Source organism: Pezoporus occidentalis, unplaced genomic scaffold (genome assembly GCF_034315485.1).
Source record: "Pezoporus occidentalis ecotype Australia unplaced genomic scaffold, CSIRO_AGI_Poc_V1 ctg31, whole genome shotgun sequence".
NCBI classification, from domain to species: Eukaryota; Metazoa; Chordata; class Aves; order Psittaciformes; family Psittacidae; genus Pezoporus; species Pezoporus occidentalis.
In genome coordinates this window covers 3,385,117-3,457,205 of record NW_026915052.1, presented here as the reverse complement: position 1 = coordinate 3,457,205, position 72,089 = coordinate 3,385,117, and the positions used below count along the sequence as shown (strand labels likewise).

Below are 72,089 nucleotides of genomic sequence, written 5' to 3'. Positions count from 1 at the left end.
TCACAGTAACTAGTACAGACAACTACACTTCACTGAATTCACTGCTGTTGATTATGTTGATTAAGACTCCTATGGTTATTTTGACTCCCATAAAGGTTGAATATGATAAAAGAGGTTTTGTACTCTGCCTCCCTTAAAATGACTACTTTCAATTTTCTTAAATAATAACAGTGTGTCAGAAGCAAGAGCAGCATAAAGCTAACCAGAATAGGGTTTTGCTCAGATGGAATTACTGGAAGAATTATGAAGGATAGAATCTGTAAGTGCTAAAAATAAAGGGACCAGGCACTGGGAGTGGTAAGGAATAGTTAATCACAAAACTGCAGGAGAATAGAGGAGGGAAGAAAAGAAACATCAATTCTGGAGGATAAGACTCAGAAATTAATATAAAAAAGCTTTCTTCATAACACTTATGTTACCTGCTTCATCTCTTAAAGTTCTGCACATCTAGAATTGACCAATTTTCACATTCTTCTGTTTGGTGCACTTTGTTATCAAAGCCAAGTATTATTTTTGGCCTAGTGCAATAATTCAGATCTGAATTTAATATGGGAATAAAGCTTTAAAATCAGGATCTGCTTTGCTAAAAAAAAAAATAAATATTTCCCCACCAAACAAAACAAACAGACAAAAACCACAACCCCCAAAAACCACTCAACCCAAAACAACAGAAAAAAATACCCATGTTGGGACAGTGACAGGGTACACTTGCTTTTCAAGTACAATCTAAGTAAAGGGTTTGTTTTTGGGGGGGTGAACAAAGCAAAGAATAAGTTCAGGCAGGAGCTGCTAATGTGCTGCAGCAGAAAAAAAGTATAAAATGCTATGTGCAGAGGCATCATGTCTCTGAGTGAAGAGGTAGTAGTTTATTGTCTAAGATAGAAGTACTGGATTTTACTTTCAGGAATACAGATTTCTGTAAGATGGACAGTACAACTTCCATTGTTGTTTTTCATTGTATTTTCTCTCAAATAACATGTTAACAAAAAAAAAAACCTTTATTTAGAAGTTTTCCTTTAGTCAGAATTTAACAAATCAAGTACGGCTTGATAGGCAGTCTTCATGATAATTTCCATTTTAAACATACTGAAACAGCACATTTTTTGTTTTAGAATATAAATAAATTGGTAATACAGAAGAGGGAACTTCTCTGATGTTCTGAAAACACTTGAGTTAGGGTTGAAAGTACTATGTCTGTAAAGGCATGAAGCCACATTTTGAAAGATGTGTATAATTCATCATGTACTACAGAAAATCTTATATAAATTTGGTGGGGAAATGTGAAATTTTGACTAAGTGAAACTTTTTGAATATACATGTATATAAAATGTTTGCATGTAGTGCAGGAAGGAAACTGCTGCTGGTGGTACAGAGCCTTCCCATTTGGCATTGGGGTCATTTCCTTGAATAACTGATGTCACCCACCATACTAAATGCTGCCTCATCACTGGGTTGAGGGTGAAACAAGAATGAGGACTAAATAATTTCTGCCTTTCCAAATGCACTGAGTATACTTGTGCTGGTTTTGAGGAAATGTGTCAGTTCTCCCTTCGGACAGTACTTTTTCAGTCTTACTTTAATTATCTTTTCAATGCAGGTTAAGACCACTGTATTTATCCTTAGTCCATGTATAGCATCTGTTCTGTTTCATATCTGCATATGTATTTAGTCACATCCATCAGCAAGATGTTATATGGTCACAAAATACGTGCTTTTTATTGGTTAGGAAAACAGAAGTGACAGATTTGTGGAATTAGACATGGACTTGACATTCTCCTACAAATATATATGTGCCAAACAATGCCTTTTGGATCACTGACTTTGTATTCTCAGTTAAACATATTAAGTTCCTAATGAAGTCACTGGGAGTGGCACATTTGTATGTGCAAAGTAAAATAGGACATTTTGCTCTTAAGTGAGATTTCACAATGTAACTCCTCTTCAAAGATTGTAAGTTAAAAATAAAACACAGGGAGAGAGAGAACTCAAATATCTTCAAGTAATGTGGCTTCTGATTTTCTGTTGTGTTGTTAGAGCGCTGTTGGTTCATTTATATGTTACCTACAGTTGACCAAGTTGTCCAATTTATGATCAGAAGGGTATTTAAAATAACTACTTAATTATGTCAAGGACAAATGGTACATAATTCTGTGGTAGGACATAACAAACATATTTTTTTTATGTTTAAAACATCTTTTAGGCTTTTAATAAATTGAATGGTGTATTCTTTTGATGAAATGAACTCTTTTAGCAACAATGTTCTAAACAGAACCTGCCCATAGAAGGTATTTCTTCTAGTTACAGATTCGAAAATACTGTTTTGGTGTTTACCTTTTAAGTCTGACTGTGAAAAGGTGTTTGTTTCCTGTTCATGTAATGGTGTGCAAAGCTGTCTGTTTTCTGCTGCCTCCCTGGCGTTTCTGTAGCATGTAGGTTGGTTGCTTGTTATAGGTGGGCAACATAATTAAACAACAGCGGAATGGTGCCTTTTTTCATTTAAGATGTTACCATCAAAACTTAATTTTAAATGTTAAGTTTGGCAAGGCTAAATTGTAATTTGCAGCATGGTGCTGAGCAGTAGTTGAAATGTATACTATACCAGTACAGAATAAACAGTATCATACGTGCCATTACGGAACACAAAATTCCTCCTAGATAGTTCCTTGGCACTGAGCTGATACCTGGAGCGCAATGTATTAGTACTTATCCTACTTGGGTAAGTCTGGCTAGTCCATGCTGCAAGAAGGAATAAAGCCATTTACTGATCACCGATACGCTCCATAAAGAAACAAAGCAGGCAAACAATTTATCAGGTCCTGCATTTAAAAGTTCAATTGCAGACTAAAGTGCAGAAGGTTCTGACAGTCTCATGGCAGGGAAGAACAACAATTATAATCCAGTCCCTGACTGCAAGTCAGCCTTCCTTTTTGCTTTTTAATTCAACTTCTATATGGACCAAGTGAATAATTGGAGACAGATACAAGCACTAAGGAGGCTTGGCCACATGCCAGTAGCCTTATGTTACATGAAGTTGTTTTGTAACTATGGTGCATTCATTTCTTACTTCTTTATTTGAATCATATCCAGTAACTTTGGGGTCTAGAGCCAACCTGTAGGAACTTAACCATCTTTTTATTTCTTTATTATTATTATTACTATTTTATATTGAGAGATTAAAAGAAAAAAACAAACACAAAACAAAAAAAACCCAAAGTCTAAAGTCTTTGTGTCGTTTTTGTAAGAAAATCTAATGTAGATATCACTTTCTATGGCTTTCTTGCAGCAGACCAAAAATATTTCAAGATCAATATTCAAATTACACACTAGATATATATTTTAAGCATAGCTAAACTTCATGTCATAATATGTAATACTTGCTGGTGATTTCAACCGATGTCCAGCGAGTGATTTAACTGCACATCATGTCTGCTGGAAGCTGGAGTTTGGTTACACACACTCAGAGCTGATCTGCTGGAATAGGCTCTGTTTTCAGGGATCTTGGTTTGACTTCTCAGTTTAAACTAGGAATCAAGGCAAATTATTTGGCAGTATCATTTCATAGGCAACTTTACAGATACCCCTTTACAAATAATAGAAGTTTAGGTCTCTGAATTAGGCAGCACTGAGCTGTGAATTTGGAATGAGACCAGTCAGTGCTAAAGTTGAGTTCTGTAGCCTCATTAGGCACTTAAGTGTCTTCTGGGGACATGTTCTGTCTCACAGAGAGATCAGGTTTTATGACAGCAGTTGCTCCATTACAACATGTGTTACACTTCACTATGCAACAGCAGACATATACTTTATTATTTAAATACTTGACATGCAACTTGTTGAGTAGTCTAAAATATTTTTTTCTCGCTCTTCAGGCTGTCTTATTCTTCTGCACAAGGCTCTGGTACTGTGCTGTTATTGACAGGCCTGGTTTTACCAATGCATGGAGAACCAGTAATGGTGTCAGCAGTTTAGCTTCTGGAATTCTCAGCTTCAGCTGCTGTGTTGTTAACTCGGTGTAATCCAGATGGCCAGCCAGCTCACCCACCTCTGTCACAGTCTGGTTGGAAACTGAATTGCAGATTACACCCTCAACCTTTTGCTGTCTGGGTTAATGGAACATTGCAAAGGGGATATACTTTAATGCAATTATCTTGCAAGGAAAACTGAAGACCTAAAGTCATCTGCAAGGCAGTGAAATAGAAAATAAAGTATCAGAGGTATTACCATATCATGTAAAAAATTAAAATTGCTGTTGTCAATAGAACACTACTGGTCAATAGAACACTACTGGTGACATAGCTAGAAAGTATTTTCATATATGGTGCAATGGCTTTCCTACCTTCTATTGTAAGACTGTATCAGTTAGTTTACTGGAAATTTCTTGATACTAATCAGTGTGATATGCCAGGAAATGTGCCTCAAATAACTTCATGGAGTAAATCAGTTAACTCTTGCAATGGATGCTGTGGATAGTATGAACTAAAACTATGATACCTCAGACCCTAAGCTGAAACACTTCTCTGAGAAAGTATCAATCAAAAATTAAAATGACCCTTTTAATACTGGTTGAACTATGTACTTTTTCCTATGCTGTGTACAAATCGATTTGTACATTTTATTTCTAGCTTGAATTCTCCTTATTTGTTTCTTCAGTAATAAAATAGCTGGCTTCCTTTCATTGATATGTGAATTTATGGATATGAATATTTATGAGCTGATAAAAGGTATGTAGTATATGCTTAAGAAACACACAAGCCCTCTTTGTGTAGATCCATTTTGTAGATCACAAAGTGGAATGAATTATTTTTCACTTGGTTGTTCAGAGTTACATGCTTTAAAACTCGTAAGGAAATTTTGTGTTCTACTGCTTTACACTTCTTTCCAGTGCAATGTAAGCACTTGTTTAAGGCATGGACACATGCAGGTTTCTAAGGAGTCTGTTTCTACAGTCTAACTTGACATGAGAACAGGGAAATAACCTTGGTGGCAAAACAGAAAATAATTGCTTTATGTAAAAAAAAAAAAAAAAAAAAAAAAAAAAAAAAAAAAAAACAAAAAAAACAAACAACTTAAAAAGGTTCTTTGTTAGGTCAGGAGTGCAGTGATACACTCATGTGTGAAGTGAAAATTATTCCCATTTGTTTCAAAAACTACTGAATCAACAAATAATGATTTTCAGGTTTTATATCTAGTAAAAAAGCCTTTTAGAAAGTTTTCTCTATAAAATCACATTATTCCCTGAAGCCTCCTATATGTGAAAATTCTCGAGATGTTTGTCAAAGCAGATTAGAGCCCATGACACTTAAGGGATGGTTCCTATATGAAAGTTTAGAACAAAAGCTGATTTAAAACCAGATCACGTATAGACACCAAAGGACCTGGATACAGCAAATGAAGGGGCATTTAAAATTTGGTATTAAAAGAGGAATTTTTTTTTTTTTTCTGAATAATTAAAAAATTGTAATGCCTTAACAGTTGGGAGATTCATTTAAATAACTGAGCATGCAACTGTCATTCAGTAATAGGATAGATAAAAGACTTGCTCCCAAACATTACATTAGTGACAGTAGCATTCAGATCTCTAACAAAGGGAGTAACCCTGTTCCTGACCTAGATAAAATCTGAGATTAAAATACAGTTGTTTGCAGATCACTGAAGCAGACATTAGTGTTTGCTGGCTTTAATATGACATTTCATTCTTTCAGGATAAATTTGTTAAGTTGGAAGGCCAGAGTAATAGCATATAGGAAAGAGTCCTCATTAAAAACAATCCAGCAGCTTCTTCTTCCAGGAAGGATACTGTAGTTCAGTCATGAAAAATCAGAATGTTTAGGTTTTTTCTTTAACTCTTTTGGTTACATTTGTCAGTGTCTCTCATTCTTTTCATGTGAAAAAGCCTGCTACATTAAGCATTGTATAGAGATGGGACTTCCTCTCATAGTTTCAGTATGTTTTGCTGTGTTTGTTTGTTATTTTAAAATACAGTTTTAATCAAATTCAAGTTTTCCATAAGACAACTGTTTTCCTACCACTTAGTTTTAAAAACCTCCTTTTCCATGGCATAGAATCATTTCAAAGTGAATCTGTGTTCAGTTGTAAACTGAAGTGCTGCAGTTAGGGGTTATCTGAACATTAATCTCGGTCTACCTAAACTTCCATTAATTGCTAATTAATTTTTTATGGCCTGGATTTTGTGTCTGGATTGATTTTTCTATGATACAGCGGGTTTTTTTCACTTTGCATAGGGTGGTGGCAGATGGAGCAGAGCTTGTCAAATCATAGGATAAAATGGGAAAATGGAAAACAGATTCTTATTGAGATTGTAATAAATTAAAATATATTTTGATATTTTTAAGTATTAATTTGTGCCAAGTGCTTTGCATTTTTCAGAAATCAATTTTGGAGTTTCAAAGTAGATGTGTCAACACCACAGTTTCCTATGGGGCAGAAATAGGTTTTTGTTTTCTCCCCCAGGCAACTCTCCTCATGGCTTATTGCAAAGCCATGCAGTGTAACATGGCAATCATCTCCAACAATAAATAGGGCAAAGACTTCAAGTACATAATTAAATTAGAAAAATTAATCTTAGTTCTGAGCCAGACCAGGTATTGACTGAGGATATCTCCGTAGCAATGGCAGGTGAAAGAGCTCCTTTTGAATTTTCAGGGCTGTGACTTGAAGGAGTGCATTACTAATTTGTAGAGCAATTAAGCTGTTCATTAGTGATGCTCTCTCACAAAACAGGTTTCAGAGTGTACAGAAGTAGTTACATTTCAGATGATTTGTAGTCTTTTGTAAATTCCTACAGTGTGTAGTAAGGTGAATGCCTGTCATTTCCTGACCATTCTCTGTCTTGCAAAATGAAGTTTAATAGAGGTGCAGAGCCATTTTATAAAGCGTTAAGTTAGACAAAATTCTTGAAGCAGGGGTTGACTGAAAAAGCATTTCTAATTTAACAAGGTGTATGGAGACACTTCTGTAATTATGAGAACAGTTCACTGTAATGCTACGAATGTGGAAAGTTGATCTTTTAGTGTTTTCCTTAATAAACTGACATTCACATTATTTCAATCAATACAAAGCTATTTGTCTTACAGAGTCGTAATTCTCCTATTAATTATTAATATTGTTATCACAAGTCATTTAATAACTGAAAAATGGACTTGCCTTTTGTTTACTCAAGAACAGTTCAGACATATAAAGTGATGAAAAAACTATGTCTCAGAGAGAGGTGGGGAAGATGCCCCAAGCAGAAATGATTGCCGCCTCAAGTGCTATGATTCGCTTCATCATTACTTCCAAATGGGGTTTCTCTAATGATAAATCTGGAAGTAGAAGAGCATCTGCTCCAGATTTTATTGGTGATCTGTAATGAAAAAACAATTGAGCATGACTTTTTTTTATGAAGGTCTGATTTCTTAAATACTAATAATCATCCAAGTTGGTCTGAATACCTGCATTTTATAAAATAAAACTTTTCTACCATAAATGACAAAAACCCTGGTGTTGAAAACACCGTTGATCTCTACTGGGGTAATAATACCACAGTTCCCCATGTCAATGGTGCTCTGTTTCAAGTGCTTTGTTATCTAATCCTGCTCAGTGGATTATGTGGCTGACTGGAGGAGTACTGTAATCAGTTAGGAACACAAGTCTTGCTGGCTGCTAGGACTTGCAGCCTCAATGAGTTAGTGTCCTGATAATCTCCCTCCTCCTCCTCCCCAGCCAATTACTCATACTGCTGTCATCAGGCAGATCAGTACCTGCTTTGTTTTTCAAAAATGTGATCATTTCTGCCTCCCTTGATGACATTGCAGTGTTACATAAAGGCATTATAGCAAGATTAAAAGGCCTTTGGAGCCTATAAACAAAAAAGCTGAGTAGTTACTGAATAGCTCTTGAAAAACAGATAAATTTTATAACAGTCATTATTGTGCAACAGCAACGGCAGGCTAAACTACATAGGTTAACCTTTAATTTGCAAGTCAAATGTGAATCACTCATTTAAGCACTGCAGTAATGTGAGGTGATTGATATGAATCTTGAACCTTAAGGGCAGTTATTTGATTTAGAGAGGAAATCAGATGTTTAGAAGTGTAATACTGCAGTTCTGTTAGAACTTGAGGAAACAGATACTGCAGGAAAAACATGCAGTAAAAGCAAAGGTGGATTACATACTACTGAATTGACAGCTGAGCTATTCTAGTACATGCTGAAATCTAAATTATGTCTGAGGTTGAGTGGAAATGGATTGCAAGGCTACCAATAAGTATAATTGAAAAAGGTAATATTGATGCACTGCTGGAAGCTGAAGAGTAATTGGGTTTTATTCTGTTGTTTGCTAAAAAGGACTTGTACAACTTGAAATTTTAATTCTAGGAAGAAAGCCATTACCTGAAAAAAAATATTAAGAACTCCATGTACTAGTTATGCAAATCTCTTGATTGCATACATAGGTAAGAAACTTGGTTCAACAGCAGCTTTACAGTAAATGTATCATGCATTTATTCTAGAGTCATCTCTAAGCAAAGACTTAGAGTTGCCTGGGGCCCCAGACTGCTGCAGGGAGAGAGCAGGCTGTTGCACAGACGCATCTTTGCCTATAGCAGAACCTTGGCCCACGCGGCCATCAGCTCCCAGAGGAGCTCTGGTACATGCTGCAGGAAGCCCTGTGGGAGCGGAAGGCCCTTGCAACCTCTGGTAACGCTGGCGAGAGCAAAAGCAAAAAGCCTGGCCTCTCCTTCCTGAGCTTGCCCTTTCCCGACTCCCATACCTGGAGCCGTTGTCTCACTATGGTGCAAAATCCCATTTTTTTTGCTATGCTGTTTGAAGAAAGTGTTAGTTTTTTCAAGGGTTTTTTGTTTGTTTTTTTACAAATAACTGGAAGCAGTGATAATGTATCTCTTTTTACTGAACTCTTTTCTCTGATGTGTTTATATTGGTATGGAAATGGGATATTTCACAGAGATGTGAAACCAGAAAACATATTAATAATGGTAATCCATTTTATATGAGAATATTTAACTACAAGTGGAGTGTATCAGTATTTTTCTCTTTTGAGAAGGTAATGTTTCCTCACGAATAAAAGCACAGGTTTTAAAAAACATATAAGCAGTTTTCTCTAATACCATATTCCTGATCCAAAGGAATGAACAGGAAGTTTGTTACTGGCTAAAATCTGAAATGAATCGGATGCATTACAGCCTGCATGTACTCACTCTAATCTAAAAATCTGTTCCCTATAATTTATTAATATATATCTTCCTTTCTGTGTTAACCTAGGAACAAGCAATAGCGTTCAGTTCTGCAGCTCAATCTTTCTACATTCAATTCCTACATTTAGTGGAAGTTATACAAATAGAGCAGAAGGTGTCAGCTTTCAGAAGATTTCTTCATTGAAATCTATTCTCCTGACTATTTCAAAATGTTATTTTGCTAATATCTGACAAGAAAGGATTTAAAAATTCAGTTTATGGAATTTGATTTTCTGGACATAAATTTTTCTTGTAAGTCTTAAAAGTGTACCGGAGGAGCCATTACAAACAGGAGCCAAAGCCACCCGTTATATCACTGTTAAATACAAAGACCCTCAGAAAATAACAGTCCAGATGTTCTATTTAGCAGTCTTCCCCTCAGTAATAGTCCATATGTTTATCTGTTAACTCTTAGGTCTTTCTTTAATGATGTACAGAGGGTATTTGCACATACTATGGGACACAGAGACTTCAAGCCTGGACTTACTTGCTATTTAAATGCAGTTTTACTGCTACTCTGGGGATTTCTGAAAGTTTATTCTTAAAGTAATCTGTGCTTTCTTTTATAATGACTACTTCACACGTTTAAAGGAAATTTTTGCTTGAATATTTCAGTGTTTCTAATTTGTCAAAAGACTTTATTTTTGTATCCTAACATCAAAATACCCTGATATTAGGAGATTTTGGACCTTGTAGGAGTATCTATTCTAAGCAGCCACATACAGAATCATCTCCACATGCTGGTACAGAACAAATGAATGCTTACTAACAAGTGGTTACTACAGTTACTACAGCTTACTAACAAGTGGCAACTACAGTTGCAAAATTGGTATGTGATGTGCTGGCTGTGTCTTCTATGAAATTACAAGGTACAGTGTTCAATGGAGCGTTTTATTATTAACGAAGAGAATCAAAGGTAAATAAATCAGGAGCAAGTGCTATGGGTAATACTGTCTTTGTTTTCAGGGTTTTGTGGAAAGCGATTAGTCTTCAGGTTCATGAGGCAGTAATCTTGCCTTGTCTGGCACTCTCTTCACCCTATGGAAGGCTAGTAATAAAGCAGTGGGATGTTCAAGAAAACTTAATACCAGCAAAACTATTTACAAGGAAAACAACATTTTTGAGCAGCTGATTGTTTTGTTGTTTGTTTTACCATGTTCCCAGCCCTCATATTTGAGTTTGGTAAAAATGTATTTTCTCTGCTTTATCTCTGAATAATGTATGGCTCATCTCCTCTTATGAGCATCACTATTCTCAATCTTGTTTAAAGCACTTGATGGTAGAGTTTTTTCCTCTTTTTTTGCTATTCTGCAAAACCAGAGGGAGTGAGAGAAGACACTCCTCTGATTTACTACTTTGATTTATAATATAGTGTGTTTAAGACCCATGTACCAGGACCTGATGTCCTGGAGTATTTTGAAGTCAGATTCCAATGAAGCAAGAGATCAGGAAAACACAAAGTCCTTTGAGCTTTTTGATGATGATGAAAAAAATCATCACTAGTCCTCAATTAAAAAGGTAAAATCACCACCATGACTATTTCTCCACTATCTTTGTGCCCTAGCAACAGCAGCAGTTCTTCTTTATTCTCTTCCCACGCTGCTGTCTCTGATATGCAACCAGGAGTGGTAACATTTGCTTTCCTTCTTTCCTCCTCCTCCACATGGCAAGTGCAGCTGCTGCCATCACCATTGCATTAAATGACAACCCTTATGCTTTGCCTGCTAAGTTGTAGAAACAGCTCTACCTCGGTCAGAAAACTGTTAACCAAAAAAAAATCCTAAATGTGGCAGTTCTCTTGCAGTGTAATGGGACCAAAAGCTTTAAAAATGCCGTGGATTTCCATTTCTGTTTGAATCAGGTGGGCTTTGAAGTTTGGCAAGAAAATGACACACCACAAACTTGAGTTTTCTTAGGGCAAAAAACCTCAAAGGTATTTCCATGTAATTTTAGCTTAATGTAGCAATTTCATTTGCAACCACTGCATATGTTCAGAGACCTGACAGATGTGCTCAGAGAGAAATGAGGGATGTTTACTGGGAATTACCAAATTAGAATCTTGCCAAGCTAAAGGAAGCTATGGACAGGTTGGTTTGTTTTTAAATGCATTTTGCAGTTCTGCTGTTGAATGTTTTGTGAAAACCTTTATGTTCCACACCACATTGTGTAAGAATTTTTAGGTTTTTTTTTGCAGCTGTGCTTATCTTTTAAATCATGCTCTCCGTTTGCTCCTTATAAATCATGATTCCTGAATTACATTTTTTTTTGGTGGACTACACAGTTGTTCTTCACTGTGTTATTGTTTTACGTTTAGCAGAACTAAACTACATTTGGTAGTTCGCGCAAAAGCTACTACCAACTGCTTGTCTTGATGTAGCTACAGAACATGAATCGGATCTCTTCCTCTACTCGAAGTTTTATGAAGACATTGAGAGAAGTGTGCAACCAGCTGTTTGACTGAATTTACAAACAGTTAAAAGAAGTTTCCCGTCTACAAAGAGGGCAGAGTGTTTTCCTTTCAAGGATCATGTGGTGCTACTGAAGTGTTTCTTCAGTTGTAAGTCCAAGGCAATGTTCTGCTGATACAGGAAAAAGCAACATGTACAAGAAACAAATGTTAGTGGACCTAACTTGTTACGTCAGATTACTCTATTGTGATAATAGTGTTTTCAAGGACTCTGTGCAAGTTTTATATTAACTGTGAATCAAGCTCAGGAGTGCTGTTCAAATTGCCATCTTTCCAGTACTGCGGCTTGCAAAGAACCTGTGTGTTAGGAATGGAATGTTTCTTACAAATACATATTTCTGTGTATATACACAGCAAGAAAAACTGCTTGACTCTGCTGTCTTGAAATGAGGAAAAAATGTCTTTTTCTGGGATCTGCCACTTCACTAGAAGAAAACACAATCCCATATCCATTACCTTTCACCAGGCAGTGTTCTCTTTACATATTTTATCTCAAACCTGTGAGGAGAGGGCAGCTACAGGTTTCTGTTCAATAACCCATCTTTCCGTCCAGACATGCAGTTGTATGAATCTGCTGCATACATTATCCTTCAGCTGTTGGTTGGTATTTAACTATCCACAAATGAATAATTCTAAAATATATCTACCACATAAATGAATGATTTTTAACCAAAGTGGCAGTTGTGCCACTTTAATTATTTTAATTGTGTCTTCTCATGAAGTTCAACAAGGACAAGGTCAAGGTCCTGCACCTTGGTCTGGGCAATCTTAAACACAAATACAGGCTGGGCGGAGGATGGATTGAGAGCAGCCCTGAGGAAGACTTTGGGGTGTTGGTTGACAAGAAATAAAACATGACCCAGCAGTGTGTGCTCACAGCTGAGAAAGCCAACCAAGGGGAAAAAAGCCAGAAAGCCAAAGAGAGGAGTCTCTCCCTCTGCTCTGCTCTGCTGAGACCCCACCTGCAGTACTGCATTCAGCTCAGGGGCTCTCAACACAAGAGGGAAGTGGACCTGTTGGAGTGGGTCCAGAGGAGAGCCACAAAGATCATCAGAGGGCTGGAGCACCTCTCCTATGAAGACAGGGGAGTTGGGGTTGTTCTGCCTGGAGAAGGCTCTAGAGAGACCTTCTAGCAGCTGTCAAGTACATAAAGGGGGCGTACAAGAAAGCTTGAGGGGGACCTTTTAAAAGTGCATGTAGTGATAGGCCAAGTGGGAATGGCTTTAAGATGACAGAGGGAGATTTAGATTAGGTATTGGGAAGAAATTGTTTAGTGTGAGCATGCTGAGGCGCTGACATAGGTTGCCCAGAGAAGCTGTGGCTGCCCCATCCATGGAAGTGTTCAAGGCCAGGCTGGATGGGGCTTTGAGCAACCTGGTCTAGTGGCAGGTGTCCCTGCCCATGGCAGCGGGTTGGAACTGGATTATCTGTAAGGTCCTTTCCAACCCAAAGTACTCTATGATTATCTAGTGCTAATACCATCTCTTACCTTGCAGTTTTCAGCCTCTCTTTCGTGGATCTAATGAGCTGGACCATATTTCAAAAGTCCATGGCTAACAAAGCTCTCCACAAGTTCAGGCAGTAAGTATGCGCCTCCTTAGTTATTAATCTCACTGTTTAAATATCCACTGTATGACTGTACATCTGCAATTTCTGCTCAGGGAACCACCATACTAATCTAACTCCACTGGGACACCAAAGAGCAGTGTCCTCTATCCCTACCCAGAGATCGTCGGATTCATGCTGCTTGTAGGCAGAGCAGAGGAAATCTGAGCCTGTATCACTCTTATATGGCCTTTTATTTCCATAGTATCTTTAAGGCCAATAACATGTTAGGAAAGAAAACATTTCCTCCCCCCCCCCCCCCCCCCCCCCCCCCCCGTTATTACAGACTTATCCTTAATAAATGATTACCTAAATCAGATGAGAATTCTTTTTTTTTTTTTCAGTAATGTAATGCTCTCTGAATATGAATGAGTAACTATTTGCTCTCAACTTCCTTAACACAGGTCAAGAATTGCAAGGTTTGGTTTCTCCTTTAAAAAAGGAAAAGGAATACCTCCTGCAGTTTACCTCCCAAAGGCTTCTCTCCTGTATGCAATGATAAAATATGATCCTGATGAGAGAATTGCTGCCCATCAAGCATTACAGCACCCTTATTTTCAAGAACTCTGGCAAGTGACTTCGAATCACTTCAATCTTGAAGACTAAAATTAAAAAGTGGGGGGAGCCCTATATGCTTATTATTTAAAGTGGACTGAAATGAAGTTTGCTTACAGTGGTAGTACTAAGCTTGCAATACAATGAACATAATTCAGTTATTTGCACTGAGTCCATACTTCACCTAAAGCAGAGCTGATGTTTTACTCTTCTTTTTTCCTCAAACTTTTTAGGGCAGGTGAAACACAAAAAATTAAGATTACTGAGAAATACATCAGGGCAGGTAATTCTGTGTTTGTGGCACATTTCAATGGCAAGTCAAAAGACAGGTAATATTTAAGTGGAAGAATTGGCAGACCACTTAGAGAAAGTAATTTGTGGCATTGAGCTTGTTAGCTAGAAACAAATGTTTTACTTAAGCTGACTTAAGGTTTTATTGAGTCTGCCTGAACACTAATCTTGATTTGGTTTCCCCCTGCTCCCAAGCCCTGAAAACACATGAGTTAGAATTTAGAAGCTGTGATACCACACAATCCCTTCAGCAGACTTTTATCATAGTTGCTTTTACTTAAAGAATCACTTCCACATGTTTGGTTTTTTTTTAATATAATAATCTTTTTGCTATCTTTGAACTAAAGAGCTTTATAGAAGAAGTTGTAGCAGAGGCACAAAGTGCTTTTGCCTTTCTTCTCAGGCCTTCAGTCTACATCTTGAGCAAGTAATTTTTTTTACTTAATTATCCTATACTTAGATGATATCCTAAAAGATATGAAAATGAAGAAAATAAGAAAATGGGAAAATCCTAAACTTGTATTTGACATTGGAAATTAAAATAAAAAAATCTGATTAAAAGTTCTGGCAAACTAAAACTCAAGTTTATGTTCAAGCTATGTGAAAAATACTCAATATACTCACTCTGAAGAGTTCCCTGTATCAGCAAGGTGAGACAGAAGTCAGTACTATGTGAAAATCCCTCAAATACAGGTTTTTCTCAAAAAAGCAAACTGCATTAGCAAAAAAAAAAAAAAAAATTATGAATTATTTTCTGCTGTGCATTTAACCTCAAAGGCACAAATTCTCCTTCCATAGAAGCAGCGACTTTTTCCACCAGTTTAACTCTGCGGTTCATCAATGTAGGCTTTGTAAGGAATTCCTTTGGGAAAAACTGCAAGAAATATCAAGTGAGGCAGGAATTTTTAAAAAAGAATTAGCTGAAGTGGCATTTGGCAGAGCTCAGTGAGCTCAGTACACACCCTGCATCGAGCTTTTTATTTTCCTTTTAGAACCTGATGAAGGAGAAGGTTTGTTAAAAATAACATGAAAAGATTCTTTGAGCTTCAGTATTAGAATGGAATATTATCTACAAAATACAGGATTTCATATTACATTATAAATGACAGCTAACCTTTGTATAGCATTAGATGTAAAAAAATCTTTATTTTTCAGTCAGCTGTGGCAAGTGCTCACCTCCTGTGTTCAGTAACTTCAACCTCCACTTTTACTGAGGATGTGCCGATTATGAATAGTAAGAGGTACTTAATTTTGATGCAGTTTCTGTAATTGCTGAATAATGCTAGAGAACTATAATGTAGCTAAAAACTAAAGCAACTTTTTATCTGATTCAAAGCAAATAAAATATAGTTTTCTTCAAGCTTTAACAGAGAATGATATTGCAGCTAGTTGCTTAAAAGACTAGTATGGGCTTTTACCTTATGTTTTAGAAATTTTGCTCAGATCATCAGTAACTGTTTCCTAGTAATTAAAAGGCAGAGTTTTTAACTCACTTGGAAAGAGCCATTATTGCAGTTTCACACTATTGATTTTAAATCTCTGAGGTATCTTAAAAAAATCTGCCGTAATTTATTTGCAATGCTTAAATTTGGTGATGTGTTACAAAACAGGTTTGCTGTTTAAGAAGCAAATGTGTTTGTACAAGTCACACTTAGCTGGGGGTTTAAAAGTCTTCTGCCTACCAAGTACGCATGCAAGACAGGTTTTGCCAATAACCTTTTTTGTGGTTTTTTATTAGTTCTAAAAGCTACTCTGCTCATAACTGGGAAGCGATTAGCTTTTCTTTCAGTAATGACCCCCCTCTGGGACTGCTTCTGCTCAACACTTTCTGTATAATGAACAACTGAAACACAGTCAAAGACAAGGCAGGTGGGGGCCATGTTGTATACACAAACTCAGTACAGGGTTTTTATGTATATATATATGTACGTATGTATGTATAAAATAAAGGTGTGATGCTAAGCTTAGGAAGTAGAATTAAGGACTGTAGGTCTGCAGGCAACAAAGCGTAACTGTAACCTCTGACTGCGTATCTCAATCAAAAGTGTCATGAGCTTATCCAGTGTTTTTTCCCAGAGGGGAAGATGGTGAGTTGCTTGGTGCCAGTATATTTGGAGTTAAATATGGTGTGCAGCAGTAAAAATGGTCTAAAAATAGGTAACTTATTGTATCTATGGGATCTTCTTGCTCTCTGCAATTACTAATTTCTTACAAGATTAAAAAAACAAAAAGGACAAATCCTTCTACTGACATCTGACTGATCATTCAGTCTCAGAGTTCTATTCCTAGCATTACACGTTAGGCTGAGACTTGTATTATTAAGAGTATGTTCTTTGATAGAGATATGTTAATTGCATTGGTAGTTTCCCGTAATCTTTTTCTGGAAACCTAAACCCACAGATGCTGAAGTTTAAATATTTCAACTAAAAAGAAAAAAAAATCCCTCAGACTGTGTCTGCACAAGGTCTTGTTTGATTTGAAAAGTGTTATTGCAAATGTTTGCTTCTATTATTGATGTATCAGGTAGGTAATTATTCATACACCAGGAAAGTGGTTATTTTTTGATAAGGTCAGAATTTTGGTAAGTTTAAACTTGGAGAGAAACAGCAATCAGCGTAAAGTGTTGTGTATTTTAATTCTGTCTTTCATAGTCACTATCTACCTGTGGCTGTCAAGGCTGTTCTAATGAAAAAGGCCATTTCACATTCAGCAGATTGCTTCCGATATGAAAATTAGAAATTTGAAGGGAAGGGCCACATTGGAATTTTTCTTTATTTTACACTGTTTGGCACATATGGTGCTTCACAGTTAATACCAAGTTCTTTGCTGTTATACCTCCGGAGAGAACTTGGACTTCTCTGGCTGTTGATTAGTTGGCAAACTTGAACTTTCCCACCTGCTTTATAGTTAAAATACTCTCAACTTTAAGCTACAAACTGGCAAGTCTTCTTTCTACTCTCATTCTTCCAGCTAAAATTCCATAATGAACTGATCTGTGTTCCACTTGCTTTTATTTTTTAACATAGTTGGAAAATATTATGAAGAGCTGTGTCTATAGTAGAACTCAGAGTTCTTTTCAGGTAAGTATCCCTTTTCTTCCTGGAGTATTTTTTTTTCTACATGGAATAAAGGGTGGGATGGGCAGTTCAAGCTTCTAGATGACATCCTGATAGCAAAAAGGAGGCTGAAAAAAGAACTACCACAGATGTTCCTTGAACTGTTGAACTATGTTGAACTATGAGAGACATACTCCACAAACACATATGCAAGCAGCTGCAATTATTATCCTAATGTTGGATACGCTGATCCTTTCCATAGGGGTTTTGTATTTTTCCAGCTCAAGGAAAAGTCTTTTAAAGTCATTACACATATTCTCAACTGTTTCATTTTGACTCAGACCGTACGAAGCGTTTACATCAGGGAGGTAACTACAGTAGTTTTCAGTGCTGAGGTTTATCTGTATTTTAACAGTTAAACCCACTATGTTAATAAAACAAAACTTCTGAACAATAATCCTGCTCAGTTTCAGTGCTTTCCCCATTCCTTATACTTTAGAAGTATGTAAGAAAGAATTGTGAAGTACAGCTCCATCTTTAATAACATAGACAAGCTAACTGCCAGCTTATAAATGTATCGGATGGTTTTCTACACAGTAGCTGAATTACAAGAATTAGACTTAGTTACAAGTAGCTACTGCAGTTGTTTCTTCCCAAATTTTCATTCATTTCCTGGGAAAAAAAAAAAAAGAAAAATTAACTTCTTATGCCAGAAAATATCTAAACTTTACTTGCAGTTTAAAAAATTCTACCCCACTTTACTACTGCAAGAGCAGGAAGGGCATTAACATGTGCCCTCAATGCGCATGCATACTCGGGCAAGTTCCACATTCCCAGGCTACTGGCCTCTATTCTGCTCTGCTCTGCCTGCTGCAGGATTCAGCAAAAGCCTAATTGAGAACACTGCCATATAGGGAATAGAGGAAGATACAGCAGGTACTTCTGTTCTCTGTCGTTCTGGGGCTTGACACAAAGCAGTATCTCTTGGCGGGGGGGGGGGGGGGGGGGGGGGGGGGTCTTTGCAAGCACTACTGAAAACAATTTAAGTGTTCTGTTGCAGAGTGATTAAAATTACCACGCATTAAGACAAGCAACAGTGAACTGTACAAATACACCACTACGTCTACCTCCGTAACACTTAGCAGCTTAAGAGTGTTGAATTATAAATGAGACATCTGATGTAAGACAAACAAGTTGTCTCAGAAACACATCAACTCCAATATGTTGACCTAATTTTAGATTGCCAAGTCAGAAAGCGTGTACATCTACTACTGCTGGATCTTCCACTTCACAACTCCTGGGACTGTGTGGTTACGAAATCCTTACCCTGCACATTTGTCTCTCTGCACAATTTTTCCTGTATGATGTATTTAGAGATAAACCATTACAAGAAAGAGCAAAACAATGTTATTTTACTTTCCTAATCAAAATTCAAGTATATTAAATATGAAGTCATGTTCTAGATGAGATAATTTTGAAAGGAATTTGTTGTACAAAGTTTAGATGTTATATCTGTACCAAACATTTAATTCAACAAAGGACTGATTACATCAAAAGTGATTGAATTTGAACAAAAAGTAAACAAAAATGCATATTCAAGATAGTTTAATATGTATTTTCTGAATTAGAAATATCACTTTCTTAAATGAATGAGAAGTTCTAGTGTAATGATCCGTTACTCCCCTTCCCATCACTCCATTACATTATTTATACATATAATACAGAGCCAATCGCAGTTGGAAACAACAATATTAAAATAAATGTTTAATAGATACAAAGGATCTTTTCTTCACAACGTAGTTTTTCTGGTGTCTGGACACCATTTTAAAAGTAATTTTCTATTAGCATTAAACTATTTAAGTGCAAAACAATTTTGTTTTAAAAAATCTATGATTGCAGCATCCATCTTCCTGAATAACATTTTGAAGCCAGAAAGTAATGACTTTCATTTTCCATGAGTGCATTCCAGGCTGTCTTCTAGCCATCTCTGGTTAAAAAAATCAGTGCAAAATAAACAATGGTGAAGTACTAGTTTAACCATTGAACTTACTTGAATTTAAGAAACATACTTTATTTTACATTATGTATATATATCTTTTATTTATATATTTATAGAGAGATTAAATTACACTGTACTTGAAAAGTATAAAGAAAACCAAAAATGTTACTATTATTTCCTGCAGCACCAAAGGAAGCTTTCCCCCTGCCACGAAAACCCTTCCTTGGGTGCGCAGATTAGCAGTATTAGCTGTAATAAGAACTCATTACATTATTCCTTTGCAAATTACTATGTGATTCACATAATTCCGTGTTTACACTCTGCCACATTACAATTTGTGATGCTCTTTGCCTGAAGAACAGCTCCTGGTTCCACTGTCATTACTTCTTGTCCTGCGTTCAGAGGTTTGCTAGCAGTAGTGTGATGGCTATACTACAGTTCCACTTGGAGAATTGGCCTGGTTTTGGGATGACAATAAACCCTGCAAACAAAGCAATTTACATTAATCCAGCAAGAGAACCTGACATTAAGTTTATAAAGTTCTTAGACTGAAGCTAAAATGAGTACATTTTATTTTTACCACCAATTGCTTACTTTAGACATCAGCACCTTCTTCCCTACAAAAGAATCTAGGCCACTACTGTATCAGTCAGGCAGCATACAAAAGAGCTCTTGGTAAGTAAGAAAGCAAGCATGTGCGGTTATGACACACAGTGACTCTGATCCCAGCATTTGATTTAATCTACCTTGCATTTTGATTCATTGCAAACTGCAAAATGTTAAAAACCATACATCAGAAAAGTGATCAGTGTTTTATTAGGGTACCAACAAACCAACCTGTTCCAGTATCAACAAGGTTGACATCTAACCTGATACAGGGAAACAATCTCTGAAATGCTACTGAATTATTACAAGCTTCAAATAGAAAAATAGATTATCTACCCAGGTAGTTATTCTGGTAATTTGAAGAGAGAATGAAACACTGAGCAAGACTTCATAAAAGATTCCCCATTACAATTTAAGTTTGCATTCAGGAGAGCTTTTCACCAGCTCGTTTAACAACATCACTGCTTAAATAAAATGAGACTTACTCATTTCAGACGTCACTGCACAACTGCATGGCACCCGTTGCTACACAGAGGCTGCTGTAATGATTTAAGACAACTATACCTTACGGATAGGTATCAATGAATAAATTCCATTTCAGATTTATGTATACTAGCCCCTTTTCAATCATTTACATAAAGATAACTGTGTATCAGACTTAATTAGGAAAAGCTTAATACAAAAATACAATCTGGTCTTCTTGCAAGGTCATGATTTAGTTGTAGCAAGTGCCAGCAGGCTGAGGAGGACAACGGCAGTTAAGCTGGAAGCACACCAGTGAGTATCACTGTGTGACTCTACTATGCAAGCATGGTAAATGCACTTTTAGCAATTCCTCTCAACAGCTACCAGCTTAGGATCTTACTTCAAAATTAAGATCCTGTGACTCAGATCCATCAAACTAGACAAGCTCAGGCAGACAACTGGCATATAACACAGAATTAGCCTACAACTTCAGAATCTACAGGAGCTCTTTCTTGCTTGGATCCAAGAACTGAAAGATCATAGCTGGGGGAAGAGAACCCTTTCCACGGAAGAGGTGGAAGGAGGGCTGCACTGGCTGGATTCAAGTCATCAAGTTCCTGCTAAAACCATAGCCTGCCCTTTCAAAACACATCTAATCTACTGGCTCAGATCTGATGATTCTGGATACATCTGCAGGATTTATAGCAGACTATGTGTATGTGTACACACATTTATATAAAACAAATGTATGTGGTGCTTCATTTGGTATCCTCCATAGATCACACCTGCAGGAACCAGAACACTCTATTTTTACTTGTTTACATAGTGGATATCAGATTCAAACATCATTGAGGTAGACTGAAGTAGGATTTCTTTAAACTTGTTCAACACTCAGTACAAAGATACTGCCTATTTCACAAGAAGAGAACAGGAAGTTTCCTAGCTATTAGTTAAGGAATAGATGGTGAAAAAAAGGCAGAATTTTGAAGCAAACAAGCTACTGAAGCACTTCTGAAAACGTTTACCAAGAGAATTTTGTTTGAAAGTAATGGAGATGAATCAGAACTCTATATAGTTCATTACTGAACATTCTTCTTAAAGCCAGCACTGAAAACAGTTTCTTACTGGAAGGTCTTCCTTTTCAGAAGATTACATCCCCTAAGCAACTTTAAGTACCCTGGAAAAAGACATCCAAAAGTATTATTTTCAGTCTTTAATAAATCAGTGATCCAAGCTGTTCATAGGCAAATACATGCTTTCAAAGCACATAAAAAGTACCAGAAATGACATAATACTGGGTCTTTTTCAACAGGTTCATAACCATGCTTTGCAGACAAAGAGAAATAAGCACTATTCTACTATCAGATTTACACTGGAACACAATCAGTTTTTGGGAAACAAAATGAAGAGTTATTCATTTTCCTACAACTCCTCTAAAAATCCTTGCTCTGCATTAATTCTGCAACTGTGAACAGGCAAGCCAGAGGATCACCAAGTGGAAAGAATCTGACAACCGGTACCCTTTTGTTACTGCAGACAGGGGAGAGGTCAGAAGTTTTGTATATCCTCCCAAGTACTGAATTTCAGAAGAGACCTCATATTTCACATAGGAACAGCAAAATAATTCAGTTTTAGGCACAGAAGTTTTACCAAAGTTACGAGTGTTCTCAGTGGGCCCTGAGTAACAAAAAGATTCTGCAGAATTTGCCATTGTATTGCAGCCTTTCAAGCAAGGGCAGTTTAAGAAATCATGTTAGGTGCAACATAGGAAACTTAAGAAAGTCATGTTAGAAGAGCAAAAGAAGGCTCAAAAGTTTGATGCAGAAGCTACTCTTAAGAATCTGATCTGTTGTACAAAGCGTGTGGTACTAGAATATCTGTAATTGCATTCTCTGGGAATAATACAATAGATAAGGTTATAAAAAAGCCACAGAAACCTCCTGCCTCTAAATGAATAAAGAAACTGGGCTGCAATGCTTTCTGTGATGAAACCATCCAGCCTTGGCAACAAGGTGGTAAAAGATGGAAGAAAAGCTGCAGCAATGAATAGTGCAACAGCAGAGCTGTACAGTTCAACAACCGTGACCAAAGAGTTGAGACATGAGCACTGCAGATCTCCATGTGGTACAGTGCATCAACTCAGAGCTAAGCAACAAACACATCACACCAAGCGAGCAGCAGAAACAAATTAAGAGATTGTTCAAAAAAGTTCTGAAAATAAAGGGAGTCTTTTATTAGTGGTGTCATTCTGTAAGCATGTGGGTCTTAGCAGGGGGTGGGAAACAGAACAGCAAGGAGACCCAAGTCAGAAATTTGCTAAAGCAATCCTCAGAGAGGGTTCTCCAAGTAGGTCCTGCATCTTCTGCCATCATAATGGATTACTCTGCAGCTGAAACATGCTTCTTTCCCAGAGGATGGTATTTTTCTTACATCAATTAGCAAAGGGAGAGTACTGCATGCAGGCTGTTTCAGTGCTAGTTGCAAAGTCTGCTCCAGGTTTGTCTCTGCATTCTTTGACTTCCCTAAACACTCAGGACTTGGCATATTCAGTAAAAATAGGCATGAACAGGTAGGAATGAAAAGCCATTAACAATTACGATCCAAAAGGTCCTTTCCACTGACAGCTGTAGCACTCACAACTGTCCCCTGTCCAGAAAGGCCCACAGCAGTCTTGGGGTTAATCATGCTCACAACAGGCTGGGGGGGGGGAGCAGTGTGGGGTTGGTGTTTACAGAATTCCACATGCTTCATCCAGAGTCTGTTTTTTTTCCCCCAAAGATCTGAAACACAAGGTTTCACAACAGAAACTATGAAACACGAGTCCAGAACTGCTGTATTTAAAAAAAAGTCAAGACGATACCAGTATTAAAAAAAAAAAAAAAAAGCACCAGTAACTACTGAGTTAATATTTTCTTCATGTAAATTAGAACAGGATTCACTGGAGCCAAAGATGCAATCATATGCTGTTTCACTAATACAGAAAATAAACTGCAAGTCTGAACACACAAGCAGGAGATGGGAAATGGATGGCAATGTGCTACCTCACAATGCTCCTGGCACATGCTCAGCCTTCGCCCTCCTCCAGCCAAAGAACTCAGCTCCTGCTCAGTAACTTGCTGGACTGCTGTCAGAACTCTGCACCTCTTGCCTACTTTCTGTTTAGAAATCAAAAAGTAGAAAAATCAAAGGGTCCAATGTAACAACCAACATAAAAAAAACCCTGGGGTGTCTCCCAGTGCACTTCACTGAAACAGTTAAACCAAGTTTTAAAAAAGGCTGAATTAATCACTGCCCATACAAAAATAGCACTGATTTGTTAAAGCATTTCTGCTATTGCTAGTATATGAAATAATGGGGAGGGGATTTATGATTCAAAGAATATTCCATATTTATTCCTGTAAATATTCCTGTAAATAAAAATTCCTGTAATTTATTCCTGTCCAGAAGTGTGATATTCCTGAAGTAATCTGAAAAAGCCATCTGGACCTTTGTTTGACAGAAGAGCCCACAGTCCAATACAGTATTTGAGCAACAGCAAAATGCCAAAACAGAGTGAGATTTTTCACATTTGTTTAAAATTCTGTAGTCAAATCAGCTGAATTGGTTTTAAGAGTTACATGAACAAAATCTCCAACAGTTTCTTATCCAAACGATTCAGCATTTATTAGCTTAAGTCTCTGAACCGCATATACTCACTAAATCAAGATGTAATGGAGTCATAAAAATCAATTGAGAATGGTCAAGGAAGCACATGCTGAACATTTACATAATATACAAGATACATTTTGTATGGGATTTAGGGGGATACAGCAAAGCTGATAACTTTACATAGTCTATGTATTCACTTAACAAGAGTTTCAAGTGTATTATTTGTCTTCTGCTTGCCTTTTAATTCTTTGTTCTAGTACTGTTACAGGAAAGTATAAATGCTTAAACCATCTGATACTGCTAAAAGCATGTAGCAGCATCAAGGGAGTTTCACTTTTGACTTTTCTGTGTACATGAGGGAGTTTCTTCTCCTGAGAGGTGTATCACCATTTATTCATTGCCAACAAAAAGCAAAAATCAAGCCTGCTAGAAAGACAGCAAACTAACTAAAAATCTGCCTTGTGGCATTAGGCAAGAGTGCTTCAAGACCAGCATAGGACTGGCAAATGGAAGATAGACAGATGCAAGAGAAAAAAAGTAAGATGCTACTATGTGAATCAGAATCACAGACTACTGGGTTGGAAGGGACCTCAAGAATCATCTGGTCCAACTTTCTAGGCAAAGTATGACCTAGACAAGATAGCCCAGCACCCTGCCCAGCATAATCTTGGAAGTGTCCAATGCTGGGGAATCCACCATTTCCCCAGGGAGATTATTCCCATGGTGGATTGTTCTCATTGCAAAAATTTTTCTCTAGTGTGCTGGGAAAAGCAGAAAAGGCTTTTGCCAGCAGAAACCTTATCTGGCTCGAGCAATAGAACTTCAAGCTTCGTTTCAGTAGTAACGGCTCCCATACTTAAAGGTTTCTCCAGCTTCCTCAAATACAAAAGCCACAAAGATTTAAAATTTTCAGATTAGAAAAGAATGAAATTGACCTAAATCAGGGAAAATATCAGGGAAAAGCATATGACTTAAAGCAATACAATTTGGGTTAGTTGTAAAATAAGTGTGGTCTTAGCAGGAGAAGAAATGAGCCAAATGAATTTGGTAAGGTTGATGAGCACCTACCAAAAACCCCACTTCAAAATGCAGAAAATAATGTGAACATACAAGTTATTTCCTCAAGATTTTTGAGCAATGTTGTTAAAGACAAGCAAGACAACTTTCATGTTCCATGACATCTTTTGCCAAAGGATCTTCTATGACCACAGAACTTGTGGAAGATAGTTTCATTTCATCCTTGCATTGACTGCTGAGAAACTAGTTTGACCAACCAGTTCTTGCATCATTTGACGTAACTGGATGTTCCCAGAAGCTATCAGGATGGATTTCATTTTGTTCCTCCACTGGTATTTGTTCTTTATACATTTTTATATTTTATATATATGTATGTATATACACATATATTTGTATATACACGTATATATACACACACCATCACAGTGGTCAGTCAATACCTTCTGAAGTACCAGAAAGTTCTTAAGTTCACGTAAGAAAGACTGATTTCCTCAGCTTTATTCTACAGAGCATTTTTGCTTAACAGATGAACTGAGTCCTACCTCAATTAGTCTCGGCCCAAAGTAGCTAACTGCTTCTCAACAGTTAACTGAAATTTCTTAAAAGTGCCTCTGAAACACTTTAGTAAGTGCAAGTTCTTTGGCTCCTCCATCAGTTAACACAGAACCACACCCGCAAGGGTGATGCAATCCCTAGGCCACTCAGATGGAAGGGGAACATCTTAAGTCTTCACCTAAATTGGTTCCAAGAAATTTTGCAGCCAGAGTTTTGGACTGGTTTATAGTTTTAGTTGAGACGAGCTTAGTTCTAGAGAAACCACAGCTTTTCTAGACAGAAACACCTGAATCAGCCATACCCGCAGGGCTGTAAATTCGGCATTCATTAGGTAAATATCAAGATCCAAGGCTGGAATAAAAAACATACCCCGCACCAAAGTCCACTAAGGAAAGAGCTCCTGTAGAGTCCTAGAATAAACAACACTCTGCCCCAGCTCCTACTTCACAGGTAGGCAGAGAGGATCTAAATATGTCTGTGTTTAACTGAATCTGAGTTTAAACCAGCTTGACAAGTCGTTTGGTAAGTATTCTATTTCTTATTACTCTAGTCCTAAACAAAAGCAAGTATCATGAAACGTGACCTTATCAGCAAGATTTAAACATCAAAACATACGCATCATCTTGAGATGAAGTGAAATATTTACTCAGAACAGGTTACAGGATGTGATTATGTTCTTACTTTAAAATATGGCAAGTTAACAGCTTTCATTGTGGCCATTTGTTAAGCATGTTACGTTAGCATAAGACCACCTAAAGACTGCAAGATAAATTAAAACTCAAATGTGGAAAGGATTATTGAAAGTTATCTACATTTACAGTTCAATCACACATTTTTATTTAACATCAGTATACAGAGGACAACCCCAGCAAGTTATTTTGTAATGTCAAGTATTTAGTAAAGTTCTTCAGCTGTAACAGTGACAACAGAACAGCTAAAAATAAGCAGTATGAAACAAACATGATCTTCTTAAAATTATAAATATACCAACAATACTTCTTAAAGCTTAATTATTGCAACAGTTAAATTAACAATAGTTCATGTTAGAAAGGCTCTATGAAATTTATTCAAGTTGTCAAGAAATTAGATGGAAGTGTAAAAAGGAAATACATATGAATTTTACTTCTGATTTTCACTAAAGGTAGTCAATACAATTTTGTACAGTATCACCTAACATGTCAATCTTTAACAAACTCAGTATACAGAATTCATAAAATGCAAAAAAAATATTGTTTAATCTTTACACGTAAATTGACAGTAAGTTAACTGACACAAATTTTATTACTGTAACATAAGCAGGCCAGCATTTTAAATATTAATTTAGTAGCTTTATGTTGTTAAAGGGGCAGATGTATACAGTCATTCCAAGTACATATTTTGAATAGGTGATAATTCAGAACATGGGTTTTCTAAAACGTGTTTAGTAAAAGTAATGTTATTTCCTAATCCAGACATCCTCATCATAAAGCCTTTACAGGGTTATGATCTCTCCTGGCTGTATTCAAGCCACTAGTCACACCTCCTCACGCACATGCCCTGCTATAAATACACATACCTTGCTATAAATATCACACCAGTGTTCTAGGTTTAAATTCACCCTGACAATGCAGGTATGCTATGTGCAACTTTGCTATTATGCACATTACAGAAAGCCTCAAATTTTAGCTTGGTAACCTGAAGTCATATAGCTGTGTTTCAGTTTTACTATAATCATCCCTGAAGTTTATACAGATACCGTATCACGTTGAAAGAACTCTATTTGATAGTACTTAAATACCAGCAATTGAACTTCAATTGTAATGATGAAATGATCCTTTCCACTCAGGAAGAATTAGTATGTATAGCTGCTCATCTCACTCAAATATAGTACATGAATGTTTAAGTACTTTCACTAAAACAGAAGTCATACTAAAACATGATACTGTACTACAGTTGTAGTTAACTAGAAAATTCAAGGATGTTATAATTTAAGTCTAAGATCTCCTGTACAATAAATCAAATAAATAAATTCCATGTGCATTTGTTTTACAAAATGGTAGCATGTTTATCTTGCCAGGTTATACACTGCCATTTCACCTGTTCATTCTCTGGCCAATCTTACCTTGAGCTTTCTTACAAAGGAAACTCATCAGCAAGTTTCACTTAGATAACATGGAGTCACTGTACAAGATGATCAATAGTTAATTCTGAAGTCAAACACAGGAATCACATAGATAGTTCCTCTGATTGCTAAGTTCAGAGAAAGCTTGTTTTGCATATCCAGGTACCACTTTGGTTTTTTCAGAGTTCTGCGAGTTGTTTCTGAGTGGGGTTGTTTTTAATTGCTTCTGCAAGTCCTGTAACTCAGTCTGAAGTAGCTATAAAGATAGCACATGAAGTTTACCTTGGTTGCTTTAAAATTACTTTTCTGTGTTTTCAAATGAATACAATCCCATTCTATAATCCCATTTAGAGTTCTCAGCAGGGCCTAAGAAAGATGGGGGGGGGGGGGGGGGGGAAGGAGGCAACAGCTAATTGTTACCATGTTGAGAAGAAAGTTCTTACTCTTGCTAAGGCAATCTATTTTTCTCACCACCCTGAACATTCTTCCATAGACACAGGCTACAAAAAACAAGAGTAAAAACTGGAACTAATGAACCCTTAGCCTCATTCACCTTGTTTCTAATTGAATTTTGCCATTCACCTCACTCTGAGTGGGCGTTAGTACAGCAGTTCTGGAAGTGCAATGCAAGAATGGTATATCCAGTGAGGAAGCTCAAGGTATGATTATGTATACACAAAGCAATTTAGAAAAGTTTATAACCAACTGTCAGGCCCCTCTGTAAGGGCTGTACAGCCTAATAAATATCATAAGGATGACATCTGAAGAGACATTTATTTCTCCCCCGTCACCTCCCCACTAAGGGCAGCAACAACCCAACCAGAAGAGAACTTGTCATACACTGTCCAATTATCCAGCACATCTTTTGATGGCTATTCAAAATGAGAGAGAAAGGTAGCGCTGGCTCAATGGAAATTATGTTGGACACTGCAAGCCTGCTTCAGTTTTCCATCCAATTCTTTCTTTAGACTGGCAGTGGCATGAATTTAATGAAGGCCTTCAGAGGCAATGATGGAAGAAGCAGCAAGATTCAGAGGCTTTCACTCTAGAGTTGGCAGACAAAAAAGTGATGGAGTTTCAAGATCACTTGGGGACCCACATTTCAAAAGGAAGACTAGAAATAGCAGCTTTAAACCCCAGAGTAAAGGGACAGACTAGGATAAAACAGCTGGCAAAATGGAAATGATGGCATATAACCCAGTAAGAAAGACATTACCACGAGTGTTTCATACTTCAACAATTTTCATTAAATAAAATTAAGTGCTTTCTCATAAACAAAAAGGGTGCTCATAAAGTCCTTCTGGCACAAATATTTTCCTATCGAAGCCCTGTAAACATGCCACCAAAGTTTAGTTTTTACCAGCAGAGTGAGCTCACTAGAAATGCAAGTGAAATCAGAAAAAAAAAAATCATTTCAAAGTTTCTAAGTAAATACTTCCTAAACAATATGGCATTTACATCAGTGTGCAATATATTAATTTTGAAAGTGATAACTTCAGCATGAAAATTACTTACCTGTAATTAAAGTTTTCCACATTGGCCAATACATAAATCCTGATTTTTGGTACTGCATACTTTATCTCTGAAATATTTGAAATGTCATATTCCAAATCAAAGTCAACACACAAAAATATTTAAGTTATACCCAGCCTAACAAAGCCCACCTCAGCCACTGGAAGTAATTTAACAGCGTACTGTTTAGTAGTACATAAAGGAGTTTTAGAACAAAAGGAAAATATAGGGCACACTGGAAATCTGAAGCAGTGCTGTACATTTATAAAGTTAATTCATGAGACTTGAATTGCACCAAGTCACAGAAGTGGTAACTGCCTTAGCATTTGCATTCAGGACAAACATTTTAAATAGTTCAGTATTTTGGGGGATGCTCTTTTTTTTTTTTTTTTTACTAAATTAATGCTGGCTCTGTGGTTGTGAGGCAAAAAATAGTTTTAGGTAACACTCTTCTTCCTTCTCCCCAAAAAAGGGCTTACAACTTTTAGGTTTAGATTCAGCCTTCAACTATGCATTAAGATGCAGAGCAGACATAGCTCTGTGCATACCTGTGTTGTGACAAATTTGATAACATCTCAAAGATAATTACACTATACGAACAAGTTTAAGAAAAATTACCGAGTTTTACTAAAAAGCTTCTATCAATGAAGATGTGGTATATAAATATATACAGTACCTCCACTTCAAAAGTCAGATTTATGAACCAAATGGTTAAAAGCTTTATGAACCTAATGAACAGCAGATTTTCATTTAGGCTGCCCAACACAGCTATTAGCAGATTACTTAATTTTCTTCAGGTGATAACCTACATTTTCACAAAAATAACAGTGTTTTTTGGTAGATCAACTCTGGTGATGCTTTCATAGCTGTATTCCTTTAAAATGTTGCTGGCAAAAAGAGCTATTGTAGCACAAAGTACTTTTTAACAAAATAATCACTATGGTTAGCTTCATTCAAAATTTAGCTTGCTATGCATTGGACAGAAGTAAAATGAAGTTTTATCTGTGTTCAAGTGCATTTAACAACACGATTTAAAACTTGTAGCATATCTTAATGAGGGTTCAACTGATAGAATAGGTGCCATCAAAAAACACAAGTTTGTTGATGATCAAACTGCCTAACAAAACCGACAGTAACTGAAACTACTCAGAGAAAGCTGGCATGGTTTTCCCTAATTTAACAAATACATAAATCAAGACCTGGCTAAAATTAGAGTTCTTTGATTATACCGAGTCACAATTTCAAGAGCATAAGCTACAGTCAGTAAAGGGCTAGCAAATTTGTGCATAAAATGACTGATGCTTTAATAAGAAGTGATTTTACATTAAAGGCAGGCCACCACAGAAAAGGATAGACGAATAAACACTTTGGTTTTAATTTTTTTCAGAGGCTCATATTTCTCATTAGACTTAAAAGCCGCAGCTTTTCACAAGCTACTCTCACTAGAAGTGTTGTATTTTGTAGAAAACATTAGAAGGATTATCATTATTTTAGTGATGGACAGGTTTTACTTCAATCTTCACATAAACAGCTTTCACCATATTGTGGTTATGCTTAAGTATAAGAACACTGATCAATAGTTTAGATGCACAGTATTTATTTCTTCTGCTGGAAGGCAACTATACTTAATTGTATCCAAGACACTTCAAATCATTCAGAAATATGGCATGCAGTATCCAAAAGTATGGCTCTGAGGATTTTTTTTTTTTACATTAAGCATAAAGAAATTTTATAGTCAACATTCATTTATATTTCAAGAAAACTACCTATTCAGAGTTCTAGTTCTTTGATGCAGCATTAAGGATTAAAACTTACCACTTTACCAGGCCTTGCCCATGTGCAAATAAATCCCTCCTGACAAGCAGTGACTATACAGTCTTCAAGAAAAATTAACACAGTCAGTCTTTCATGTGCTATCTTTTTACAGATAAGAGGCTCTAACAAGGGAACATCTTCCATTCGGGGACAGAGAGGTGTTCCCAAAGTTTTAGCTGGGTCCGTTTTGGTTTTAGTAACTAAGTTCAGTTTGTCACTGCTCTTGCTAGATATATGTCCCATGCTATGATTTCTCTTGTGATCTTTTTCATGGTGTCTTTCCTTTCGATCATGTAGTGATAAGGTTGCAAATTTACTAACGCCAGAAGCAATGGCACCATCCATGACACTGCTTTTACTGCCAGCATTTGAGACTGCAGAATGCGGAAGGCTGTTTGACCGTGGAAGAGGAGGGGGTACAGAGTTTCCAGGTGTTGTGATACTGTTTCCATTACTTCCTGGGTTAGTTCCACCACTTCCAGCAGGTGGACTTGTGGCATTCATGACATTTGTATGTGTCCTTGCTCTTGAGAGAGGTTGGTGGGGGAAGAGGATATCTTCTGTAAGATCCCACAAACAAAGCTGTGTGTCCTGGCCTACGGAACCAAATCTATACGTAACGCTTACTGGACGACTGTCTGTAGAGTTCCTTTTGGATAGCCTAGATTGAGTACTATTTGCTCGATCTCTGCCAAAATGAAGGTCTTGGAAATCCTCATCACTTCCACTAAATTCCATCGGGTCACTCTCTTCTACGCTAGTGGTATATGGATCAAATGCAACAACACTGACCCATGACTTATGTCCGTGGCCTCTCGCTATTACTCGACAGTCCACAAAAGACCATACTGTTACCAAGTCATCCTCTCCACCTGTCACTATGTATTTCCCATCAGGACTCCAACACACGCACAGCAGTCCTCCAAAGTAGCTTTTCATTGTACCATGCAATTCCACTGAATCAAAGTTAAACACACGAAGGAAACCATCCTGGCTCACACACGCCAAGAACTTCCCATCTGGGGAAAAGGCAAATTCATTCAGGGCACCCTCACCTACTGTCCATTTAAGCAGAGGGTTTCTTGTAGATTTACTCTTGCAAGTGTGTACTGCAAAACTTTCTCCTTGTTTAAGTAGCTGGTAGTGCGGGACCGTGGTACCACAAGTGTGCTCCACGTTATACAAGTACATATTGCCACTGGAATGAGCTACTAGGAAAAGGCTTTCCGAACCTGGTACCCATTTTACACAGGTTACTCTGGACTTGTCTATTAGTCTCTGCGAAAAACAAAGAAGATAAACATCAGAAAGTCTGAAAATTAAAGTTTTAATGATTAACGGTAAATCTCAGCTTGGGGAGAGAGTGGGATGGGGAACAATACTTAAGTGAACTCAGCTTTCTAGGAGGGAGCTATGTTACTGCATTTGCAAAAACTTATCGGGCAGTAAAGAGGAAATTATTTTTAGACAAAATGCTACCAAAGGTTATTATTATGGTCCAGTCACATTCCACAAAGAACAAACTTCAATCAAGCCAATCTGTTGTTATGAATCTAAAGGCAGTGTTCTTAGCTTTATTTTTCACTGTGTAGGTTGAAGAGCTTGAAAAGGAAACAATCAAGAAAACACAGATTTAGCTACAGGGAAAAAAGGCAGTTACTGATCTATACTACATAGGTTACAAATCAATAACAGTAAATTCAGACTCTGGTTTTACCTGAAATCACAAATAAGATCCATCCTCTCAAGAAGAAATTAAAAAAAGGAGGCTTTAGGAGCCTTTACCAGGTTTTACTGATTCGGGGAGGAAAAGCTACAGACACATTCACCCTGTTATCAGGTGGCTGGAAAGTTAGTAACTAAATGCACAAGGTTCAGTGAGTGAATTGAAAAGGCACCACATACTCTTCACCTGGGAATCCCCACCCTCCAATTACTTTTCTTTCATTAGCCAAGGACCACTCAGTTACCACCTTAGAAGTTCCTTTTTAATAGAGTCTACCACTGCAAAAGAATGAACACACACATTAAACAAGCATTCCTGATCATAATGTCTTCAATTCTGTAAGAACTGAGAGATAAAGTCTGACTCCTTGAATTTGCTAGTGTAGCTCTGATGGACCAAGCTGGCCATAGCATGACTCAAATGCAACTTTGAGACAAGTAATTCTTTACATGCACACTGAAGATTTGCATTTGACATAAGACTGGTAACAGGCTGAAAGAAAAGGTGAGTTACACTAACAGCAAGAATGCAAAGACAGAGCCTAAGGAAATACCAGGACAAGTTACAGAAAAGTTAAAAAAACCCCAAACAAACAAAAACCAAAGAAGAAAACCAAACAAAACAAAAAACCTACACCAAAACAACCCTAAACCCTAGCTATGCTGTTTATCACAAAACAAACCCCAACAAATAAACAAACAAACAAAAAACCAACAAAACAAAACCCAAACTAACGGATAATGCATTAACTGTTATCCACTCTGGGCGTGTACCTAACACCGGAAAGCAGCATCTGATCATTTTAGATCATACTTTTGCATATACTTTCGCTGCTCAGTGTCAAGACTAGGAAGCCTGTCTCCTGTGATTTCTCATTAGTTAAATTAGCCATTTTGTACTTGAGAGCTGAGGTATGTAACAATCTGGGCTTTTCCTCAAATGCAGTAACTTCAGAACAACGCATTCTTAGCTTCTGTTGTGATATTTTAGGTAGTTTGTCATGTGTTCATTGATATTTACTATTCATATTTTAGAAACGATGGTATCAAGTATTAAATAGTTACCTGGTACACACCAAGGGAATACAGTCAGAGAACATCAGCCCAACTGGCTTGCTATAAGCAGAAGTCTTCTCATCATGAAACTACCATTAACACGGCAACACAGCACAGTTTCTTGCTCTCCTGTACTAGAGCAGCTCAACCTGACATACACCCTCTACTCACAAGAGCAGTTTCTCAACTTTTAAACTAGAAATAACATTTTAAGTCCATAATCATGTTAGGCTACACACTCTTAAATACTGTACAGGAATCCTGGAAGTCTGATCATTACTTCAAGGAGAACATGAACAAAACAGAAGACTGCCATCTACAATGAGAACAGATTAGCTCAAGGAGACAAGATGCAGAGAGACTTTAAGCTGTTATGTAGCAACTGACTACGTACAACTCATCCTTTTCTCAACTAGCAGAGCTTTAAATTCAGCAAGATGATAAAAACTCTAAATTTAGCACTTCCTGAAGTTTCAAAAGCTTTCAGCTGGGCTCAGGCACTTCTGCAGCACAGCAGAACAAGACCTGAAGTCAGTATGACCAACAGCTGCATTACAAAAATGGACTGAAAGCAGTACAAAGCAATCAGGGAGGTAACTGGGATAAGGAGCTTATGTCCAGTTTGGTGAAGGAATAGTAAATGAAGGAGCTTCAGTTAAAGTCAGAAAGACAAGGCAGGCCAAGATTATCCTGGTAGCCACGTTTTGCACAAGCTTGAAGGGACAAAATTATAAACATAGGCCTCAAGGAGTGAAAAAACTGAGACAATCAAGAATGGGCATTAAGGTCTGAAAAAGAGCTTTGGCAACACAGGTATAGGAAAAGTATTAGGAAATAAAAATGCAACTTAAGATTTTAGTTAAAATAAACAAAAGAGTAAGATGAAAGAATTATAATTAAATTTGCTAACTTGAGAATAAACAACTACCACCTGAAAACAACTGAATCTGTGAGGCATACTTGGTTGGTTTTGGAAATAAGAAAATGCCACTAATTAAATTCTGACACAGCTAGAAGGAATACTACTGCTGTAACAGACTGATACAGGTAGGCAGCCACAAGCTTTATAGTAGCATGCATATCAGCCTTTCAAGTCCCTACCGTCTTCTATATCAACAGAATTAAAAAGAGTAACAAGTTAAAGCTGCATTAAAGTCTTTGCATTTTAAGTTCAACATAACTTTCTGTGTCATAACAGGTAAAGTTATTTCACATATCACATATGATTAAGTGCTATCCTGATTGCTTTATCACAAGTGACAGTCAAAAGACAGCTTTGGGCTACCTGAATCACCAAATTACTAACAGGCCAGGTGGTGAATTCTATTACCTCCAGCACTCCTACTAAATCTGTCAAAATATATGAACCCTTGTTTAGACGACCTTCTGCCTATGAAGACATGTTTATTCTCAAACACTCAACCCAACAGCCAAGTTCATCTTGAAGCAAACTGGCTCCAACTTAATGCTCAATAATCTTTGAAATGGCTTTTATCTACAAGCCCAAACTTCAAAACACTTCCAGTCCAAACTTCAATACTGTAACTCACAGATCAAAAATACAGAGTTTTAGAATTGGTTCTACCTGCAGATAACATCAGTGTAAAACCCAAGATTTTGTTATTTAACTCTAGCCTACTCTGCACGTGGTTTTGGTAGCACTGAACAAATCCTTATGCTAGCTTTGTAGAAAACAGATAATCTCTTTTACTTTCCACCAAACTGCCAAAGAATGCATTCCCACCACAGGGAAGTAATGCTTCCCAAGAAAGAAAAGACAAGAGTGTTGAATGGAAGCGGCTTCCATGCTTCTATCACTTGTGGACTACCACAAGCTGCATTGCAGACTGTATAGTTCTTTAAACTGTAGACACTAGACAGTAACTAACAAAGGCATATAAACACACACTGGACCTTTATTAAATATTTCATCAGAAGTTCTTCCCAAAGCAACCGCAGTTCAACTACAAGAGTGGGAACTGTTCTGTGATATGAAACTCTAGCTGTTATAGTACTTCTAATGCCATTTGTAATACTTGCACTATTACCATGCAAGGTTAAGTTGAAGCTGTACTTACACAAACAACTTGTTCCCATCCAAATTAGCACTCCCAGTGGCGAGTTTGGTGTGTTTTGGTTTAGGGTGGATTGTGGTTTTGGTTTTTTGGGGGGGGGAAGAGGAGTAAAAGGGGAGTGTGGAAGTGCAGGCAGAAAAGTGTTAGAACAACGCTAAAATGAACATTTCAACTATGTATGCAGAAGTTTCTACCAGAGTACTCTGCAACATTTAGAGAATCTCCAGCACTGTTTCCCACTCGACACAAGCAGACAGAGCAGGTGGGAAAATGCTAGGTAAGAAGAAAAGCACCCCTCTTCTGATCTAGCTGTAGCTACTTTTAGAAATCTGAGGAGGAATTAGCTCTAATTATAAAACATCCCCACTGAGAACAATAGTTCAACCTTCTTTGCACAAAGAGCAAGGCAACACATCTCTCTGAGGGGGGAAAGATATGCTTGCTCAGTTTGAAAGCTGAGCAAGGCTTACCTTTATCTGCAAAGCTTTTATCCAAATTTTAAATAGCTAAAAAAAAAAAAAAAAAAACCACCAAAAAAAAAACCAAACCAAAAACACACCCCAAACCAACCAACAAAAAAACCAACCACAAACCCACAAAACCAAACCAACCACCAAAGCTCTTTGCTATTTGCTATTATCCCCCACAGTTCACCTGCAGCTGGATTAAAACACAAAAGGGAGAAAAAAATCCCTCACACCCCAAAAATACCAATCATCTCCCCCAACCCACCCAAATTCCTATTGCTATCCTCTGCAGAAAGCGCTGTCAAAAGTTGTACCAGTTACCAGATTTCCTTCCTTGTTCGCATCTAGACACTTAAAATTCTAAGAATGCCAGTACTACCAGGTAATGGGAGCCAGTGGCCCGGTAACTAGGCATTAGTACCCCCAACAGTACCCCCTTCTATCTTCTTACCACACAGCAGCAAAAAAAAAAAGTAGATGAAGAGTTTCTTTCAGGAACATCATATGGCTAAGACCTCACAAGCCTTTGGCTTTTTCTATGCAGCATTCAGCTTGATATCTTAGTCTTGCCCATGCAAGCCTATGGGAATCCTTGATACAGACAGTGTCTGCTGTAACATCCTACCCATAAAAATCAGTATTTTCACCTTATTTAATATGTTGACCAGAATATTAATTAAATAGTAAATAAATGTTTTCTTCCTCATTCAGAGCCAGAAGCCTCAGAAACAGGTGACTGCAGAGCACATGCAGCAACATTTAGATCTGCAGACCTTCTTTCTCCTCAGTTAACTGTAATTAACACTAGTCACAGTATTACGCAAACTAGAAAGTCCTAATTTTTGATCTTAACCCCCAAAAATTTCTTCATGAATAATGTTTTTGTGTAGCTATTTCAAGACAATGAAACAGCTGAAAAACAAAGGTGGTGACTGAACAATAAGCCATATAGACAAAGAGTCACCTACAGGACTTTGAGAATCTAGGATCTTTGATACCACAAACACATTGCATGCAACAATGTTAAGATTTCTACTTACTTCCTCATTAAATAATTTGCTAGTTTCTTTTTTAATAGGGTCTATAAGTTGGACCTGGCCTGCAGAGAAGCCCACTAGAAGAGAGACACTTTCTGCTGTGGCTGTTAAGTGATTGAAGTCATGGCATGTAGGTTGTGTTCCTTTGTATATCCTTTTGTCTATTGGTTTACTCAAGTCCGCAGCCTGCAAAGAAAACAAACAGAGTTAAAACAGTTTATCACAATGCATGCATACAACCAGCTCTATTTGCAAATACGGTTTATACTAAGCAATAATTTATGTAGTCACAAAAATCCTACTTTTAGAAGAAACTATTTATCAAAGACATCCCAAGATGTTGTCAAAAGGTCTGTCTTTTCATATAATAAAACACCTCTGTTTTTCAACTTTGCTAAACACTATATCTATCCCTAGCCTTTGCAGGTTGTCACAAACCAGTGACAACCGTTCAGTAAAACAAAAGCTGCAGTGAGTCCTCAAGTCAATATATTCCGAGAAGAGGCATACCATCACAGAGGCAAGTTATCTTCTACTTTCCTACTACCAGCTTTCTCAATATTGAGTACAACCAATTTTGGATTAAGAACAGCATATTTTCAATCACCTGATTCTTCTACTGTAAGTCTATCCTTTTATAACAGACAAACATAAGATATTGGTCTCAATTAAAAAAATATCAACTAGATCCTAGGACAGCATTTTGCTAGGAAAACTGACTCAAGATGCTGATGCTGTGATTATAAGCACATTTTAAGCCATTAAGCTACAAAGTAATTGTGCTTCTGACACTGAACACAGACTTCAAATACAGTGCTAAAATAAGACAAAATGAGTGCTAACAAAACTGAGGAACTTCAATATAAACAACTGAAGATCTGCTACTAAAGTGTCAAAAGAATCAAAAGAAACAGAAAAGCAATTTAAAAATGCCTTTTCAGTTTTGTCACCCATGTTTATCCCCGTATCACTTGTGAAGGCAACCTAACCTTTCATCATCCAGAAATTAAACCCCACACATTTCATATGCAAGATCATACATCAGGTTCAACTTTTGTTTTTTTCAATCCCTATTTACTAGGCTCAGAGTCTATAATTAGAAAGCTGCAGATACTCAACAATATTCCAGACCTGTGATGTAGACCTCAGCCCGAACCATGCTGAACAATCAGAGAACCACAGACTCTCCCAGCCAGCAGAAAACATGAATATTGCCAGGTGTTTCTCCTTCTGAATCCTATCCTTTTCAGCAGCAAAGGATCAATAGGTGGCTATTTTCAGACTGGAACTATACCTTGCTCTTTTGTCTGACTGAGGTTTTATATCACTAGCTTTTGTTTTTGTTGTCCGACAAATTTGGTGCGACTGAAGTTCCCAGTCTTCTGAAATTGTGTGATAATAGATCTAGCAAGACATGAAATTCTGGTAAATTAAATCTAAGCACAGACTTCACCATGCTTGTTATAGCTGTTCTCTGGGAACCAGATGGCAGTGACAATCTGTCTGAATTTAAATGGAGTAAAAATAAACTAATTCAACCCAGAATTAAACAGGCTTCTACTGACAGGGATGCTCCACCTTTTGTTTACATGCAGCTAGCGTTTTCAGTTAAAATATAGTTGTCTCATGGAGATAAGTCAAATCTCCAAACACAGACTCTACCGATCTTGATATCTCTTAATTGAAAAGACAGGGTAGATTCAATGAGCATAAGAACTAGGAGACATTTTCTTTATTTCTGCATAGCAGAATGCTGCTATTGGATTTTGCTAAGAACAAGAAAAGTGCTACTCAAAATCCAACCGTGCCTGGGACTCGGCATTTCATTAGCTCCCTACTAAATACATTTGCTATAGCTATTTCATGGAAGATCCAATTCTCAGAAAAGAGCTTTTACATGAGATCTGAGTCCATAACTGCCAAATCCCAGGATGTGATACTATCTACTGAAGAAGATGTGAGCTGTCACCCTCTCAGAAGAATGATGTACTTTAAAAGAGAACAGAAAGATCTTGAGATTGTTACTGAACATGGAGGTTAAAAAAACACAGATTAGGCACTCTCACCTCCACCTGAGCTGGCAGTAAGCTATCTGCATACTTCCTGTCTCAGTTCCTGTAAGATTTTCCCCTGAAAAGCACTCAGCACTGTTTCAGCCTGTCCACTTTGAGAAGCTTACTCCATTGTGGACGACTTGTGATGAGAGCAACAATTTGTAATCACAAATGAAAGAAGGATGGGGCATCTAATGTAAGGCTAAGAAAAAAATACCAGCCTCCCTTTCAATAAAAATCTGAAGCCATTGAACTGCATTTTAGCTAATGAAAACTCTGGTATTAGCACCTTGGCCAAATGATACCCACATCAGAAGTCTTTTTTTTCCAACATACAGAGTATCTCATGTACCCCTCGGGCAAAGCAACAAGGAATGGTGGTTATCAGGCAACAAGAACATGAGGAATTTCACACAACACCTGTCTAAAGTCAGTGATACAGCTGAACAAATTTGTGTACCCTGGGCATCAGCAGCTTCAGAGTCCTGCCTCGGAACAGATTTAAACTCTCTAGAGAGCCCTATGCTTACTTACAGAAGAAAAACTGGCCAACTTTGCCTTTTAGTTCTTTGTGATAAATTCATATTCTAGAAATAAAATGTGAACCATGTAACTCTTCTGAGGATTTCCTAGTGTCATTTACTTAACTCTTACAGCACACTCTCTTAGCTAGATTAGCCCCACTCTGAAAAAAAAAAAAAAACAAAAAAACCCCAAACAACTAACAGACTAGCATTTGCACATTCACCCTGAATTCATGACTTCCAGCAGAAAGGCAGTCAAATAGAACATCTTAACCACAGTGTGGTAGCCTGACCAGGTGCCCACCAAGGCCACTATATCACTGCCCTCAGCTTGACAGAGGACAGAAAATACAACAAAAGGCTCACGGGTCAAGATAAGGACAGGGAGAAGATCACTCAACAGTTTACCATCATGGGCAAACCAAACTTGCCTTGGGAAACTAGTTTAATTTACTACTAATCAAGTCAGGGTAGGATAATGACAAAAAAAGCCCAATCTTAAAAAAATTTTCCCTTCACCCTTCCTTTCTTCCTGGGTTTAACTTGACTCCAGATTTTCTCTGCCTTCTCACCCACAGCAGTGCAGGTGGATGAGAAATGGGGAATTGCAGTCAGTTCATCACAAGTTGTCTCTGCCACTCCCTCCTCTGGGGGAGGACTCCTCACATTCTCGCCCTGCTCCAGTGTGGGCTCCATTCCACAGGAGACAGTTCTCCATGAACTGCTTCAGCATGGGTCCCTCCCATGGGGTGCAATCCTTCAGGAACAGACTGCTCCAGCCTAGGTCCCCTGTGAGGTCACAAGTCCTATCAGGAAACCTGTTCCAGCACAGACTCCTCTCTCCACACAGCCACAGGTCCTGCAGGAGCCTGCTCCAGCATGGGATTCCCACAGTGTCACAGCCTTCTTCAGGCATCCCCTCTGCTCTGGCATGGGGTCCACCAAGGGCTGCAGGTGGATATCAGCTCCATCAGAGACCTCCATGGGCTTCAGGGGGACACCACACCATGGTCTTCATCAAGGTCTACAGAGCAACCTCTGCTCCAGCTGCAATTGCTCCTGCACACTTTTCCCTCCACTTCTTAACTCTGTTCTCTTAGAGGTGCTACCACCATTGCTGATGGGCTTGGCCTTGGCCAGTGGCAGGTCCATCTTGGAGCTGCTGGCATTAGATCTATAGACATAAGGGAAACTTCTCACAACTTCTCATAGAAGCCACCCTGTAGCCTTGCCACAGAAACCCAATACACACAACTTTAAGTACCAAAATACTAGGAAGAAAATGGGGAAAATAAATAATAATAATAATAAAAATAGTTATGTGAGTCTGAAGCAAATCATTTAAGTTTTCAGATTCCAATGTTTGAAATGTCTGATTAGGATGGGCATCAATAACCTCTGTTCCACAGCTGTATGTAATTCTAAGGTCAAAGCCAGATTAACACCTACCCAAGATTCATTCTTTTTATGTACTATTGATTCAAGACTTAGAGCTTTCATACTAAGATTTCCCAAAGTGAATCATGTTATTTCAAAGTCAGCATTTAAACATCCTTCTCAACAAATTTGATTCCTTCGTGTACCTTTTCTTTCTTAATTTGCACCTTTCTGCAAATTTTAGTTGAATGAAATTTATCATAGATGCTACATTTCCTTCCAAGTTACAAAACATCCGAGTTCAGAAAAATAGTTAGTAATTTATCTCAGATAATTTCAACTGCAGTCATCAAAATGCTCCCTTCAGATACTTAATAGTATTTAATATCACATTTACCAGAAGACTGGCTTTCAGTGGATCACAGCTGTGAGAGTGAGACAAAATATTAGGTCTTTAAGCCTAGAAGTGAGGACAAACATTCAATAAAAATTTTACTTCTGAAAATTGTCTTAAGAAAATCTCTCTTGTCCAGAGAATTAATTGATCTTAAACAGAGGATTACTGGCCATGTACATAAAGCTCTACTGCAAAATAAAAAGAGAAGACAGAAAGAACCAAGACACTCTACTTTTGAAAGCAATTTCCTCAGCATTTCTGGAACTTGGAATTCACAAGTGATTACCCAAAGCTTCAATACTTTGCTGCCCAGGGATTTAATGGTCCCTGGTCTAAAACCAGAACAATTTGAGAAAGCTGTGCTTGTTATAATGCTATACAAGTAACATGAGTAATAACACTAGGAATTGATTTCTAAGTGAACTTTACTGAACTTCACAGACAACTCTTTAAAACCTAGCTGGAAAAAAGAGGCAAGGTAACCCCTGCTGATGCACCTTGCCGTACCCCCTCATGAACAGGGCAGTCTTCCAGGACTGACGTGCTCACTGGATTAGCAAGGACAGGGAAAACTAAACCATAAGCCCCCTTAAAGCTTGTGTATTTTTCCTCCACATCTGCGCTGGTCTTCTTTTCCTTACAGCAGAGCTAGCTGAAGGTCAGAGAAAGCTGAGGAATATGGCAAGAAAGCAGAGTTATGCTAGGCACTTTTGTAGAATTTTCTGGTGGGGTCTATTTTTTCTGTATGCAAGTATTTCTACCAGAAATACCAGCTTCAATATTCACTCTGGAAAGCCCTCTCATTATTATCAAAGGAGTAGATTCCCAGATTATTTTTTTCAATACAAAACATACAATACAGCTCACTTAACATTAGCAATAAAATCATCTGCAGCTATTTCCCAATTGCTTCAAGCTGGTCTGACCCTGCTTTAGGCAAGAGGTTACACTAAACTCTCAGTCTAGTGTAATCCCTGACTAACCCTTAAATCCTAAACTTAGAAACAATCAAAACAGCAGCAACATGGCCACTCCCAGTTTACTTAACAGATCTGGCTTACGTTTAAAAGGAACTTTATGCAGGAAGAAAACTACAGAAACAAGTAAGGCGTCTTTCCCTATGAAGAGTGCTGATGTAGAGAAAAAAATCTGCTTAATTTATATGAGACACACAACAGAAAGTCCAGGCAATGCTTCCTGCAACTACAAAGCCCTAATAAAACACTTCAGTGCAGTTCACAGTGCCAGAGCCAATCTGCAATAAGCTGGCTCCTACAAATATAACTGCATGGCGGCTGACAAATTGCTGACTAACGACCTTAGCTCTCTCAGCGAAAAGTTTAATGTCTGACAAGAACTCATATAAACTCCAGTCAGATTCAAGAACCTTTCAGGTACCGTACAAGTGAACATGCATTCAGGGACACTTCAAAAGCCCCCCCCGAACTTATAAACTAGTCTGAAATCTTCAGGGAATACTTGTAAAGTAAAGGAGTATAAATTCTCTTCAGGATTCTATAAAAAGCCAGTACACAATCGCCATCTGTAAAATTGCTCTATTTACACCTATCTACGAGAGGTTTCTTTAAGGATGGTTTCTTAAGAGCGAGCTGCTTTTTCCATACCTGAATGATGTGCTTAGCTTTAATGGTTGCATAATAGGTGTTCTCTGTGTATACACAGACTAGTTTGAGTGTCTCCCAAGCCTTGCAAAGCCATTAATGCTAGGGACATTACAGGTCTTTATTTGGCAACACTGTGTTCAATGCAACTGCTTTAGATTGCCCACATTTCTTAACCTCAAGAAAATTAGTTTTGCTTCTAAAATCTGGCTAATCTTTCAACTCCATGAATTGAGGAACCAAGAGCTTGACACTCACAACAGCACAACTAGTGCTGGATTTGCTGCCAATTTATATAGGGGCAAGTATGAACTAGAACACATACGTTCATACAAGTATGAACGAGCATATTCATTCACTTTCCCTTATTCCTCACCAATTGAAGGTGAAAGAAACTATGAGCAAGAGATGAAAGCTGCACTGGGCAACATGAACTTTGAAAATTAAGAACTACAAAATTGGGCCCACTGTAGGAAAGGATCTGATTCGAGACTAACTTAAAAAACTGAACGTACACAAGTCCATGGGACCTGATGAAATCCAACAGTGGGTCCTGAAGGAGCTGGTGAATGAAGTTGCTAAGCCACTGTCCATCATATTTCAAAAATCATGGCAGTCAGGTGAAGTTCCCGATGACTGGAAAAAGGGAAATATAACCCCCATTTTCAAGAAGGGGAAAATGGATGACCCGGGGAATTACAGAGCAGTCAGTCTCACCTCTGCCTGGCAAAATCTTGGAGCAGATTCTCCTGGATGGCATGCTAAGGCACATGAAAAACAACAAGGTGCTTGGTGACAGCCAGCATGGCTTCACTAAGGGGAAATCCTGCCTGACCAACTTGGTGGCCTTCTATGATGGGGCTACAGAACTGATGGACAGGGGTAGAGCAGTTGATGTTATCTACCTGGACTTGTGCAAAGCATTCGACACTGTCCCACACGACATCCTTGTCTCTAAATTGGAGAGACATCAATTTGATGGATGGACCACTCGGTGGATAAAAAACTGGCTGGATGGCCGCACGCAAAGAGTTGTGGTCAATGGCTCAATGCCCAGCTGGAGACCAGTAACAAGTGGCATCCCTCAGGGATCAGTGTTGGGACCTGTCTTGTTCAACGTCTTCGTCACTGACATAGACAGTGGGATTGGTTGTGCCCTCAGCAAGTTTGCAAATGACACCAAGCTGTGTGGTTCGGTTGATACGCTGGAGGGAAGGAATGCCATCCAGAGGGACCTTGACATGCTTGTGAGATGGGCTGATGCCAACCTTATGAAGTTTAACCATGCCAAGTGCAAGGTCCTGCACCTGGGTCGGAGCAATCCCAGGCACAGCTACAGGTTGGGCAGAGAAGAGATTCAGAGCAGCCCTGCAGAGAAGGAATTGGGGGCGTTGGTCGATGAGAAAATGAACATGAGCCGGCTTCAGTGTGTGCGCGCAGCCCAGAAAGCCAACTGTATCCTGGGCTGCATCAAAAGGAGCGTGACCAGCAGGTCGAAGGAGGTGATCCTGCCCCTCTACTGTGCTCTTGTGAGACCTCACCTGGAGTATTGTGTGCAGTTCTGGTGTCCTCAACATAAAAATGACATGGAACTGCTGGATCAAGCCCAGAGGAGGGCCAGGAGGATGATCAGGGGACTGCAGCACTTCCCGTATGAAGATAGCCTGAGAAAGTTGGGGCTGTTGAGCCTGGAGAAGAGAAGGCTGCGTGGAGACCTCATAGCAGCCTTCCAGTATCTGAAGGGGGGCTATAGGGATGCTGGGGAGGGACTCTTCATTAGGCATTGTAGTGATAGGACAAGGGGTAATGGGTTAAAACTTAAACAGGGGAAGTTTAGATTGGATATAAGGAAGAAGTTCTTTCCTGTTAGGGTGGTGAGGCACTGGAATGGCTTGCCCAGGGAGGTTGTGAATGCTCCATCCCTGGCAGTGTTCAAGGCCAGGCTGGACAAGCCTTGGTTGAGGTGGTTTAGTGTGAGGTGTCACTGCCCATGGCTGGGGGGTTGCAACTAGATGATCTTAAGGTCCTTTCCAACCCTAACTATTCTATGATTGTATGATTCTAAAATTGGGGCAAAACAATCAGAGAGGAAAACAAGACTGGCTACTTCTAAGACACTGCCTCAAAGGCTTTAGCTTGCCGTCTCTAGAAAACCTCCAGAAAGTGTAGCTGCCAATTTATGCCATTTTTATTTCTATGTTAAAATCCCAATCTTCAAGACATGATTATTATTAATTTGGCATAGGTGGCATATCTTCTATTTTTCTAATACATATTTTTAATAATCTCACTTAAAGTTTAAAATAATTTGCATTTATACCTGCTGCCAACAAAAGTATTTCAAGATTTACTTCCACTTAACAAAACATTTACTCTCCTGAACAACACAGTTCCTCATAAATGGGTTCCTGTATCTTTGCAGAAGGTTTTTTTATAAGTTACAAAGCACTTGATTAAATGCTGAACAGGAACACTTAAGGCATGTGAAAAGAGTTTCTAGGATACTGTGCAAGAACTGCACTGTTCGTAAAAACAGGGACACCACGTAATTTTATTTAACCTAATTTTTTTCAAGTGTTCCACACAATTTCTCCATAACAAACTCTTAAAGATCAGTTTTGTACAAGGCTGCCTGTAAATTTGGGAATCTATTTGATATCCTTCTCCCTTGTAGATTTTACTTCCACTCAAGGCCATAGAAGGCATACATGACTCTTTAAAGGAAAAAAGCATTACTTAATAAGATTTCAGCATTTTTTTCATACAAGAGACAACTATAACCACATACATTAAAGTAAAAGCTCTCATCCAGACAACTGGACATAAATCCACATTTAGGCAAAGATCAACTTAGGTTTCTGAAGCATCCAATACACTAATCATATTCTGTTTCTAGCAGAATTATTCTGAGCACTCAAACAGAGCTAAAAGCATCCACTGGTTTGAAATTAATCTATGTGACATTCACTGAAGCAGTATGTATACAATTGGCAAAATCAAGAATGTGGATGCAAACACCACAAAGAACCCATGTAAAGGACTGGTTGATTTATGACTTAGTATAACAGTGTTATAAACTGTTGGTTTTAAACCAAAATATTTGTCAGTTTACAGTATAGATCATCACATCCTATTGGAAATTACCTAACATGAAAGCAACAGCCTACCTACAGCTCTGGAAAAAGTAGACATTTTTATTTAAGAGTTCAGAAACTCAGAAGGGCAGACTCCCAAAAAAAGAAAAGTCCTTTTTTCCTGAAATCCCCATTACTTCAAGGTGCATATAGAATCAACTCGCTCTTTGTTTCCTTGTAAGACTGGCCAAAGAGCATTAAAGTAGGACAGGAATGTTAACATCTCTGAACTACTGTAAGGCAGGGAGGCTGAGGGAAAGTCAAGTAAGGCTTTGAACCCCTCAACTTAAAAAAAAAACACAAATAAGCAAACAACAAAAAAAATCTCCTCCATCTCCTGAGCAGAGAACACTGCTGCTGCCTCCACCTGTCACAACCCAAAAGAGGTCTTAAGTCACTGAAATTGTTCCTTTAGAAGCTTATTTTCAATTCAATACATTACTCATTTGGTAAAATGAGTAATTTTTATTATGAGACTCAGAGACCTCTTTTTCCCTTTGAAGGTGGTGGACAGCGTTGAATGTAAGCATAGGCCAAGACCCAGCATATTGCCATGATTTGTCCCATCCTGGTATGACCAGGATGACAACACACCTCATTTAAATGTTTTACTAATTTTTCTGGATTTTGCACTTGTTCAGTGGTGAAGTTCCAAAGCACTGGAGGGGCCCACTGGCCTCATACTTGCCCATACTATCCCACACATGCTGCAACTCATGACTGTCCAGCCTCACGGAAAAATCTCTTGATCCTTCTATATTGTCATCTAACCCTAGACAAGACCCGAACTCGACTCTGCTTAACTTTTGAGATCAGATGAAATGGTCGTGGGTAAAACACACTCTGTATGTGTGCCAACATAGTGATCCCCATCACAATCAGCAGGCAGGTCTCAAGGGGTACCCAAAGGCCATTCAAAACCTTCAGAACTCTCAAATGATGCTGTAAATAGTTGGGGGTGGGGTGGGAAAGTAAGGGAATGTCTCCTTCATAGGCTGACCACCCAAGGAGGAGAAAAAAGATGCACAATTGCTAAACATTTCTATTATATACCTCTCAAAGTATAGAAGTGGTGACCACACTGGGAACGCAAGCCAGATCAGTTTCATGATCAATGAGTCTATTGTATTACAGGTCCTGAATTAAACTGAGAATGCTCAAGTTTGTGATTCTGGATGAGTTCATGCTGCATCACCTGGTTTTTACTATGGAAACTCCATTTTAATATTTGGGTTCAGTAAATAATGAAAATGATTTGGTAAAATGACTAACATTTTACCCATAACACCCATACTGACAATACTCCTTTTGAGTAGAAGGCCAAACCACGTAAGTGTGACAGTGCTGTTCAAAGAGCCAGGTCAGACCCAAAGAATTCTTTCTAATGAACTGCCCACAGCCTCCAGCACAGCTCTCCCAGAGCAAGCCTGGTCAGCCTGAAGAGGTCTATGAGCTTAGCATCTCCAAAAGAAATCAAACAGCCTACCAACTCCAGCAAGTAGACTGGAAGCACTCCAAGTAACTCAAGCAATCTTAAGCTGCGCTGTAATTCAAATCATTAAAACTTCAGGGAAATGACATGACATTGTATCTTAGCTTTTCAAAAGGTGTTTGCATCTACATATTTAACTAAGTCAATTTTTACTATACCTGCAGAAGAATGTGTCCATTTCCTCCCTAGAAGCACTCCAATACTTGAAATCACTCTTCACACAATACTGCTTTACTATGATAAAGAGCACAAGAGCTTGAACTTGCTCTTGAGCATCTAAAGAATTACTCAGAAACCTGTACTGAAAAAAAGCTAGCAAAAGCAGTATTTCACAGTTCCTTTTGCAAAGTTCACCTTAACTGTGCGTGTCAGTTAATGACATGATCAATTCAGATAAAAACAGACTTTGATTTCAGTGTTAGGCATTTGGCCACACTAAATCTGTAAACAGGCTGCTTAAACTCAAACAGCTCTGAATATAGCCACTGTATCACACACTCCCAACAGACATGAACTGAATTAGATACTCTATTTTGGTTTAAGCACCCCCCCCACACCCTTTTTTTTTAAACAGGAAGAAGAGAAAAGGTGGCGTGATATCAGTATTATTTTCTCTTCCCAGTGGCTGGTCTACAGAATTCTGGCTTAACAGTGGCTCAGCCTGCTGGATAAAAACCTTTCCAACAGAAACCTTATTCAGAAGCACGTATGTTCTGCATGCAATGAAGACACCTTCCTCCTCTTCTCCCCCTACTCAGCTCTTTTTAAGGATATATGTAAGAAAGAGATCTCACTGTGCAGTTTTAAGTTCAAAACAATGATCTCAGGGCTATTAATAAACCATGGGTGATGGGTCACATTTTTATACCAGTATTGCCCTCCCTGGCTTAAAAATTAAGACACAGATCTAACAGGTCACGGCACATGCATATTTCATAACCATGGACTGCAGAACTGAACCACAGTCAAAGACTTTGTACTCCAATACCATTTATTCAATGGTAGGCAGAAATAAGTTCCAAAAGGAAATTCAAGGAGTTAGCTGCATTAATGGATTGCTGTCCATGCCAGATTTCTTCCAGAAGGACATTTAAATTTATCCTGGGTTCAGCTCTAAGTTACTGTTCTTCTTAGTAGCTGGTGCAGTGCTGTGTTTTCGACTTTAGTCTGAGAACACACCAATGCTTTTAGTTGTTGCTAAGTAATGCTTACTCTGATCAAGGACTTTTTCAGTCTCTCGTGCTTTACCAGTGAGGAGGGGCACAAGAAGCTGGGACGAATCAGAGAGAGGACACTTGACCCAAACTAACCAAAGGGGTATTCCATACCATAGCACATCATGCCCAGTATATAAACTGGGGATGTTACCTGGAAGACCCAGATTGCTGCTTGGGTCAGGCTGGGTATAGATCAGCAGGTGGTGAGCAACTGTACTGTGCATCACCTGTCCTTATTTTTTCCCTTTTCCCACCACTTAGTTTTTTATACTCTCCCCTTTTACTGCCCTTATTATTATTATTATTATTGGTGGCAATACTAGTGGGTTTGTATTATACCTTAGTTATCGGACTGTTCTTATCTCAACCCATTCTTTCAATTCTTCTCCCCCATCCAGGAGCAGGGGGGAAAAGGGAGGGATTGAGTGAGCACCTGCATGGTTCTCAGTTACCAGCTGGGCTTAAAGCACAACAACATTGCAATTAAAGAAGTTTTAGAACCCTTTATAGGATTTCTTTGCATTAACTACTGCGTGGAATTGCAAATATTGCCATATTTTAACACCCACTTTCTGTCCATTATTAACTCAAATGATCAAAGCAAGACATCCTGATAAAGTTAAATATGTGGAAAAAGTACTCGTTCTGAATTTTGTTCCCCTCTGGTTTTACTGAATACCTTCTTGTTCCCAGGACGAGACAATGATGTCTCGCTTTCCTTACATACACAGCACTTATAATGCTTACTAGAATAAGCACTTGCATCCTTCTCAGTATTCCCACAGAAGTTTTCACAGTTAATACAGTTTTCACCATTTCTCTGAACATTTTTGTAATAGTACTTTTTTAATTTAAGACCTGGATGAACACTTAGAGATGCATCTACTGATTTATACAATGCAATATGATTTATTCCATTCTTGTTTCTAATAGTCTTCATTCTATTTCTTACAATAAAGAAAAGCTAGGAATTGAGTACTGATCAATTAACAGCTATCTATAGCAACACCCTCTTCTTTTTGTGTAGCGGTTTCAAACTGACTCAAGTTCTTTCCTCCAGTATGTGCCACCAAAAGCTTAGTGGGAACAAACACTCCTGCTCAGTTACCTAACGTTAGTGTGTCTCCCAAGTTCATTACAACTGCCCCTTGCCAGCTAGTGAGTTAAAATAGTCCACCTTCAATTTCTGCTGCTTTTCTCTTCATTTCTTTTCCTGGTGTTATGGATCTACCACAGAACTCTAAGTTACCATATGTTAAACTTTGTGGGATGAAAGCTATTCAAAGTTTTATTTACTACTGCTAATCACTGGCACAGTTCATCTCATCCCAGGTCCTCCACATTCTTACTTTCGAGTTAAGCCCTAGTATAATCTTACAGATTTTTCACATTCTACCTTTAATTATTAAGTGATCAGTAAGTCCTTCTTAAAGAAGTCAGCAAAAGGCACAGACTAACCTGTCATACAGTATAATCATGACTACTTGTCTGCAGCTCAGCCCCTTAACACTTAAAACTCATGGGAACTCCTGAACACCATTTCAGCGTAATACTACACAGCATTTCATGTTCAAATAACGCCACTTCCTACTTAATCACATCAAGCCTGCCTTCCTTCCCAAGACACCTTGTGCTTGTAGCACAGGTAAATTAATCAGTTTCTCAATTATAACATAAACTGATTTCTCTTAGCCTACAACTATCTAATATAATCCCCAATCTAGACTATGCAATGCATAATGCATAAGGTCAAGCCATATGTTAGGCAAGGTGCACACAATCTCAACGTCCAACTCCAACTCCAGCCTCACTCTTCATAAGCTTTTAGTGTTATCTCTTTCAAGTCACAGATTGGCATCTCTATATAACAGCTTTCCCTTTTGGAGCAGATAGATTTTTTTTTTAAAGATGCATGTAAATATATATCCTAATTTACATTCAGAAAGAGAGAAATAACTGCATGATTTGCACACAAACACACCTATAGAAAACTGTACACCAGTCACATGCAATATCAGATTTTGCCAAGTATACTGACATGACTGCAATATGAAATACTGTGTTCCTAGACTGTTCAAAGACAGCTGATTAAACAGGGAACCTATCAAACTGGAAATCACCCTGTTAAAATACTAACATACAGATCTTTCTTACAGTTAGCAGCCTTGAGACAAACAACCACAGGAAAGTGAATTAAATACTGCAAGATCTTAAACATACATAGATCATTAAAAAATATAATATAATCATGAACACACAAATCAAATATATACAGATCCTATATATGATCTAACACACATATAATCACTAATATAGACAAATCATTACATATGTATAGAGATCACCCTAGTCATATCTGTTAAACAAGACATGGCACATAAATTACTTGATCACAGTACTTATGGTTGTAATTTTTTTCAGTCTCCAAGAGGCTATGCTATTCACTCAACATCCTTACAGTTGAGAGAGCAAGCCACCAATGAATGTCACTCTTCCCCGCTTGTGAATATTGTCTGCTTTGTGTGAAACTCTTAACTGGCAATTAAGATTTGCCTGATAAAAAATAGGATTTTAAAACAGTACTCTTTAGAAAATAGACTCTAAAAAATGATAAACAACTACATTTACCCTCCAACGCAATTATTTCAGTTTACAAGTTTTCTTTTGTGTATCTTAGTTTCCGAACTTTGGCATGAATTTCCTAATGTGTTTGCCATGGTAACCAAGCAGCCTGAGCCTCTACTTGAAATTCTGTTTAACTGTTTAGTGCTGTATATTGACCAAGATACATTAACATCCTAATGCATTCCAAAGAGCAAAGTGAGCAATTCTCATACCGAAGGAACCGCTTTATTAACTATTGCAAACCTCAAAAGTTTTTTGCTGTTGTTTAACATGGGAGGATAACTGGGAAACTTCATTTCATAGCTACATACACTCAGGTTTGAGGAACAGGGTATATTCAATATATAAGGAGCTACATTGGATCAGCAGAGTCTCTATTTGACACCATCTTCTCTCCTGTGAGTCAACACTTTACATTTATGTTAGAAAGGAAATATTTGTTTCAAGTATACATTTGAATGAGAAAAATTTTCCACACATTAAAGCTTACATCCTGGTGGAAAACTGATCTGTTGCAAGAAGAGCCAGGTAACTGGCTAACATCTTACTTGAAGATCCAAGATTAACAGAGCAAAGGCAGGCCACAATTGCTAGCTTCTCTTTGTATCCATTTTGAAGGAAGCTTTCTTCAAACATTTATCATAAATACAGGCTCATGAATAAGAAAACACCTGATTTAAGTTCATGAAATCTTTTCTAATCCCCAGAAAATACAGTTCAACATATCAAAATTTAATTTAAAAAAATAAGTAAAAAAACAGATTAGGAAAACTGTGGGGGTGGGGGTGGGGGGGGTGGGAGTTTACTGCTTAGTTTTTTCAATCTCACTATTGCATATAGTTAAAATAAAAAAAATTAAACAAACCCTAACAAATAAACATAAAACAAGTATGGGTTGGCTGGTCATCTCTTTACAGTAAATAAATGCAGCCACTATCACCTCATGTTACTATTCAAGAAAACCTCTCATTCTTTACTCTGCTTATGGTTCAAGACAGAATGAAAGTTCTGACCTGCTATATAAACACAAACTTACAATACAGAGAACCATCTTCAACAGTACCCAAACCACAAAATAAACCTCCTGGAAGCTTCCCTACAAAACTACTGAGATAGTTTTACCATAAAACATAGTATGTTCTTTCCATTATATCTGCAAAGCCAGCTGTACCTTCACCCTTTCATTGGACTTTACTGTTTACAGCTCCTCCAGCATCTTATAGTTCATTTACTCTCCTGCATCTAAAAGCATGTAAGATAGCCTCACTGGGTACGCCACATATAGTTGGACTGCTAAATCTATAAACACATTTTCTGCATTTTGTTCATCTGGCTCAGCTCTTCGGAAGCTTCTGGATGAAACATCCTACCTCTTCTTAGAAATCTATTCTGTATTTCCCATAGAATCTGCAACCTATCACACCACAGTATTTTCATTATGCAGTTTAACTATCAGCAATAGGTTACAGCAGGGCAGGTCAAAGAGCATGACTCTTCTGAATAGTAAATTCTGCACAACTGGGATTCATGTGAGACCTGGCAATGTCTCATACATCTAGGGAAGGTTTTATATTATTTATTCTCTCCTGTCTTTCTTCTCTTCTTCTGTTTACAGCTTTCAGAAATATTGATTGCTTTGCTCAGCTAACTAAAAAAACAAAACAAAACAAAAAAACACACTCTTCTTTCTCCAGTTTTACATTAGACACCATCTTCTGCTAGTAGCAGGAGTTGAAAATCACCTTCATCAACACAAGTGATCAGAATTTCATACAATATTAAAGCCATTTTTTCAATGCCTTGTACAATGGCACTAAAGATGCTTCCTTATTTCTATTGGTAAACCTCATTTGATGAATTGCATTTATCTCCTCCTGCTTTCAACAGCTGTATCACAGGCTGGCTCAGCTTGTGGTCAACATTACACTCTGGTTATCATCTTTTCAAAGTTTTCTGGCTGAAGGAAAAATTCCATATGTTTTTTTTTTAATGCATTTTAACTTCACTTACTGTTCTGCTACCAGCTTGTTTCTTGTTATAAAATACTCTGATTACAAACTGATGCCTCTCAACTTTAAGAGAATTTTGCCATCATGTATGTGTGCTTACTTCTTTGACCCAATGTCACCAATTAAAGTACTGTTTCCAAACCCACTCCTAGAAGACCTCTACTTGAGACTCTTGAGTTCTCAAGAGTTGTCACAGTCCTGGTAATCAGTAAATTATGTAAAAAGATATCAAAGACTAAGAATTTTAATTCTCTCCGCATTTCAGAGCAAAGTGAGTTTAAGGTTCTAGTACCCCCTCAGTTAAAAACATCTGATATACTAATCTAAAACTGCTAGTATATACAAGGACATGAACATAAGTTTTTCCTTACTACCAGAGTGTTACACTAGAAACACTGAGCAGCTGAACTTCAAATAAAGCTGTCTATATAATGCCCATTATACATTAATGTTTTCCTACTGCAGGGAAACTATCTTTTACTTTAAGCAAAACAGAACACACAGAAGTATACTACCTCAGAATTTCAAAAGCTAGAACTGAAAGTAACATGAAGCAGTTAAGAATTCTCAGGGTTTTGGATGTGGCGGGTGAGTTTGTTGTTGTGGTAGCGAGTGTGTGTTGAGTAGCACTCTTGCATGTTTTTCTCCAAATACAATCAAGGGTGTGCCTTAAGAAAATACCTTCTTCTCACTAGCAGTCAAATGGGTTTTAGCAGAAGTTTTGACTATAAGGAATATGGAAATGATTTCAGAATAGCAGAGAGCATACCAAATATTCACTGAATGAAGTTCATGCTGCAATACTACTTACAGACTGCCACATGCCACATGTAAAGAATATATCCCCTTTTGTAAAATTATAATGCACTGAAGCACACATTTCAGTCTTTTCACTTTTGAGGAACTGAAAAAATTAACTGCATCATAACAATTACTGCTTTCCTTAACTACACTTCATAATTAAGTTCTGCAAGGTACACTTAAGATTTATGCTTAATTAACTGTAACTCCTTTCTTAATAGTCACAATCTAGAAGTTATAACAGTCATAGCTCTGAAGTAAAAAAGTAATAGCTACCTTTCTGATCTCCTCTTTATTCCTTATCCTCCAGGGGATAGTCTCATTTCCTCCCACTCCTCCAGTCTAGTCACTGTTGTCTACACTTCTAATCAGTCCTTTCTCACCTGTTTGTAAATGCTGAATGAGGCACAGTTCAGATAAGCTGAACAAAGGTAAGATACATATACTAGACATAAGAAATAAATTCAAATAAGGAAAATAGGTATGTAAGTATCAAACGGCTTTCAAGTGAAACCACACGTTCTGGCACAATTCAGCAACTGTTCTCATTCCGTTCACAGGCTCAGGTGGGATACTTATTAAACACTAAGTTACTTTCACTGGAAAACTGTTTAAATTGACTCAGCTCTGTAAACAAAACTGGTTAGAAAGTTATATCTCTTCAAGATGACACTCATTTAAATTAGAGGTCACAGACTGCTTTTCGATGACCCCCAAAACATGGAACAAACTGGAAATATTACATGCCTGAATGATAGCATCTTCTCCAAGTTGCTCACATCATGCACATGCAAAAGTTAGCTGACCTGTTGGACTAGTATTCTAGTCAGTCATACCTTCAAAGCCATTACTTTCACTAAATTTAGCTTCGAGTCTTATTTTTTTTCTGCTCCAAAACATAGCTATGATTTTATACGTAGCAGAAAAATGCACTTTAACAATACATGCGCACCTACCAAAGCATTCACTGAGGCTGACTTTATACACAACTTGCCAGAGACAGATTTGCAGTTTTTGAGGGTTTTTTTTCTTTTGGTGATGAGACATCCTAAGTTTCCTTAAAATACGTCACAGAAAATTAAGTTCCCTGTTGAAAGACTAAGGCTGGTGTACCTTAATCACTGAAGTTGTTCAAAGTTCATTTCTCCTAACTTTAAGAAGATCAAAATACAGTAACACTCAAGAGCTGGCCTTACAAGTGTGCTTCAAGGCAAAAAAATCCAACACCTGCCATCCCTTGACAATACCCTAATCTTTTCCAATTTTAACAGTGAAGCGTTAAGTAGAACATTTCTCTTTTTAAGGGTATTCAAAAGTATCCAAACAAAACAGAGACTTCACACGTACAAAGAACAAATAACCAAAAGACCTGATTCAGGAAACAGCATTAGGACTAAACTAAATTGATTTACTTGAAATTTGCAAGCTACAGTATGATCATCATTATTAAATTAGAGCAAGTTCAGTTTCATGTAGACTTGTCAACAGGTAGAAGTATAAATTCATATTAATACAATATAACCAGTATAGCTTCATTATACTAAAAAAAATACAGACAATTAGCAGGAATAAGTTGAATTTCTACCAGTCTACACATTGGTATTTATCTTTGAAAGTTTGCACAATCCCCTTTTCAGCACATAAGTTATTTCTTTAGGACGGAAAATAAACATAAAAGGCAGCAACAAAAGAGGTCAGGATTATCCACTGCTATAACAAAATGATGTTTTAGTCGAACAGTGTAAATTCACTGTTTGTAAGAAGTTGTGTGTTGCAGAAAAGCAGTCTCAGTAATTGTTCACTGCATTCCCTGTTACTATAGAAACTTAACTTCACTGTAGCAGTTAATTAATTTAATTTTTTTTAATTACAAAGCTCCATAAAAGTCAAACACAAAGCAATGTCTGTCCAGCAAGCTGAATTATGCCTTTTCTGGCTACTGTTGGATTTCACAAGCCCTACAGGAATGCCAGACATTTCTGATACAGTGGCTTTAAGTGACCATAACTCCATCATATTGCAGCATGTTAATACTACCAGAACAAAGCCCTAATTACTTTTGTACTAAAAATAAGATTCAACTGCTCTTATTCTAAGAGCTCCAGAACAGTCCTAAAGAAGTTACGTGAATAAATTACTGATCAGGTATATAACCTATGCTTCAAAAGCAGAATGAGGCCCACCGATTAATGATTTTTCTGATCATATTTAGTAACAGACAAACAGCACAACATATTTGCCTTAACTCTTATTCTGAAGTTGTTACTTGCAATGCATCCTCCTTCTGGGTGCTGAAGATGTATCATAACAACCCAACACAATAACGTAAAAACCGCTATAGAACAAGAATAGCAGCACAGGCTACTAGAAAGCAAATATCAAGGACCAAACCCCTAACACAGATGCACTGCAGTGAACTCAGATTTCTCACAATCCCACAGGTAGCAGTTCCAGGATATCACCTAGTCCACAAACCAGAATCCTGCTTCAGAAGTTTTAGAGCAAAAGGCAGAATGCTCCCAACTTCAGCACCAGTGCTCCAAATAGCTTTATTTTTAAGTAAGGAAAGCATTAAGATACTTCAAGTAATAGTAAGTGCTGACAGTTTCACTGGTACAGATATGGCGGGGGAGGGGGGGACGACACAACCAACCTTTTGCCTGCTAGCTATTAATATCTTCCTTTAAAGATTACCATGAAAGGGCTAAAACTGTTAAATGAACCAAATGGTCACACAACACTGTTTCTTTCCTCAGGCTGATTTTTGTCTCAAGAGCAAGAGGCAGTGATCAATCTATCTATTGCCACCTACTGATCTACTTGCAGACAGTAGCTCAGGCCACTGAGTAGCTGCCCATATCTGAAGCGTTTGCTCAAGCTCCTAATAGAAGCCTAAATGAAGGCACAGAACCAAACACAAGCTCCTGACAGGACATGGGCCAGGCATTAAATCATCCCTCCCACTGCTACAGGCATACTAATACCAGGGATTTCTACTGTCAAAAGTACCTTTATCCAGCACTGATATCAGCAGACTGTCTTAATCTAAATTTCTTTTATATCAGTCTGCACTGAAAGTGCCACAGCTGCAAGATGCCTACTAATCAGAGGTGATAAAAATGAAGAAAGGGTTCCCAAATGACTGAAGAGAAGGCACAGCAAAAGCATTTTCTAGCATTGTAAGACTGGACTTCTCCAAGCACTGGTCTTACAAACATTCCCATTTGACTCTCTCTTATGTACAAGAAAATCCACTATCAATTTAGGACTAACAAAAAATACACAGATCAACCAGATCCATGCAAGCCAAACACTTTTTTGCAAGAAGGGCCAACTATCGCTCAGAAGAAATACATGCATGCTGATGGGGTCCATCCGTCAGAGAAGAGGAAAAGCATTTTCAGTCATAGACTTGCCAAGCTGGTGAAGAAGGTTTTAAGCTGAAGTTGCCAGGAGAGGGGAACATCAATCCATCCCTTTCCTACCACTACCATGGTGGATTAGATGCCAGCAACAGATGTCCAGAGCCTGGAGAGGGATCACGGGTCAGCAGGAGAGCACCTGAAGAGCAGCACAAAAGGATTCAGACGATCCAGATTGTAAATCAGCTTCACTGAGGGCCCAGCATTAATACCTCTATGCAAATGCACATAGCATGGGGAATAAACAAGAGGAATTAGAGATGTGTACACACTTGCAGGGCTGTGATCTTGGAGATCTCCACAGGCTGTGCATCTTGGAGACCTGGCATGGTTCCTATAACTGGAGTGTTGGAATGGAAGAATACAGATTCTTCAGGACAGACAGGAAGGGGAGATGAGGAGGGGTGCTGCCCTCTGTGTCAGTGACCAGCTGTAGTCCATATAGCTCCATCTCAGAATGGATAAGGAGCCAACCAAAAGCTTATGGGTCAGGAATAAAAGAAAATATGCTAAGGCACGTGGAAAATAAGGAGGTGACTGGTGACAGCCAACATGGCTTCAATAAGGGCAAATCATGCCTGGCAAATTTGGTGGCCTTCTACAATGGGGTTATGGTGCTAGTGGATAAGAGGAAAGCAACTGACATCATCTATCTGGACTTGTACAAAATATTTCACACTGTCCCATGTGACATCCTTGTCTCTAAACTGTAGAGGCATGGATTTGAGGAATGGAACACTGGGTCTGGATGGTTGCACTCAAGAGGTCAACGTCCAAGCGTACACCAGTGATGAGTGGTGTTCTGCAGTGCTCAGTATCAGGACCAGTGCTGTTCAGCATCTTTGTCAGTGACTTGGACAGTGGGATTGAGTGCACCCTCAGGAAGTTTGCTGAGGGCACTGCTCTTAACTATCCTAGTTCACTCTAATGCTTTTACAGAGGTTGCATTTTGGCGCAAACATAGAACTACCCTTGAACAGTCACTTCACTGGCACAGAATCTATTCTGCCCACCCTATCAAAAGGTCAGAAATTTAAAAAGCATCTTACAACTTGGCAGGCATTTGCTAACTGTACATGACACAGAGCCCCAAGTTATTCTGTACAAGAGACCACAGAAGTCACCTCTTGAGATGTATCACTAGTACTATTAAACAGCAATAATTCTCTAGTGAACCCAAGCATCTTTCTTTTACAAGCTTCACCTTGTATTTCTGAAAAAAACTCCTCCTGGATTAATATATCACACTGAACAGCCACTCTTAAAGTTGGGGTTTTTTTTATAATTCTTTCGTTAATTATGAAAGAATAGATCTATGATTTGAACTGACATATAGTGACACATGCAAGATGGGTTATAAGACAGCTAAGAAATCCTGCATTCAGCAGCATTCAGTCTGAAAAATAAAACTGTTTGCTATATAGATCCTAGGAGGAAATAAAGGTAGGAATTTGAAGGAAAATGCAGGCTAAGCCTCTAAAAATCAGCTAACTGTATTGTAAAGCCATAGATAGAGGTAGTATTTGCCATTCAGAACACTAAATTACACAAATCCAAATATCTAAACTATAATTTAAATCTTATGAACATAATTTTAAAAAAGAAATCATAACTATTTTTCTAAAATACTGAGGACAGTAAATAAAAGAAAAGCAGAAAAAAAATCAAGACAAAAAAAGTACTTTACAACAAGCTTCACTAAGGGGAAACCCTGCCTGACCAATTTGGTGGCCTTCTATGATGGGGCTACAGAACTGATGGACAGGGGTAGAGCAGTTGATGTCATCCACCTGGACTTGCGCAAAGCTTTCGACACTGTCCCACATGACATCCTGGTCTCTAAATTGGAGAGACATCAATTTGATAGGCAGACCACTTGGTGGATAAAGAACTGGCTGGACAGTCACACGCAAAGAGTTGCGGTCAATGGCTCAATGTCCAGCTGGAGACCAGTAACAAGGGGCATCCCTTATGGATTGGTGTTGGGACCTCTCTTGTTCAACATCTTCATCACTGACACGGACAGTGGGATTGAGTGCACCCTCAGCAAGTTTGCCAATGACTCCAAGCTGTGTGGTTCAGTTGATATGCTGGAGGGAAAGAATGCCATCCAGAGGGACCTTGACACACTTGTGAGGTGGGCTGATGCCAACCTCATGAAGTTTAACCATGCCAAGTGCAAGGTCCTACACCTGGGTCAGAGCAATCCCAGGCACAGCTACAGGTTGGGCAGAGAAGAGATTCAGAGCAGCCCTGCAGAGAAGGAATTGGGGGTATCGGTCGATGAGAAAATGAACATGAGCTGGCTTCAGTGTGTGCTCGCAGCCCAGAAAGCCAACCGTATCCTGGGCTGCATCAAAAGGAGCGTGACCAGCAGGTCGAAGGAGGTGATCCTGCCCCTCTGCTTTTGTGAGACCTCACCTGGAGTATTGTGTGCAGTTCTGGTGTCCTCAACATAAAAAGGACATGGAACTGTTGGAACAAGTCCAGAGGAGGGCCACGAGGATGATCAGGGGACTGGAGCACCTCCTGTATGCAGACGGGCTGAGAAAGTTGGGGCTGTTCAGCCTGGAGAAGGCTGCGTGGACACCTCATAGCAGCCTTCCAGTATCTCAAGGGGAGATACAGGGATGCGGGGGAGGGACTCCTCATTAGGGACTGTAGTGACAAGGGATAACGGGTTCAAACTTAAACAGGGGAAGTTTAGATTGGATATAAGGAGGAAATTCTTTCCTGTTAGGGTGGTGAGGCACTGGAATAGGTTGCCCAGGGAAGCTGTGAATGCTCCATCCCTGGCAGTGTTCAAGACCAGGTTGGACGAGGCCTTGGGTGATATGGTTTAGGGGAGTTGTCCCTGCCCATGGCAGGGGGGTTGGAACTTGATGATCTTAAGGTCCTTTCCAACTCTAACTATTCTATGACTCTATGATTCTGCCAAAATTTCTCGTCAATGATGTCTTCAAACTTGCACCAGGGTCATGCTCCAACATCCACCTCTAATCTGAAGAAAATCTGCACAGCTATTCAGGTTTACTGTGTTATCTGTGTGACTGTGCAGGTTAAAGCATCCTGCAGGCATCGCTCCAACAGTTTACTTCATCAGGCTTGCGGATTTTTAACAGAAAGTTTCAGTATGTATTGGCATCTCATGTTGTCAAAGTTCCCCTTTTAGTTGAAAGGGAGCACTTAAACCATAAACTGGAGATCTCTCAAAGTATGAGATTACTTCCCTGACAAAACGTATGTAAAGTTCCTGTAAGATAATACTATTATTATTACTATTCCTAGGATAATGAAGTTTGCTTATAGCATCCAATGTTTTCTCCCTCCTCCAGGGCATTTTAAGTTAACCTAAATGCTAGTTAGTCTAAGCAAGAATGTTACTATGGCATTCAGATTCACTAGGCATAAAAAATGAGGCATTATTAAACCAAGAACTGCTTAATACATCTATGCTGTAATCCCACACAGAATGAAAAAAGTATTTATTTGACCATTACAGCCACATGAGAACCTTATGATTAACTCATGAAATTAAAGACATTACAGTTGGTAAACCAAAACTAAAATCACTTCACAGAAACTATCTATTAGAGACCTTATCATTCCATTATGAACAGCTTTACTGAATAATGCAATAGAAAAATTCCAGTGAAAGTTGACACTACCACTGAAAGATTTCAAGTGTAGCGCCTGGTGGTCCTGCCCACAAAGACTACAGGGCTACATCTAGTCTACCAACAGTCTGCCAAACAAGCCAGAACAAGCAAAAGCAGCTGCTTTATTTTAAGTTACATAGGGAAAGAAACTGGAAGAATGTAGATACTAGACTATGGACTGCATATACTTTTGGACTTAAAAGGGGGGGTGAGGAAAGGAAGGAAAAAATACTCAATTTCCAAGAAGGATACAACAGAATATTATTACTTCAACATACAGTATGGCACATTTAATGTTACTGTTTAGTTTTCTTAAGCTTTCCAAGAAGATAAGGGTATTATTAGGCACTAGTGGCACTGTTTTCACTACTAATTTGTCTGAGAGTGTCAACTCACAGTCATAACAACTGGACAGCAAGTGGCCTTCAGATACCTGTCTTTCAAAAAAAAAAAAAAAAGTATTTTAGATGGTCCCCCTTAGCCAGAGAACTACAATAATACTTCAAAATAGGGCATTAAATTTGATTCTAGAATGTCAAACATGACAATTAAGGCTTTCAAACCTCTGAGAGATGGGTCTAGGCAACGTTTAATTAGCCTTTGAGGCATCCTGAGTGTACATTCTAACTATTAATGGTTAACAAGTGTTTTGCAGATTATCAGATGTCAAAGCATAATGCAAACTCGTTTGTTACAAGTGACCACTATTTGCATCTGTGAAACAGTGACTAAAATTTTGTCAATCTGCAAAAATTAAGCGCTACAATTAATGGCTTCACACTAATTCAAATTCCCCCAACTGAATTCATGCAAGTACAGTATTACTACACATACACTCTGATACAATAAATAAATCATATCAGCAGTGGAAGAAAAAAAGGGGGGGAAAAAACCAAACCAGGCAAATCCCCGACAAATTCACTGTTTATAAAACACTGTGTACCAGTTTGGGGGTTTGGCCAGCATAGCTTAGTATTCACTCTCAAACATGCCAGCCAAACAGGCAGCCTTAGATAAAAGAACTGTTACCTCAGAGAGCAATCCTTCAGAGGCTATACTGCAACAGCTTACTGAAGTCAAAACAGTTGCGATACAGGCTTGAAACACAGGCTAAGAGATGTAAAAGCACTTCAGACTAATGCTACTATCTACAGCTCAGAAGTAGCCTCCAGATAGCAATCATCTTGCAAACTGTCAATTGCAGATATCTTGCTCTCTACCACAGCAAGAAACATTTAGCAGTTTAACAGTGTCATTTTAAAGCAGCTTTTCAGTCTTTCCCTGAGCCAGTCCTAACTGCTCTATCTAAGCTTCACAACAAATTGTTAACAAAGTTAAACACTTTATCTATACTCCTGCAATCTACATTAGCCCTTCGCTATTTCCTTCAGAAGTGTCACTGGAAGGAAGGGGTTACCAAAAAAAAAAAAACAAGCCAACAAACCACCCTTCAGAAAACTGCAGCGTATTTTGTGTCTTGTCAGTACAGCCCAGACAGAATTAAGAAAAAAAACATCTGTCTATTTGATAAAACTCAAGGTGGTAAGTATATCCATCCATTAAACACTTGAAACAAGTCTCCAAGACTTTCAAATACCTTCACAACCACAGATCAACAGCTGATCTGTACTACTGATCTAGGCACAATACCTCCACAGGACTAGCAAATCCAGTCCCAACATAACTATTGTCTACAAGACAGAGAAGAAACAAAAGCTCAGGAAGAAATTAAGGGATTTCCGGGTGGGGAAAGCAATATAAAAGAATCTACAACACCCTTTTGAAGCGGGACAAAACGGAGTGCCACATCCAGCACACCTGAGACATGTGGACTATGCGAATACCTCCAGCACAGAGTATCTTCCCAGCTGCAGGATGGGATCAGATACCTTTGAAAAAAGTCTTGCTCTTTTTACTGTGGTACGTACATTAACCAATTTGCCTGACATCTCTTTCACAATAACAGTGATGTTCGATTCTGGTATAAATAAACAGTTAAATGCAGCACACTTTGTAGTAGAATTCAACTAATAGTACTAAGCCTTTCTTTGGTATCAAAACCACTGAAACAGATCAGACTATAAGCACCTAGACAAAGGAGAATAAAGCACACAAGATAAACTTGCATAAAGCAAGCACCAAAAAACTCTAATAGCCTTCTGAAAAATAACTGGACTAGAGAAAAAGGTCAGCAGCAAACGTAACGTGTGGTTTTTAGTTCTCCTTAACAGATGAAAGCACACATCTGTGCATGATATCAAGAATGGAAAGATTATTTTGCAATATGCAGCACAATCAGAAATAAAAACACTCTAATAAATGCAACAAAAATCAATGAAAATGGTATGTAATATTTATAAACAAAAAAAATCAAAGTATGAATAAAAATGGAGAAAAGTAGCAATATGATAAGAAACACTCCAAGTAATTCTAAGCAGAATTAAAAAAGGCAACATTATTCAATACATTAGCAAGAATATTAGACACAGCAAGCAATTAACTGCCCCTTACTCTGCACTGAAGTCACAGTGGAAGTACTATATATCTAGTTTACCACAAATGCAAGCCAACAGAAGCCAACAGAAGAGTAATCAAACATTTGGAATTCATGATCTCAGAAGAAAGGTTAAAAGAACCTTAGGAAAAGTGAGAAGACAGATTAACAAGTTTTCAAGTATGTAAAAGCTGAAGACAATAATCAACTAATGTCTATGTCCTCTATGTCCACCATAAATAACTGCATACAGGCTGTTTGGTTGTGAGGTTTTTTGTTGGTTGCTTTTTTTTTTGTTTGGCAGTTTGTTTTGTTTGTTTCCCTTGAACAAGAAGTTTAGTTAGATATTGGGGGGGAGCAGAAGGGTGAACTAAGCATCAAAACAACTTATGTAGGGAGGTTGTGGAATTCTTGTTACTACTGCAAGTTTAAGAACTGGTCATGAAGATGTAGATATATTTCCCTCTGCTTCAGAGGGAATGTATTATCAGAGATCCTTGCAAATCTCAGCATTTTTATAGCTCATGTCTGCTATTAAAAGGTGCATATTTTTCAGGGCCCTGACACAGATTAGTGATGTCTAAATATACAGTAATATAAACTCACCTTCCCACCACATTTTGAGAAAATTTGCTGGTTTGCTCCACAGATTCCAGCTTCCTATCCAGGAGTGTCTCACACTACCCTTCCCAGAGCAATATATTAAGCACAGTGACAAATGCCACCCATTATCATTCTGTTGTTGCAACAAGATCCTAGCTGAACAGCCTATAGAATAAAATCACCACCAAGGATAACACTTCTCAACTGGACAAAGACTCTAGTATCAAGCCAGAAATAAAAAAAATGTAATTTAAAGAACTTCAAAGGAAGCAATGCTACATATCATCAGTATTTTTACTCATAACCAGGGGCTGCCAGTTTGCTAATTCTTAATAAAAGAAGTTGAAATACAAGATTACTTTCATCTTAGTACAAATATAATTGCTTTTAAGCAATTTGCTCAATGTAAGGTTAAAAAGACTGTCAACAGACTCTGCCCTTCATGTCTCTGCCAACCTGAGCTTATCACCTACATATGCTTCTACTCCAACACCATTACAATATGCTATAATATATACAATTATTGCCCGACTGCTGCTTTAGGTAGCTGTGGGGGGTGTGTGCGCCCATTTAATTTTTGAATTATTACCTTACAAGCCTACTCCATGAAGAAGCAAACTTCTGAAATAATAAAATGGGCTTCCTTTAACACCTATAACTCTCAATCAAAATTAAGTCAACAATCCCATGCAAACAGATCCTCTAAATATGACTTAAGGCTGAAGTAAAGGCTTTATTGGGGAGAGACCTCATAAGTCAGGGGATCTGACCTGACAGCTCAGGCCACTGAAGGGGGTAGCTTTGTTCCTTCTTCTCACCCAGCACCAGCTCCTTCTTTGCTCTCACTGTTCCTGCTAATACCTGACCCCAAGATGAGGCAGTGCAACTCACCAAATGAAAAGAAAATCTACCCAGAAAAAGAGCAAGTACTTTGCTGCTGGCTTAGCAAGCTGAACTAGCTCAACCAGAGGCTGAGCACGGCCAAACATGACAAGGAGACAGGAGCACACTGCCGAGAGGATACAAGACTGCTAAACCATCATTTCAAGCTGTGACTAGATCATTTGAGTTTATGAAAATTTACCCCTTCTGTTTAACAAGAGATCACTGTACACACCCAACCTGAGAACCAAAGTTAAGGAGGACTGAAAGGGAAACCCTACTGACAGTGTAGTTGAGAATAACTATATACATATGTAAGTAGGTAAAGCAACCAGATATTCCATCACAACTTAATCTCTCCTTACTAAACTACAGGTTTTTATGTGGGTTTTCTATGGATGCAAGTCAGAAAGCAGCAGTTTTCTGGAGGCCTGCATTGCCTTATTAACACAAAGATAGCTGCCTAGGTTTTATGATAAAACCAACAATGCACTGGCTCATAAATGATGTGCTTTCTATGACACAGAAACCATGGGAACATAGTGATATTTCATAGCAATGGTAAAGTTCAGTGGGAACATGGAAACATGAAAAAGTAAAAGTTCAGCTTCCTTTTTAAAGAGGCAAATACCAAAGTTGGGAGAAAATACCTTTTTGCTTCAGAATGTCTCTTAAAGACAGCCTGAACTGCTGTCCAAAGCTCTCCCTTGTCTCTCTGCCAAACTATTATCACTGTTTATTACTACTCCAATCTCCACACCACTGTCCTAGACATTAGACATAACTTTTGAACCAAGTTCTGTGGAACGACAATCAAGGTTAGGGGAACATCACCAGAAATATTTTTTTTCTTTATATGGGTTAAATATCCCAAGTAGAACACATAAATTAACAGTCTACTTTAAAAGATGACTAACAAATTAACATTGCAGATGCAATGTATTTAGAATTTAAGGGAAACTAGAAGAACCTTAGCACTACTGATTTCAAGATGTGTCCTTTCAAATGGTACCTTTGATTCAATGTTACAATATTTATTCTTAAGTGTTGTTCATGGCTTAAGTGCGACTCTTACTTCATGTGTACTGATCTGCAATGGATTACCAATGCAAGAATTATCTCAATATCCAACAGATACAATTACTTAAAGTCTTGGTGGTTCTTTCACTCATTTTATTAAAAATATAACATTTTCTTAGCAAGAAAAGAAGATCTTAAAAATGGTAAAAAAAGAAAAAAGGCAAAATCATATCTACCTGATACATACACACAACACAGCTTCACTGAATTCAACTCATATTCTAATATGACTTTGCGAAATTGACAACTATAGTCTTAAAGTAATTAGGGAATTTTTTTTAAGGGATACTTAGATAATTATGAACCAACAGTTAAAGCTTGAGTTATTAGCATATGTATTGTGCAGTGGATCCCAAATAGCTTGGTCTTCAACAGATGAAGTCCCTCTCTCCTCCTGCCCCCAGAACCAAGACGGCATGCAGAGTTTGAGAGTTCGTCCTTAAAAGGCAGAATTACATACTGTCAATTTAGATAATAACAGCTCTCTCCCTTTTATGATAGCCACAAGATATCTTTTGATTCTGGAAAGCTCAAATAATCAGTTTGAAAGACTGTCAGCCTGTTTATATGTCAACTTTGTACACAGAAAAAGCAATGACTTGCAACTGAATAGTTTCAAAATAAATTCTAAAGCTGCGAGTATTACAAGCTAAAGACAGACCACCTTCCCCATTCTCATTTAAAGCATTTTTCTTCATTGCATTTCAGTCTATTTCAGCTATTTCTCTAGGTTCACTTTACTAATGTATTACATACACATACAGAATATACACTGTATTTTAAATTGCTATCACTGTAAAAGGCTACTGGAATTAATTCTGTTCTAATAATGTGTATGTTTTATACTACTTGGAGAAAAAAATATTCAACACTAACAGGTACACTTCAAAGCTCTCAATTTAACCATCTGACAAACTAAAATTATCTCAGTTACTGTGTATCCCACCAACAGCTTTAGCATCTTAAAAAGATAAAAAAAAAAATCAAATACTCAAAATTATTTTAGAATTTGAAAAAGTTATTCAGGTCCCTATTTTTAATGAAATTCCAGGCTTTAGTTTTTATTTTTTAGAAGTGTAGCAAGTTGTCTTAGTCATCTCTTGCAAGAATCACATGTATCATTACTAAACTACATAAAGGCCTGCTCTGCAATCTTAGTGAGAGAACTCTTCAGTTACTCTGTATGGAAAAAACCAGATATATCAGAATCCAAACATGGTAATAATTTAAGATACAGATTTTCATAGAAAACTGCCAGCCAGAATACCTTGTAAATAGTAAGCACAGCAGCTGCTTATAAACAGCAAATACTGTTTGATAAAAAATATAGCATGCTGAAAGAAACTATTAAGTACTACTTAAAACTAGACTATTAAAATTCATTAAAGGATGAAACTGAACTTTATATGCACACTTTCCCATATAATTATACAGGACATATCAGATCTGTTAAGTCACAGTCAACAGATAACCACATAGCCTTTATTCTCCAGTTGGTGCTTACACTTTTTACTGAGGAGAAGTGAAATGGACACTAGTTTAGAACACCATAGATTCAGATATAATTCCTTGCTCATGCACAAGCTTCCTGCACATCCTCGTGTATGTCACTAGTTCTCTGTGCCTTCAACCCACATTGAATGGTGGGCTAAGAGCAAAAAGATTTCAAAGTAGTCACACTCCGGCAGCAGAGTCCTAGGTATGTAACAAACACCCGCTTTTGGAAACATAAAACAGAAAACTGACAACCATTGTACCTGCGTTTACATATATCAGGAGTGACACAGGTTCACCCAGCATGACAAATTCTGAATCCTCCTCTAAATCCCATAAAACCAAGGACCTTAAGAAACAACAAGCAGAAAGTGTTTGCTCACAAATGTGGTGACCCAAAAGATCAAATCCATGCTGTTAGTCCTGCATCAAATAATGACAGGTAAAGAGTCTCTACCAAGTGCATCAATGGTTCTTGCCTGTAAAAGCAACTTTATCCGTGTTAATTATCTGACATTTAAAATTCAGCTCACCCCACTGCTCCCATTTAAAAACAATCCCCAAACCAGTTCACACTTCAAAGTCACAGTGAAGGCCTAAAATTACAGTTAATATTGTAGCCACTCAATCAAAGCTAGAAAGATTCTGGAAGCAGGGACTGACACCACAGTAATTATGACAGGCATCAGTATTTAGCAAACTCAGACCTGAAGCAGCAGGTGAAGGAGGCCCAGGGTTGCCTTACCAATGGAAAGCCAACCTTCACTCTTGCACGCCAAGGAGGACCCAAACAATCGCATCCCTCCAAAGGCTCAAACAACCGTTGGTGACACCGTACTTGACGTGGGCCGCTAGTACGGAGCCAGCGCCGGTCCCGTCACACAGCCCTCCAAGCCAGGCCTTCACTGCCCCTGCCCTAGCCGCTATGCCGCAGGGCAGCTAATCGGGAGAGCAGCTCAAATCCCAGCCACAACCGGGCCGCAACCGAAAAGCTACCAGGCGCAAGGCCGCCGGGGGGCAAGGGGGTCGGAGGAAAGACGGCCCAATTGGGCGGCCTCGACCCCCCGCCCACGGTGCAGCTCCTGCGGCGGGGCTCCCACGCTCCCCGGCAGCCGTCGGACACTCGGCGGGCTGGCAGCGCGCAGTCCCCACCATTCCCCCCTCAGCCCAGAGACCGAGCCCCGGTACCTTGCGGACCCCCTTGTAAATGTAGAAGTAGAGCTCCCGGCCCACATTGAAGCAGAGCCGGTCCCCGTTGCCGCTCTGGTCGTTGACGTTGACGAAGGAAACGCGGACCGGGTTGGAGCCCTGTGAATTGAAGGGCACCCGGTTAGGTCGGCTGTACTCCGAATGGGTCAGCAGCTTGTACAGCCCCTCCCGGGTGGTGAACTGAGTCTTAATCTCGTTCATCTCCTTCCCTCCTCCCTCCGCCGCCATCTTGGAAAGGAGCATTCATCCTGCCCCAGTGCCCGGATGTAGCGGCACTGCGCAACCGTCACCGCCGCCAGCGCTCGCACGGCAGTGCACGGAGGCGGCCACGCAAACGACGTAAGGGGGAGGAGCGGCGGCGCCTGTTTACTGCGGGGCTGCGCGCACGCCGGGTCGCTTCGCCTGCCCTTGGGTGGGCCCTCGCGGGGGAGGGCGGGGCACCGGGTGGCGTGGGTACCTCGCTGTAGTGCTGGGGCGCGGAGGGGTAGAGGTGCCGGGGAGCTGCTGCGGAGGACAGGGGGAGCCGGGGTGCGGGCTCTGGCTGGAGGGTGTGAGGAGGAGCTCTGGGCGCTCACAGGGACCCTTTGCCTCGGGACGTGGGCGGTGCGTGGGGTGAGGGCGTAACCGGCACCGCCTGAGGGGCCGCGCTGGAACAGGAGGTGTCCGCCTGTGCTGGGGCAGAGCCGCTAATGCGAGGCTCACGGTTCCCGGGTGAGAGGTCAAAGTGAGGCGCCGTCGTCCTCGTTGTGTCCGTGGGCGGGTTTGTCCATACGTTACTGCCGGAGCATCCACCAGCGCCTGCAAGCCTGGTCAGGTGTGGCTGCTAAACCCCGCTGGGAGCGTCCCGCGGGTAAATCAGTTTAGGCAGCAAATGCAAGTGTGCAGCTGTGCTTTGACGCTTCATGTCAAGCCCACGCTGCCCCTGAAGAAGACAGCGTAGGAATTCCTCCGGCTCTGCGCCACCTCCAGCTGCCAGCTGCACTCAGAACCAGGCTGGGGAGGTGACCTGAAACGGTAACCTGAAAAACTGGTTGTCAGATAACTCACCTCATTGTTCTGATCATCGTGCAACTGTACAAGCAGCTGTGTTACACAGCGAACCACATCAACGTCAGGTGGAAGTCGTGTAGGGTTGGAAAGATTATTTTCACTGGGCAGAAGCAGGACTGCTTCTTTTGGCAGCAGTCTCAGCTTAAAGAGCTTGACTAACGAGAGCCTCATGGTTGACTCAGACTGATCTCCATCTGTAAGAAAGGGTTCGACTCCTATCTTCAGGTACATATTTCCATTACCTCCCTTGTAACCCTTGTACCCCTTGTAACTAGAATCCCATGGTTCTAGTAACCATGGAACCAAAGGGTGAGTCAGATCCACTTGAAAACTAACACAAAGAAATTACAGGTTCTTGGGTAAGCAAACTGTTGATCAGCAGCCAGACCAACACAACTCATCACAGAATTGCTAGGGTCAAAATAAAGAGGGACTTGGGAATGCGCAACCAGGGGAAGACAAGCAGCACAGAGTTAGATCACCATATTAATAGTAAAAACACACTTTAAAGGTATAGTTTCATGCTGTAGTTGTGTTGCTGTAATGCAGCTGCTACCAAAGGCATTGTCTTGCTCTCTACTTTCTTGACTGCGACTGTCTGCTGCTGCTACTTCCCTCCCAAGCAGCAGTGCTCATCTGGCCCGTAATGAGCCATTTCTGAAAGATAAAAGGATAGAGAATTAAACTCCCTGAAAATGTGAAATTAATAGAGTTAAATGAAAAACATGGACTGTGTAAGTGCAGGGACAGGAATGCACAACAGAGCTGGAGGGAAGGAGGACCTCCTTTCCACTAGGTCAGCTCAACAACAGAAATCCATTCAGACTGCAGGGAGTTAAAGGGATTTCAAATCAATTGTTTCAAATTAATTTAGTTCAAAGAGACTTTGAGCAGCTTAATACTCTCTTGCTGCTGACCATCAAAGTAGTAGTACAAGGTAGCTGAGAGATATGAAACAGCCAAAGTTCTGCAGGTTAATTCATGCAGAGCAGAGTATGTATCTGAGTAAATACCTGTACAAGTACAAGCTAATCAAACCTCCAAAAGGTGGCCAGGTATTGAAGCCTTGCTTGAAATTCTTAATGTTAAAACCAATCAGTAATAGCCAATAGATTTTGTCAGGTTATCAGCCAGCCTTGCTAGATGGTATTGATAATCTAAAAGCACATAAAGTAGGTGAGCAGATCTGCAATTATATTAAGAATTGGACTGAGCATGGTTCTTGCATGTGGAAATTTCACAAATGGACTTCCAGAGAGAGGGCAAGAATGTTTTCAGTCACCAAAAGAAGAGCAGGAAGTGCAAGAATCTCTTCATAATCATACTAAGATTTAAAAAAAAAAATACTACTTTAAGCAGGCATACTCACTGTATCTTATTCATTACACACTGACAACATTGGATAGATCACTTTGAAGAACAAAGCAGGCAACTTTGTTAGAGGAACCATGTGGAATGCAAATTGTACTGTAACCACAGCAGGCCCTCTATCACCAATGGAATGAGTGTGATCCAAAGAATAAACAAAGCTAACAAGTACCTGGTTATCAGCAGTACATGATGGTGCAGAAAGTCAAAGAATTGATGGAGTGTTTAACATTTACCAAGAAACATCAACAGAAGCTGCTGAGAGATTCCACTGAG

The 72,089-nt window shown here is 38.7% G+C and overlaps 1 protein-coding gene and 1 long non-coding RNA gene across 19 annotated transcripts; one reads left to right on the top strand and one right to left on the bottom strand.

Annotated features, from left to right (window-relative positions):
* The first annotated feature begins 13,265 nt into the window (after positions 1-13,265).
* On the top strand, positions 13,266-22,529 carry LOC134168372 (uncharacterized). Of its 4 annotated transcripts, none has more exons than XR_009966520.1 (3): positions 13,266-13,296; positions 13,725-15,407; positions 21,605-22,529. It is a non-coding gene; the product is annotated as an uncharacterized LOC134168372 (long non-coding RNA). The 4 variants fall into 4 exon arrangements; XR_009966521.1 differs by having other exon boundaries at positions 13,267-13,300; XR_009966519.1 differs by lacking the exon at positions 13,266-13,296 and having other exon boundaries at positions 13,660-14,204; positions 15,322-15,407.
* WDR20 (WD repeat domain 20) lies at positions 18,811-69,714 on the bottom strand. 15 transcript variants are annotated; one of them, XR_009966510.1, is made up of 5 exons: positions 69,375-69,707; positions 37,304-37,486; positions 30,941-32,218; positions 29,129-29,195; positions 18,811-19,702 (listed from the first exon to the last, which is right to left on the bottom strand). XR_009966510.1 is itself a non-coding variant. In XM_062627935.1 (5 exons), the coding sequence occupies exons 1-5, from the start codon at positions 69,419-69,421 to the stop codon at positions 19,649-19,651; spliced, it is 1,638 nt and encodes a 545-aa protein (XP_062483919.1). In that variant the 5' UTR covers positions 69,422-69,564; the 3' UTR covers positions 18,811-19,648. The 15 variants fall into 15 exon arrangements, 10 of the variants coding, with proteins under 10 accessions (XP_062483919.1, XP_062483917.1, XP_062483920.1 ...); XM_062627935.1 differs by lacking the exon at positions 29,129-29,195 and adding an exon at positions 68,460-68,535 and having other exon boundaries at positions 69,375-69,564; XR_009966511.1 differs by lacking the exon at positions 18,811-19,702 and adding an exon at positions 26,326-28,658.
* Positions 69,715-72,089: the final 2,375 nt, after the last annotated feature.

Bases quoted from the DNA above. Each gene is read 5' to 3' on its own strand.
- WDR20 (XM_062627943.1), bottom strand. From the start codon at position 69,638: ATGCTCCTTTCCAAGATGGCGGCGGAGGGAGGAGGGAAGGAGATGAAC. The intron at 37,487-69,374 runs GTACCGGGGCTC...TTTTCTTTGCAG, and splicing joins TTTACAAGGGGGTCCGCAAG to GCTGCGGACTTGAGTAAACC. The intron at 32,219-37,303 runs GTAAGTAGAAAT...TGTTTTTCGCAG, and splicing joins GCAAATTATTTAATGAGGAA to AGACTAATAGACAAGTCCAG.